General features: G+C 38.2%; 1 protein-coding gene across 1 annotated transcript; it reads left to right on the top strand.

Moving 5' to 3' along the window:
- The first annotated feature begins 26,864 nt into the window (after positions 1–26,864).
- Positions 26,865–40,842, top strand: LOC128636671 (olfactory receptor 1496-like). Its single transcript, XM_053689661.1, has 2 exons — positions 26,865–26,898; positions 39,896–40,842. Exons 1-2 carry the CDS (start codon positions 26,865–26,867, stop codon positions 40,840–40,842), a joined length of 981 nt encoding a protein of 326 aa, XP_053545636.1.
- The last annotated feature ends 31,247 nt before the right edge of the window (positions 40,843–72,089 follow it).

Here is a 72,089-nt window from a genome sequence, read left to right as displayed (position 1 = left end):
TCCTGCCCCCCCTATCCAGCCACCACCTAGAATAAAGTTATTAACCCCTATCCTGCCGATCCCGGACCCCGCCGCAACTAAAAAAATACTTTAACCCCTAAACCGCCGCTCCCTGACGCCGCCGCAACCTATATTAAACTTATTAACCCCTATCCTGCCCCCCTACACCGCCGCCACCTATAATAAAGTTATTAACCCCTATCCTGCCGATCCTGGACCCCACCGCAACTAAATAAATATTTTTACCCCTAAACCGCCGCACCCGGACCCCGCTGCAACCTATCTTAAACTTATTAACCCCTACTCTGCCCCCCCTACACCGTCGCCACCTATAATAAATTTATTAACCCCTATCCTGCCCCCCTACACCGCCGCCACTGTAATAAAATTATTAACCCCTAAACCTAAGTCTAACACTAACCCTAACACCCCCCCTAACTTAAATATTAATTAAATAAATCTAAATAATATTTCTCTTATTAACTAAATTAATCCTAGTTAAAACTAAATACTTACCTTTAAAATAAACCCTAATATAGCTACAATATAAATAATAATTATATTGTAGCTATCTTAGGATTTATTTTTATTTTACAGGCAACTTTCAATTTATTTTAACTAGGTACAATAGCTATTAAATAGTTATTAACTAATTAATAGCTACATAGCTAAAATAAAGAGAAATTTACCTGTAAAATAAAAACTAACCTAAGTTACAATTACACCTAACACTACACTATACTTTAATAAATTATTCCTATTTAAAACTAAATACTTACCTGTAAAATAAACCCTAAAATAGCTACAATGTAATTAATAATTACATTGTAGCTATTTTAGGATTTATATTTATTTTACAGGTAACTTTGTATTTATTTTAGCTAGTTAGAATAGTTATTAAATAGTTATTAACTATTTAATAACTACCTAGCTAAAAGAAATACAAAATTACCTGTAAAATAAATCCTAACCTAAGTTACAATTAAACCTAACACTACACTATCATTAAATTAATTAAATAAATTACCTACAAATAACTACAATTAAATACAATTAAATAAACTAACTAAAGTACAAAAAATAAAAAAAAGCTAAGTTACAAAAAATAAAAAATATAAGTTACAAACATTTAAAAAATATTACAACAATTTTAAGCTGCTTACACAAAAACTAAGCCCCCTAATAAAATAACAAAGCCCCCCAAAATAAAAAAAATTCCCTACCCTATTCTAAATTAAAAAAGTTCAAAGCTCTTTTACCTTACCAGCCCTTAAAATGGCCTTTTGCGGGGCATGCCCCAAAGAATTCTGCTCTTTTGCCTGTAAAAGAAAAATACAACCCCCCCCAACATTAAAGCCCACCACCCACATACCCCTAATCTAACCCAAACCCCCCTTAAATAAACCTAACACTATCCCCTTGAAGATCATCCTACCTTGAGTCGTCTTCAGCCAGCCGACCACCGATGGAACCGAAGAGGAGATCCGGAGCGGCAGAAGTCATCATCCAAGGCGCGCTGAAGAAGTCTTCCATCCGATGAAGTCATCATCCAGGCGGCGCTGAAGAAGTCTTCCATCCGGGCGATGTCATCTTCCAAGCGGCGTCTTCAATCTTCTTTCTTCCGGATCCATCTTCATCCCGCTGCCGCGGAACATCCTTCTTCCCCGACGGCCGACGACTGAATGAAGGTTCCTTTAAGGGGTGTCATCCAAGATGGCGTCCCTTCAATTCCGATTGGCTGATAGGATTCTATCAGCCAATCAGAATTAAGGTAGGAAAAATCTGATTGGCTGATTGAATCAGCCAATCAGATTGAGCTCGCATTCTATTGGCTGATCGGAACAGCCAATAGAATGCAAGCTCAATCTGATTGGCTGATTGGATCAGCCAATCGGATTGAACTTCAATCTGATTGGCTGATTCAATCAGCCAATCAGATTTTTCCTACCTTAAGTCCGATTGGCTGATAGAATCCTATCAGCCAATCGGAATTGAAGGGACGCCATCTTGGATGACGTCCCTTAAAGGAACCTTCATTCAGTCGTCGGCCGTCGGGGAAGAAGGATTTTCCGCGTCGGCGGGATGAAGATGGATCCGGAAGAAAGAAGATTGAAGACACCACTTGGAAGATGACATCGCCCGGATGGAAGACTTCTTCAGCGCCGCCTGGATGATGACTTCATCGGATGGAAGACTTCTTCAGCGCGCCTTGGATGATGACTTCTGCCGATCCGGATCTCCTCTTCAGTTCCATTGGTGGTCGGCTGGCTGAAGACGACTCAAGGTAGGATGATCTTCAGTGGGGTAGTGTTAGGTTTATTTAAGGGGGGTTTGGGTTAGATTAGGGTTATGTGGGTGGTGGGTTTTAATGTTGGGGGGGTTGTATTTTTCTTTTACAGGCAAAAGAGCAGAATTCTTTGGGGCATGCCCCGCAAAAGGCCCTTTTAAGGGCTGGTAAGGTAAAAGAGCTTTGAACTTTTTTAATTTAGAATAGGGTAGGGTATTTTTTTTTGGGGGGGGGCTTTGTTATTTTATTAGGGGGCTTAGATTAGGTGTAAGTAGCTTAAAATTGTTGTAATATTTTTTAAATGTTTGTAACTTATTTTTTTTATTTTTTGTAACTTAGCTTTTTTTATGTTTTGAACTTTAGTTAGTTTATTTAATTGTATTTAATTGTAGTTATTTGTAGGTAATTTATTTAATCAATTTAATGATAGTGTAGTGTTAGGTTTAATTGTAACTTACAGGTAATTTTGTATTTCTTTTAGCTAGGTAGTTATTAAATAGTTAATAACTATTTAATAACTATTAATAACTATTTAATAACTATTCTAACTAGCTAAAATAAATACAAAGTTACCTGTAAAATAAATATAAATCCTAAAATAGCTACAATGTAATTATTAATTACATTGTAGCTATCTTAGGGTTTATTTTACAGGTAAGTATTTAGTTTTAAATAGGAATAATTTATTAAAATATAGTGTAGTGTTAGGTGTAATTGTAACTTAGGTTAGTTTTTATTTTACAGGTAAATTTCTCTTTATTTTAGAGGGACTTCCGGGCGGCGGCCATCACTGGTTGCACTGAGCTTCAGCTCCTGAGCCCTTCACCACCTTTCTTCTTATTTTGGGCTAAAAATTTGGCATTACCATATTTAATCAGGTGGAGAGGTTTATCTGAAGACGCCCTGACCCAAGAAATAGGGTTTTGGATCGTGGTGTGGCTCCCAAGCCCTCAGTACCGGACTTTATGTTTTGAGGCCTTCCCCTATTTTTTGAAGCCTCTCTGGTCCCCACAACTGCTGCACCTATTGTGTAGCCAATGTCCTACATGGCAAATATGGAGATATCAATAAATGAGTTTGAGAGAAAAACTTGTATACTTCTAGAGGAGCATTTCGCAAAACTACACTTACTAATCGTGAGGTGCTTTAACGTGAGATCATCTACTCTTACCAGTGGCAATGTTGGCCTAACGGATGCAGCATGGGAAACAGATTCCCTTGATGGAGATGATGTACACTTCGTGGAAGAACTCGAAGATCATACTATAACTGCTCCCTGTCTTCAGCTGAGAGCCGCACCTGCTAACGGCCAACTTTTACCTACCATGCAGATGTCTTACAAGGATACCGATAGAGGGCTTGTGGATGCAACTGCTAATGGGAACTATGGACGTGTGAAAGAAAAGGAACCGCTTGGACATCATTGGGGCTATACTGAAAGGGTTATCCCACATGGCAGCGACAAACAAGTATTGCCTGGTGCCCATATTGCAGAGAGTAAAGTATGCGCTCCGGGAGACGTAACTCTACAGCGGAGCCCTGATCTTATTTACTCTCCACGGCAACGAAGAGAGCTAGACCGCGGCTCACGCTTGGCAGCAGTGAGACTCACAGGAGGTGACTGGCTGAGCATAGCTGCTGATAGCCGGCATAAGACTCTATCACACCCGGCATCAAAGGACGCCATTCTTAAAAAGGTGGCCCCAATTGGAAACGGAAACTTGAACATGACCACAGGATTGAGAGGGACTCGCCGAGTCACGCAAGTGGTATGGCGACTCTGGATAAGCCCTACCTGGGAGACAACCCCCGAAATAAAGGTCCGGAGCAGCCATGGAAGCAAGCTGGCGGTACTCAGTGCGCAGACACTGTTCCGGTGTGATCATTGCAGAGGCTTGATCGGTCTCTGGAGATGTTTAAGTCACTCACCGCATAGCGGCCTGTTGATAGCAGCTAAGAACATTCCTGGCTCTGTGGACTCTGGGGCTGCTGTACGCCCTGCACGATCTGGCATAGGCTAGTGGCTGTGAGCTTGCGGGGACAGCAGGCCATTAAATCTTGGAGTGAGGCCTGGTAATTTTCATTTTTATACCCCCTGCACTTTAGAGTAAGGGTCTCTATTATTGGCCTCTCAGCCTTCACGGCCGGTATATTGAGGCTATTGCTCTGACTTTCAGTACAACGAGTGTATATATTTAGCATGGAGGCACATTATCTTTATTAATTCTTCCCATACCTTCCTCAGACTGTTTGGCCTCCCAGCCTTAATGGCCAGTATAATGCCAACTTATTGTAGTATTTCCAATATGTGTTTATTATCTCTTTTCTTTCCTTGGGGTAACAGTACTATTTCGGGGATAGCATGCCCTTGTTTGTCAGCGAGCTAGCATATGTTATATCACTAGTGATCTCAGTCTGCATAGCGCTTAACACAGGTCTAAAGCCCCAGATATAACTATATTGTCCTTCTGCCCATGTGTTCTCCCTTTTATCTAGACTGTTAAAATATTCCTCAGCCTGCTAAAGGTGCTGCTGAATGGCTGTCCCTATTAACAGTCCCCCTGCGGTTGGTTCGCGTATATACGTAAATGAGAGCACGCTAACTTATATAATTAAGCTCCATATATTACTCTCCATATTGTACTCTCAGTCACTCACTAATATATATCCAGGTGCTACCCCTTTATAAGAGTAACTCACTTTAGGTAAGTTTTGTCACCTACCTTTTCCATTTACATCCTGGGCCCATGAGTGGCCCTTATTTTCTTGTTCTCCTTTCCCCCAAGGCCCCCTGCTGCGACATAGTTATATTTCAGGAGGTCCAAGAGTGGCCTTTATTTGTGTTTCTAGGGGCATGCGTTATGTCTAAGTTAATGTACTCTAATGGGGATACTCTATAATAGAAAACATGAGGTTGCATATTCTTATCTCTTTTCGCATATTTAGATACTACTTAGATTCCTTGCTTAGCATGCCTATATCGGGTGATAATGAGTATATCAATGTTTTATTTTACTTTATATTCTTTTCCCAGTGTTAATGTGATTATTTCTGTACTTACATGCCTTGCGAATTATTGCTTGAATTGTTACATTTTGCATTCATAAATGTTAGTTATATTGTTCAAAGGTCCAAAAGTGGCCTTATTAAACCATATCCCTCCTTATCTACGCCCTGCAATTACACGTAGGTCCAAAAGTGGCCTTCTAGTATCAGAGGAGGTCAGCATAATCTTAAAAAAAGAGGTTTCAGTTATCTTTGCCTACTATATATTGTGCTTCTATGTAACTGTGAATGTGTATCTTTTTCTTATTGTGTGTTTTATTCTAACACCTGTACTCTTTAAACCAAGGCAATGAGCCAAGATTTGTACATGTACCTAATAACCTCAATAAAAATTTTTAAAAAAAAAAAAAAAAAAAAAAAAAAATTCTCTTTATTTTAGCTAGGTAGCTATTAAAATAAATTGAAAGATGCCTGTAAAATAAAAATAAATCCTAAGATAGCTACAATATAATTATTATTTATATTGTAGCTATATTAGGATTTATTTTAAAGGTAAGTATTTAGTTTTAAATAGGATTAATTTAGTTAATAAGAGAAATATTATTTAGATTTATTTAATTCATATTTAAGTTAGGGGGGTGTTAGGGTTAGTGTTAGACTTAGGTTTAGGGGTTAATAATTTTTTTACAGTGGCGGCGGTGTAGGGGGGGCAGGATAGGGGTTAATAAATTTATTATAGGTGGCGACGGTGTAGGGGAGGCAGATTAGGGGTTAATAAGTTTAATATAGGTTGCAGCGGCGTCCGGGAGCGGCGGTTTAGGGGTTAAACTATTTATTTAGTTGCGGCGAGGTCCGGGATCCGCAGGATAGGGGTTAATAAATTTATTATAGTGACGGCGGTGTAGGGGGGGCAGGATAGGGGTTAATAGGTATAATGTAGGTGGCGGCGGGGTCCGAGAGCGGCGGTTTAGGGGTTAATACATATATTATATTTGCGGCGGGGACCGGGAGCGGCGGTTTAGGGGTTAATCAGTTTATTATAGTTGCGGCGGGGTCCAGGAGCGGCAGTTTAGGGGGTAATAACTTTATTTAGTTGCGGCAGTGTAGGGGGGCAGATTAGGGGTGTTTAGACTCGGGGTACATGTTAGGGTGTTAGGTGTAGACAGCTCCCATAGGAATCAATGGGATGTCTGGCAGCAGCGAACATGAACTTTCGCTATGGTCAGACTCCCATTGATTCCTATGGGATCCGCTGCCTCCAGGGCGGCGGTTTGAAAACCAGGTACGCTGGGCCGGAAAAGTGCCGAGCGTACCTGCTAGTTTTTTGATAACTAGCAAAAGTAGTCAGATTGTGCCGCACTTGTGTGCGGAACATCTGGAGTGACGTAAGAATCGATCTGTGTCGGACTGAGTCCGGCGGATCGAAGCTTACGTCACAAAATTCTACTTTTGTCGGTATCTAGGGCTTGATAACTAAGGCGAATCAGCCTTGCCTCAAATAACAAAATCATTAATATATATTAAATACACAAAAAAGTCCAAGAAGTAAAGAGTAATTACTATTGATCAACTAAATGTTCATCCAGTTCTTACTAGGGATGGGCGAATGTTTCGCAACATTTGAAAAATGGCACGAATTTTAACACTTTCGTTCATTCAAATCGAATTTCGAATGTATACATAACATTCTAACATTCGATTTTCGAATGTTCGGTTTCGAATTTTATGATTACATTCGAAAATATTCTTTTCGAAAAATTCGAATTTATAGGTTTGTAATAGTATTTCTAATGCTTTCTTTAAATGTAATATTCAAATTATGCAATATTCTATATAGAAACATTCAAAATTATATATTTGTATCTATTATGTATCAATTTACTAGATTCCCTCCCTACCACATGAACTATTGAACTTCTGAATAGTATTTGTTAAATAGAATGTTAAATTCGAAATTTCGAATGTGGACATTCAATATAATTATAAACATTCGAATTCGAAAGTGATATTCGAAAACTGTAAATAGCATTCAATTATAGAATTTTTAAGAACATTCGTTCTTATCAACATTCGGATTTATAATTTGAATTTCGGTAATAACATTTGTTCTAACATTCGAAATTCGAAAATTTACACATTCGCCCATCCCTAGTTCTTACGTCTAACATAGGTTGGTGCACTTCTCTTATGCCATTTTCTCACAAGTTCCTGGTTTGTATTACGTTTCTCTCTTTTTTCTATCTGAAATAAGAGCACTGCTTTATGAAAACAAAAATATTAAAATAATCTTAACCAAAAAATATGTGCAATGTTCACAAGTAGAAATACAAAACTCTCACAGTATATTACATGGAAAATTGTTAAAGGGACAGTCAACAATACCATTATTATTGTTTTAAAAGATAGACAACGCCTTTATTACCCATTCCCCAGCTTTGCACAACCAACATTGTTATATTAATAAACTTTATAACATTTATACCTTTAAATGTCTGCCTGTTTCTAAGCTATTAAAGCCAGCCTTTTATCACATGCTTTTTTATTAGCTTTTCACAATAAGTTCATGCTAGCCATAAGGATAAAATTGTGAATACGCCTGTGGATTGCGGCAGACACTGCACTAATTGTCTAAAATGCAAGTTGATAGATAATAAATTAAAAGTTATGTGATCAGGGGGCTGTCAGAAGATGCTTAGATACAAGGTAATCACAGAGGTAAAAAGTATAATAATATAATTGTGTTGGTTATGCAAAACTGGAAAATGGGTAATAAAGGGATTATCTATCATTTATAATTTAAGACTGTACCTTTAAGTTGATGATAATTCTTGCATAACTGCATTCATACGGCTAGATTTGGAGTTTGGCGGTAGCCGTGAAAACCAGCGTTAGAGGCTCCTAACGCTGGTTTTAGGCTACCGCCGGTATTTGGAGTCAGTCAGGAAAGGGTCTAACGCTCACTTTCCAGCCGCGACTTTTCCATACCGCAGATCCCCTTACGTCAATTGCGTATCCTATCTTTTCAATGGGATCTTTCTAACTCCGGTATTTAGAGTCGTGTCTGGAGTGAGCGTTAGAAATCTAATGACCAAACTCCAGCCGCAGAAAAAAGTCAGTAGTTAAGAGCTTTTTGGGCTAACGCTGGTTTATAAAGCTCTTAACTATTGTGCTCTAAAGTACACTAACACCCATAAACTACCTATGTACCCCTAAACCGAGGTCCCCCCATATAGCCGCCAATCTACTAAAAAAAATTAACCCCTAATCTGCCGACCGCCACCTACGTTATCCTTATGTACCCCTAATCTGCTGCCCCTAACACCGCCGACCCCTATATTATATTTATTAACCCCTAATCTGCCCCCCACAACGTCGCCGCCAGCTACCTACACTTATTAACCCCTAATCTGCCGACCGCAAAGCGCCGCCACCTACGTTATCCTTATGTACCCCTAATCTGCTGCCCATAACACCGCCGACCCCTATATTATATTTATTAACCCCTAATCTGCCCCCCACAACGTCGCCGCCACCTGCCTACATTTATTAACCCCTAATCTGCCGACCGGAGCTCACCGCTATTCTAATAATTTTTTTAACCCCTAAAGCTAATTCTAACCCTAACACCCCCCTAAGTTAAATATAATTTTATTCTAACGAAATAAATTAACTCTTATTAAATAACTTATTCCTATTTAAAGCTAAATACTTACCTGTAAAATAAACCCTAATATAGCTACAATATAAATTATAATTACATTGTAGCTATTTTAGGATTAATATTTATTTTACAGGCAACTTTGTAATTATTTTAACCAGGTACAATAGCTATTAAATAGTTAAGAACTATTTAATAGTTACCTAGTTAAAATAATAAAATCACCTGTAAAATAAATCCTAACCTAAGTTACAATTAAACCTAACACTACACTATCAATAAATTAATTAAATAAAATACCTACAATTACCTACAATTAAACCTAACACTACACTATCAATAAATTAATTAAATACAATATCTACAAATAAATACAATTAAATAAACTAACTAAAGTACAAAAAATAAAAAAATATTTACAAACATAAGAAAAATCTTACAACAATTTTAAACTAATTACACCTACTCTAAGCCCCCTAATAAAATAACAAAGCCCCCCAAAATAAAAAAATGCCCTACCCTATTCTAAATTACTAAAGTTCAAAGCTCTTTTACCTTACCAGCCCTGAACAGGGCCCTTTGCGGGGCATGCCCCAAAGAATTCAGCTCTTTTGCCTGTAAAAAAAAACATACAATACCCCCCCCCCAACATTACAACCCACCACCCACATACCCCTAATCTAACCCAAACAACCCCTTAAATAAACCTAACACTAAGCCCCTGAAGATCTTCCTACCTTATCTTCACCTCACCGGGTATCACCGATCAGTCCTCCGAAGTCTTGATCCAAGCCCAAGCGGGGGGTTGAAGAGTGATGTCCATCCTCGGGCTGAAGTCTGGATCCAAGCGGCGGCTGAAGAAATCCATCATCGGGCTGAAGTCGGAAGTCCATCATCGGGATGAAGTCTTCTATCAAGCCGCATCTTCAATCTTCTTTCTTCTGGAGCGGAGCCATCTTCTTCCAAGCCGACGCAGAACATCCTCTTCAACCGACAACTAGACGACGAATGACGGTTCCTTTAAGGGACGTCATCCAAGATGGCGTCCCTCAAATTCCGATTGGCTGATAGGATTCTATCAGCCAATCGGAATTAAGGTAGGAATATTCTGATTGGCTGATGGAATCAGCCAATCAGAATCAAGTTCAATCCGATTGGCTGATCCAATCAGCCAATCAGATTGAGCTCGCATTCTATTGGCTGTTCCGATCAGCCAATAGAATGCGAGCTCAATCTGATTGGCTGATCGGATCAGCCAATCGGATTGAACTTGATTCTGATTGGCTGATTCCATCAGCCAATCAGAATATTCCTACCTTAATTCCGATTGGCTGGTAGAATCCTATCAGCTAATCGGAATTCGAGGGACGCCATCTTGGATGACGTCCCTTGAAGGAACCGTCATTCGTCGTCTAGTCATCGGTTGAAGAGGATGTTCCGCGTCGGCTTGGAAGAAGATGGCTCCGCTCCGCTCCAGAAGAAAGAAGATTGAAGATGCGGCTTGATAGAAGACTTCATCCCGATGATGGACTTCCGACTTCAGCCCGATGATGGATTTCTTCAGCCGCCGCTTGGATCCAGACTTCAGCCCGAGGATGGACATCACTCTTCAGCCCCCCGCTTGGGCTTGGATCAAGACTCTGGACCGATCGGTGAACCTGGTATGGTGAAGATAAGGTAGGAAGATCTTCAGGGGCTTAGTGTTAGGTTTATTTAAGGGGGGTTTGGGTTGGCATGCCCCAAAGAATTCAGCTCTTTTGCCTGTAAAAAAAAACATACAATACCCCCCCCAACATTACAACCCACCACCCACATACCCCTAATCTAACCCAAACAACCCCTTAAATAAACCTAACACTAAGCCCCTGAAGATCTTCCTACCTTATCTTCACCTCACCGGGTATCACCGATCGGTCCTCCGAAGTCTTGATCCAAGCCCAAGCGGGGGGCTGAAGAGTGATGTCCATCCTCGGGCTGAAGTCTGGATCCAAGCGGCGGCTGAAGAAATCCATCATCGGGCTGAAGTCGGAAGTCCATCATCGGGATGAAGTCTTCTATCAAGCCGCATCTTCAATCTTCTTTCTTCTGGAGCGGAGCCATCTTCTTCCAAGCCGACGCGGAACATCCTCTTCAACCGACGACTAGACGACGAATGACGGTTCCTTTAAGGGACATCATCCAAGATGGCGTCCCTCAAATTCCGATTGGCTGATAGGATTCTATCAGCCAATCGGAATTAAGGTAGGAATATTCTGATTGGCTGATGGAATCAGCCAATCAGAATCAAGTTCAATCCGATTGGCTGATCGGAACAGCCAATAGAATGCGAGCTCAATCTGATTGGCTGATTGGATCAGCCAATCGGATTGAACTTGGTTCTGATTGGCTGATTCCATCAGCCAATCAGAATATTCCTACCTTAATTCCGATTGGCTGATAGAATCCTATCAGCCAATCGGAATTTGAGGGACGCCATCTTGGATGACGTCCCTTAAAGGAACCGTCATTCGTCGTCTAGTCATCGGTTGAAGAGGATGTTCCGCGTCGGCTTGGAAGAAGATGGCTCCGCTCCAGAAGAAAGAAGATTGAAGATGCGGCTTGATAGAAGACTTCATCCCGATGATGGACTTCCGACTTCAGCCCGATGATGGATTTCTTCAGCCGCCGCTTGGATCCAGACTTCAGGCTGAGGATGGACATCACTCTTCAGCCCCCCCGCTTGGGCTTGGATCAAGACTCTGGACCGATCGGTGAATCTGGTATGGTGAAGATAAGGTAGGAAGATCTTCAGGGGCTTAGTGTTAGGTTTATTTAAGGGGGGTTTGGGTTAGATTAGGGGTATGTGGGTGGTGGGTTGTAATGTTGGGGGGGGTATTGTATGTGTTTTTTTTACAGGCAAAAGAGCTGAATTTCTTGGGGCATGCCCCGCAAAGGGCCCTGTTCAGGGCTGGTAAGGTAAAAGAGCTTTGAACTTTAGTAATTTAGAATGGGGTAGGGCATTTTTTTATTTTGGGGGGCTTTGTTATTTTATTAGGGGGCTTAGAGTAGGTGTAATTAGTTTAAAATTGTTGTAATTTTTTTCTTATGTTTGTAAATATTTTTTTATTTTTTGTAACTTAGTTCTTTTTTATTTTTTGTACTTTAGTTAGTTTATTTAATTGTATTTATTTGTAGATATTGTATTTAATTAATTTATTGATAGTGTAGTGTTAGGTTTAATTGTAGGTAATTGTAGGTATTTTATTTAATTAATTTATTGATAGTGTAGTGTTAGGTTTAATTGTAACTTAGGTTATGATTTATTTTACAGGTGATTTTGTTATTATTTTAACTAGGTAACTATTAAATAGTTCTTAACTATTAAATAGCTATTGTACCTGGTTAAAATAATTACAAAGTTGCCTGAAAAATAAATATTAATCCTAAAATAGCTACACTGTAATTATTCGTTATATTGTAGCTATATTAGGGTTTATTTTACAGGTAAGTATTTATCTTTAAATAGGAATAATTTATTTAATAAGAGTTAATTAATTTCGTTAGATTTAAATTATATTTAATTTAGGGGGGTGTTAGTGTTAGGGTTAGACTTAGCTTTAGGGGTTAATACATTTATTAGAATAGCGGTGAGCTCAAGTTGGCAGATTAGGGGTTAATGTTTGAAGTTAGGTGTCGGCGATGTTAGGGAGGGCAGATTAGGGGTTAATACTATTTATTATAGGGTTAGTGAGGCGGATTAGGGGTTAATAACTTTATTATAATAGCGGTGCGGTCCGCTCGGCAGATTAGGGGTTAATTATTGTAGGTAGGTAGCGGCGACGTTGTGGGGGGCAGATTAGGGGTTAATAAATATAATATAGGGGTCGGCGGTGTTAGGGCAGCAGATTAGGGGTACATAAGGATAATGTAAGTAGCGGCGGTTTATGGAGCGGCAGATTAGGGGTTAATAATAATATGCAGGGGTCAGCGATAGTGGGGGCGGCAGAATAGGGGTTAATAAGTGTAAGGTTAGGGGTGTTTAGACTCGGGGTACATGTTAGGGTGTTAGGTGCAGACTTAGGAGGTGTTTCCCCATAGGAAACAATGGGGCTGCGTTAGGAGCTGAACGCGGCTTTTTTGCAGGTGTTAGTTTTTTTTCAGCTCAAACAGCCCCATTGTTTTCTATGGGGGAATCGTGCACGAGCACGTTTTTGAAGCTGGCCGCGTCCGTAAGCAACTCTGGTATCGAGAGTTGCAGTGGCGTTAAATATGCCTGTACGCTCCCTTTTTGGAGCCTAACGCAGCCATTCTGTGGACTCTCAATACCAGAGTTATTTTAAAGGTGCGGCCAGAAAAAAGCCAGCGTTAGCTACGCGGGTCGTTACCGACAAAACTCTAAATCTAGCCGATATTTTGCTATAATATGTGTCCATGCGGGTCATCATATAGGTGCATTGCAATGCTTATTCAAAAAATAGACAAATAGCCAAGACCAATAACACACATTTATGGACACATAGGTAATAGAAACTTAGTTTAAAAATAGAAGTAAATCATTCTAAACTCCTTCATTCAGGATCCTTGACAGGTTGAATAAGACTTGAGGTAACACTGAACAAGAATTTCCTTGTGCAATAATAAATGTGGGTATCAGATGAACATTCTAGATTTCATTAGACTAGGAAAGAAACATTTTGGATCCCAGGGATATTTACTACTAAATTACAGACCAACAGATGCCATCTAATTTTTAAATACACCATAACAGCATGGGTGAGATTGCAATCATTTTTCATCCAATATACATTTCACCAAATCTGTTTTTTCAAGAATGAAATGTACGTTAGGTAAGATAGAGATTATAATGTCACAAAGAGGAGGCAGGATTTGCAGTTGTGTTTTGAGACTCACTCATCCCTTAGTGGTCCCTAAAAATGTTAAATGGTCCTTTAATATTAACCAAAGACTCCTTTGAAGAAAGTGGAACAAGCAAACATTTTTGTGGTGTTTTACAGCACAAGGTATCAAAATAAATAATAAAAGTAAAGTGCCATAATGTTATACTTTCAGACATTAAAGATTTTACGAGTTGTTTAATTTGAAGTTTAATGGCTCTTTAACTTTGAAAATGTCAGATTTATATTATTTATCATCAGCAGTTTTAAAAAGTCAACGTAGTTAGATACCTGGCTTTATAGTGTATATTTTGTTATAGCTTAATACATTTAGTGCTAGATTACAAGTGGAGTGCTAAATTTTTGCGCGCCCTCAAAACAGCAAATTAAAAGTGGCTTGTTATTGCTACCATGTGCTTGCAGTAGGAAATAGTGCTCAAAAATTAACCAGAGATTAGACCTCTGTTTAAAGTGAAGGTAAACTTTGATGAATTAAAGCCCAGTTTTTAAAAATACTATTAAAAACAGGTGCACTTTCATTCATCAAAGTTTAGAAATCAGCCGTTCTGTTTAAAAACGTACCTTTCTTTTCTTCACAGCCGGAGCAGCTTCCCCGCCTGGAGATCCTATCTTCACACATCAGCAATGACTCATCGGGCTTCCAGTCGGTTCCATTCAACAAATCAAATGACACCAGGCAGGGTTGCCCCCTGTCACCTTTATTGTTAAACTATTCCTTTAATTGGACGGAGTCTTCAGTTCTTCACTTAGGCATTAGGCTATCGGGCGATTTTAGTCACGTCATTAAAGATAATTATCTACCATTACTGGCAGAGCTCCAGTCTCTCAAAAAACTTGGAATCTGACCCATGTTTCATGGTTAGGCAGGATAGCAGCGCTTAAAATGTCCTTTCTACCCAGACTTACATATCTATTCCGCTGTCTTCCTGTTAAGGTCCCTAAATACATTCTACTACAGTTCCAGGGTGAACTCACTAAACACATCTGGTATAGTAAGCCTCCTAGAGTGGTGCATAAAATCCTCAACTCCCTAAGAACTGTGGGGGTATAGAATCTCCCTCTGTGATTAGATATTATGAGGGATCCATGCTTACCCATGTTGCACAATGGGGAGTTAAACAATTAGCATGTAAATGGAGGACTATTGAACAGGCTTCCTTACCCTACAGTCTAGACATCAGAGACCTGATCTGCGCACCCTTACACTGCCACAAAGAACTGGGCATAACTAATCCCATCGTAAGTGAATGTTTAAAGTTTTGGGACAGACTTTGTCACTGTACACATATAGCCCCAGACCCCTCACCTATTACCTCCCTAGCAGGCCTTCTCATGGGTTTACAGGAAACCCACCCTCTTAGATGGGCTCAATTGGGGATCACCACAGTATCGGACCTCTGGCTTGCCACCGCGAAGGTTGGTTTTAAGCACATTTCCCAGATTGGAGAAGACCGTGTACTTCTGCGATACCTCTCATTTGAATATCACAGAATTAAAAGCTTCCTGCTCAGCTGGGGCTTTAAACCCATACTAGCCTGACCACTGACTCCCTGGGAATCCGTCTGGAAACTAGGGGACATACTCTGTAGCCCCCTTTCCTTCCATTACACCCTTTTAGGATCCTCTTCATCCCCAGATACACTGGCCCACCTACTAAGATGGGAGGCCCTTCTAGAAATCACCAATCCAATGGAAGTCTGGAGGCACACCCTAGAACTCACACAAAAAGCTATTCATTGCACTACTTTATTTGAAATTTACTACAAACCTCTAGTACATTGGTACTATGTCCCCACCAGACTTGCTAAAATGTTCCCAAATGTGTCATCCGACTGCTGGAGAAATTGTGGCCAGAAGGGTAACATCATACATATATGGTGGGAATGCCCTAAGCTCCGCCCCTTATGGAATACAGGTGGCCCTCGTTTTACAACGGTTCAATTTACACCGTTTCAGAATAACAACCTTTTTTTCCAGTCATGTGACTGCTATTGAAAAGCATTGAGAAGCAGTGCATTTATTAAAATAGCCAGTAGGTGGAGCTGTCCGCTTGTGTTGCAGCAAAGTCAAGCAAGCTGAAATTAATCAGTTTAACCAGACCTGAGCTATCGAGCAGATTTCAAAGGAACAAGATCTTCCTGTCTATAAATCAGTCCAGTAACAGCAACAGCGTGGGAGCGCTCAGACGTCCGCTCTGTGTGTGGCCTCGGCTCGCGCTTCACGTAAGGTGCCACCCCTCTTGAGTAAGTCCTGACGTTTCAATGACGACTCCTGGGTTTTTCAGTCAATCCGGTGCAAGTGGTTAAAACGATCCACCACCGCTTGCACTAATATGATAGCAACATCCACTGCACACGGTAACTGACATAACCAAACCATGTAACAGAAATGAAAAGACCAAGGCTCAAAAAGGTGAAATAAAAAGTCTGTATTCAGTAACTCTGTTTAGCAAAAGTGGTTACAACAGGCAATTCAGCAGGTCAAACGCGTTTCAAATGTTTATTTATTAAACTTCCTCAGTGACCATCATGCACTATTGCCCATAATGCAGCACTATTTAAAGGGCAAGAAAACACACTCCCTCTTTAATTAAACCAATCAAATTACAAAAGGTGCTGCATTATGTCAACTACGAATACTGTGTTAAGTGACAGCAAAATACATTTCTTTATATAGATAGACTGAAAGCATTATACTACACACAATAATATAATTTCTAACTCACATATTAACTATCAGAAAAGGAATTTAGTCTGACTCATAAACTAAAAAAACTTAACTTCACTACTTTAGGTATCCACAAATAGTTTTACATCCCATTCAGAATTTAACCCTACTGGCATTCTGGTATCCAGCTGAAAGATCCAGAAAACCTCTCTTTTGCTGAGAGTATTACATCTATTTCCTCCTCTAGGATGTCTGGCAATCAGCTGGATACCCTGGAATGTCAGCAGGGAACTGTCAGAGTCGTGTTCTTTTCTGAAATGTAGGGAGACAGGTGTAGTGGACTCAGGATCTTCTATGGAACGCAAGTGTTCCAAAAAACGATCTTTTAAAGCCCGTGTTGTCTGACCGACATACTGCCTATAGCACCCCCTACAGGTCAGAAGGTATATAACAAAGCAAGAATTGCATGTTATATGTTCCTGTATCTTGAATTGTTTAAATTGATTAAAGAGGCGCATAGACAGTTACTTGATACTACAGTATATGAGAGACTCAAATCAAATCCAGTGGTTTTCTATTAGAGAGAACTTAAAATCATTCTCAATGAGGCTTTACTTGATGGTCTTATAACGGAGGTGAATTTTGAGTTTCTATATACTGAGCATCCGATTACAGCTATTCAGCTGGATACCAGAATGCCAGTAGGGTTAAATTCTGAATGGGATGTAAAACTATTTGTGGATACCTAAAGTAGTGAAGTTAAGTTTTTTTAGTTTATGAGTCAGACTAAATTCCTTTTCTGATAGTTAATATGTGAGTTAGAAATTATATTATTGTGTGTAGTATAATGCTTTCAGTCTATCTATATAAAGAAATGTATTTTGCTGTCACTTAACACAGTATTCGTAGTTGACATAATGCAGCACCTTTTGTAATTTGATTGGTTTAATTAAAGAGGGGGTGTGTTTTCTTGCCCTTTAAATAGTGCTGCATTATGGGCAATAGTGCATGATGGTCACTGAGGAAGTTTAATAAATAAACATTTGAAACGCGTTTGACCTGCTGAATTGCCTGTTGTAACCACTTTTGCTAAACAGAGTTACTGAATACAGACTTTTTATTTCACCTTTTTGAGCCTTGGTCTTTTCATTTCTGTTACATGGTTTGGTTATGTCAGTTACCGTGTGCAGTGGATGTTGCTATCATATAAATCAGTCCAGATTGGAATGCATGGAAAGAACTGTTTGTAGAAAAATGCAAGTGAAGTCTGTGTTGTGTGATTATTTTATTAGGTTTATAATGCTGTTTAGCAAATGTTTTTGTGCATTTAACTTAGTTTAATTATATATTCTGTGTTGTGTGATTATTTTATTAGGTTTATAATGCTGTTTAGCATTTAAAGTCTTCATTTCAAAGCTTTAAAAATAATGTATTAGATGTTACTTATGACAATTTTGAGAGGGGCCTGGAACCTATCTGCCTCACTTCCCATTGACTTACATTATAAACTGGGTTTCAATTTACAACGGTTTCGATTTACAACCATTCCTTCTGGAACCTAACCCCGGCATAAACTGAGGGCTACCTGTACATGTTTTCTCGTACTGTCCAGATTGGGCATCTCCCTTCATAGATCGCCCGCAGTAGCCCTACTACACATAGGTCTGCACTCCCTAATAAAACACCACTCATACTTTTGCATATATCTGTTTATGGCAATTAAACATACTATTGCATGCGCATGGAAGAGAGAGTGCCTTCTAAATTGATCTAAAATCTGCAGCTCAATGGCCTATCTATACACTATGGAGAAAGACATTTACTACAAATTAGGAAATTCTGACCTTTTTGAATTGATTTGGGCAGATTGGCAACTCAACTATGACACGACCTGGGAGCCGAACCCCTTGACCACAGACTGATCTAACCACCATGTATAGTCTGATCTTATTCCTGGTATCGCTGTGCCTTACTTTCCCTTTCTGCCCTCTCCCCCCCCCCCTAAATCTTTGGCCTCCCCTTATTCTATTTATTCTATTTTCCACGGAGACGGCTGGTCCCCGATTACAATACCACTCATTTAAGTTGTATATCTTTTGTAAAATCATAACTATTGTTGCACTTCATTTAATGTGTACACCTAATCATAACATATGTGTATGACTGTTACTGTTAGTTAATTTTGAACTACAAACCTCTCTTTGTACCTGCTTGTCTCTTTATCCATTGTAACCTTTTTAAGTACACAATAAAGCTTTTAAAAAATATTTAAAAAAAATGGGGCAGTCTACAGAGGCTTAGATACAAGGTAATCACAGAGGTAAAAAGTATATTAATATAACTGAGATAAGGCGGCAGTCTACAGAGGCTTAGATACAAGGTAATCACAGAGGTAAAAAGTATATTACTATAACTGAGATAAGGAGCAGTCTGCAGAGGCTTAGATACAAGGTAATCACAGAGGTAAAAAGTATATTAATATAACTGAGATAAGGAGCCATCTGCAGAGGCTTAGATACAAGGTAATCACAGAGGTAAAAAGTATATTAATATAACTGATATAAGGAGCAGTCTGCAGAGGCTTAGATACAAGGTACTCACAGAGGTAAAAAGTATATTTATATAACTGAGATAAGGAGCAGTCTGCAGAGGCTTAGATACAAGGTAATCACAGAGGTAAAAAGTATATTATTAATATAATAGGGTTGGTTATGCAAAACTAGGGAATGGGTAATAAAGGGATTATCTATCTTTTTAAACAAAAATAAAATATTTTATTCTGAACCTTGTAACGTTATAGTGTTCTGCATTGGGCCTTTGTTCAAACTTGTTCAATCTTCAATTTGCTTATCAATCAATAAAGCATTTAATACACTTAAAAAAAATATATTAGAAATCTGAAGTAACAACTGAAATAACATCTTCCATAGAGCAGAAAAAAACACTTGTATAATCAATTACAATGCAGTTGTTTTTCATATAAGGGATAGTTTTATTTTAAATGAAGTGTTTTCTTGTTAAAGATATGTTTATTTACTTATTCTTTAATCATTTAATTATACAGTCAGTCTGGTTATAAAGATGCCAATACTGTTAGTGACATTCACTACACTGTGACTTAAGAACAAACGTTAGCAGAAAATGATTGCTCCATGCTATTTCTATCATGTGCACAACACATATACATGTCAGCAAAAAACAAATGTGATGGTGCACAAAAAAGGATAAATTTCACAGGGTAGGTAATCACAATGGTAATTTCACAGGGTAGGTAATCATGATGGTAATTTCACAGCAGGTGAACCTTAGGGAAAAGAAAAACACATATAGTGAAGTTCTGTGGTTTTAAATGTATTAGAAGAGCCAGAAACGGTACTCACATTGTCTAGAGCTTCAAGATCAAGCTCTAGATATACGTGCACAGGAAACTCCTAATAGGAGACAAGGCAAAGAACGATATCCCAGCTTCACAAGGAATGAATCAGAAGTGGTAAAAAAGTACTAACATTTTATTAAAAACAAGTCACAAGGCATACATATGAGATTGTCCCAATCATAGACCACGGCAAGCAAAAGACTGTGTGTATCACATGGTCTGGTAAATGCTGTTAGAGGTCCGGTAATGAACAAGGCTCCGCACTTTTTGTGACATCACTACGCTCCATTAAACTTTACATATGTAAACTTGTGACTAATGTATGCGGACTATACAATAGAAATGCATATACAGTTGTAAATAAACCTATACATATGTAAACGTGTGCCTTGCCCAATGATTGTGGACTATACAATAGCAACATATATACAGTTGTAAATTAACCTATAAATATGTAAATGTGTGTCCTGCCCAATGAATGCAGACTATACAATAGCAACACATATACATATGTAAATGAACCTATACATATGCAAATGTGTGCCCTGCCCAATGAATGCAGGCTATACAATAGTAACCCATATACAGTTGTAAATGAACCTATACATATGTAAATGTGTGCCCTACCCAATGAATGCGGGCTATACAATAGCAACACATATACATATGTAAATGAACCTATACATATGCAAATGTGTGCCCTTCCCAATGAATGCGGACTATACAATAGCAACACATATAGATATGTAAATGAACCTATACATATGCAAATGTGTGCCCTTCCCAATGAATGCGGGCTATACAATAGCAACACATATACATATGTAAATGAACCTATACATATGCAAATGTGTGCCCTTCCCAATGAATGCGGACTATACAATAGCAACACATATACATATGTAAATGAACCTATACATATGCAAATGTGTGCCCTTCCCAATGAATGCGGACTATACAATAGCAACACATATACAGTTGTAAATGAACCTATAAATATGTAAATGTGTGTCCTACCCAATGCAGACGGTTTATACAATAGTGTTGAATAGAGCTTTAATAAAGCAGTGCAATGAATGTTAATAACACCTCTGCACATGTGCAACATAACAGAATGATTCCAAATAGTTTTATAATAATTCCAAAGTTCTCCAAAAGGTAATTTTGTGTCTTTATGAACTGTATTTAGGTGTTAAATCTTAAAACGCAAAACTGGTCTCAAAAAGGAGTTGAAAGGTCTTTTGAAAATGGCTTGTGATGTCCAAGAGCTTTTTGGCCTCATGTTAAAAATATGGCTTTATCAAGGAGACAAAAACAGGATCATGGGTGGGGGAAATAGCCGAAACCATATTGTGATTGCGTCAAATTAAAAGGTGACCTTTTCATCTGTTTTCATGACTATATATTGTCTGCTTAAATTTAAAAAAGTCTATAGTCCATATTGAAACCAAAGAAAATGTCTGGTAGGACAGTTCACTTAATTTCCAAATAGGAAAACTACTTGCAGGTAAGTTTCATAGAGGCCAAATTATCAAATGTCTGTCGGACCTCATCAGACAGTGCGTATCAGGTCCGACAGACATTGCTGAATTCGGAGAGCAATACAGACTTGCGGCCAATGGGCCGCCAGCAGGGAGGTGTCAATCAACCCGATCGTACTCGATCAGGTTGAATTGTGGCGATTCCTGTCCACCTCATCAGAGCAGGCGGACAGGGTTATGGAGCAGCGGTCTTTAGACCCTGCTGTATAACTGATGTTTTTGGCGATTTTGAAGACTCGCCAGAAACACGGGCCCTCAAGGCCTCATAGTCTTTTTCCTGGAAAGTTTCACTGCCGCAGAGCATGTCTTATATAGTCAAAAGCCCCTTCTCTATAGTTCCTACGGATGTGACCTCAGTATGCAACTATAACTTACTATCACGTCATATGCTAAATGTAGGTTAGCATGATCTTATGTTGAAAACGCATTACTCAGAGCATTAGTACTTCTTGTTCATGGTTAATACATACAAGTTATACAACATGGTAAGTGAGGAGGTTTAGTATAGACATTGTAGCATGGTTTTATATGAAATATATATATATTAATAAACTAATAGGGATTTTACACCTATGTTAAAGTGCGACTGATGTTCGCTCCTCTTTTTTCCCATTTGAAAAGTGATAAATCTTAAAAGTTTAAAAGATTTTGCTGGAACATAAGGGATTAAATGCCATATCCTCCTCTGTGGGAAGAATTATCATAACTTAACTATTTACATTCTCAAGTTTAATGTAAACCTTTAACTTCATTTCTAACATAGAAATAAACACACAGACAACTTCTTGGTTATAAAACCCGCAGGTCACGTTTATTGTGGCAACACAGGAACCAAAAGACCAGCATGAATAAACATGAACCAGGGGGGGGCAGCAATCAGGTACTAGCTAATGCGTAGTAACCCATGCTAACAAGATGGGCAGTACCAGGGCGCAGGAGACCTGAAATGCAGCCCTATGGCTGGCCATATGATGCCATGTCAACCTAGCAATAATCTTTGACCATCCAATTCTCACACCAGGCATCCAAGCTTTGAAGGTGTGCATGTCCGACTGGATCACCGCACTCAAATCCCGTCCGGGAATTGAGCCAAGATCATTTCCACCTAAGTGGATGATCAAAACAAGAGGTTTCTCCCAACGTTTCATGGCATCTTGCAGTAATCCAGGTAGATCTGCCCAGCAAAGGCCTCTCCTTCCTAGCCACCTAACAACCACCCTAGGTGACGAGAACCCCAGTTGCTGTCCTCCAGGTCGAGTAGAAGCTCGGATGGCTGCCCAGTGGACCACTGCTAGGCCCTGTAATAGAAACAAGTGTTAGGTTCATACGACAACAGTGAAAACATCACAACATCAACACACCGTAATTCTTAGCAGTGGGATAAAAGGGGTCTCACATATAATTGATATCTCCTAGATTTCCACCTCCCCAATGCCATTATACGGTCAGCAGACCAACCTAAAGCCGCCGCTGTTGTAGCAGCTCCACCCTAAATGAGTGAGGAGCTATGGTATTGGGATTTAAACCCGCCTTTTCTGCAGCCCATCCCAAGACCCTCCGGAATTGGAATCTTGTAAGAGGGGTACCGTCCTGGTGAATTAAAAACCTATGTGAACCCACTGGACGCACGTTCGAGAAGGCCTTCAACACGATGTAAGGGCAACTGGCAGAACCCTGATTCACAGGGAGCGACAGCCAAGCACCCCTACACTCCTGATCCACTTTGGATCTAGGAATGAATAGCAATACCCCATTGTCGGCGAATGTAACATGTTCGGTTAACACACCTCCCACTTTCGCCATCTTAAACTGCGGTACCAATTCCCCCACTCGCAGGGCACCATGAAATGCAATGGTGAACGCCACAAAAAACAGTTGAACCTCATATTCCGAGGAACAGACGTCAGGTAGAATCTGAAGCAAAAGGAGTAACCGATCAGCAGTTATGGGTTCCCGAATGTCAGGTCGCCGCACTTCCGACTTCCCCCAGCCCCGAAAAATTTGGCGAACCAAAAACATCTTGAAAGAGTCCGTCAGAGTGAACAATTTACAGAAAAAGGAAACCGTTGCCAACCACGCTGTCACCGCCCCCTTTTTTTACCTGCTTAGTTCTAAGCTCGGCAAGCCAGCGCAACAACCAGTCTTGCTCACCTGCGCAGGAAGGAAATCCCTGAACATCACAGAAGAATACCCATTCTTCCCAATACCTCACATAAGACTTCCAAGTGGAAGGTGCCAGGGATGCCTTCAGTAGTGGAATCATAGACTGCCATCCAGTGCCACCTGCCAAAGGAAAGGAGGACAGGGAACACCATGAGTCGCAGCGTTAGGAGCAAACTTCCTAAAATGTTCCCATTGGAAATGAGAAAGTGCATCAGTTATAATATTAGCAACCCCAGGGACATGCCTAGCCTGAAACTCAATGTTCCGCTTAAGGCACCCCAAGACCAGAATCCTAAGATATCTAACCACTGCTGTGGACGAAGAGGAGAGTCCATTGATGGCAAAGACCACACTCATATTGTCCATCCAGAAAAACATGGAACTGTTCTTAAGTTCATCTCCCCAGATCTCCAACGCCACTAGAATGGGGAAGAGCTCCAGGAGACACATGTTCCTGGTCAGACCCTTAATGGTCCATTCGACAGGCCAAGGCTCAGCACTCCACCTACCATCTAGGTAAGCGCCATAGCCGAAGGACCCCTCCGCATCTGTAAAAAGGTGAATGGACTGCGCGGTGGGCTCATGGTGTGCAGAAGTAACTCACATTCCCTGGTGCCCTGTCTGCCCACCAATAAAAAATCATCCAGATAGTGAGCAATTCTATCTTCCCCCACCACCTCGGTGACAGCCCAATGTAAGAAGGAGCTGAAAGCCTCAAAAAAGGCGCAGGAAATTGAACACCCCATGGGTAAACAACGGTCGACATAGTATGATCCGTTGAAAAAACATCCCATGAGATAAAAAGAAGATGGGTGAATCGGCAGCAGCCGGAAGGCAGACTCTATATCAAGTTTTGCCAGCAAGGCACCTTGACCCGACCTCTGAACCACCCTTAGGGCATCATCAAATGACTGATAATGAACTGTGCTCAATTCCTGTGGGATGGCGTCATTGACTGACCTGCCTTTGGGGTAGGAAAGGTGTTGAATCATCCTAAACTTCTCTGATTCTTTCTTTGGCACGACCCCTAAAGGAGAAATAACCAATCCCGGTATTGGCTTTACCCTAAATGGTCCGGCCATTCTACCCAGCAAAACTTCCTTACCCAATTTTTCCTTTAATGCCTCTGGAAACTGGTAAGCTGATTTCAGGTTCCTGTGGTTCGCAGAACCCTTAACCTTATCTTGTATCGGAATAATGAAACCTTCCCTGAGAGCAAACTCCAGCAAGGCAGCCGCTTTCCTATCAGTGTAAGCCAAGGTCTAATTGCGGCCACCCTCAGCGGGGTGCCCGCTCTTACCAACAACAGGGCCGCATGCCCTATCCTGTTTTTCGCTTTTCTTGACGCAATCTGCGGCTGGGTGAGGTCCCCCGCAGTTGCGGCACGCGTGCCAAAAGGAACAAGAAGTTCCCAGCGCGCAGTGTTTATCCTGAAACTTCCAACAGACCCCGGTGGGGCGTCTGCGAAACCTACTAGCAGAGCGGACCTGGTGTGATCCTGCTGGAGGAGCAGAAGTCCCTTGGACCTTCTCAGGACCCAACCAGGCCCCAAGCTGCATCTCCACACAACCGAAGTCAAGAAGACTTAATCCATAATACCGCCAGGCTCCATCACGATAATTTTCCGCAATGATTTCCATGTTCTCCATATATTTAAATATTGCAAAACACTGAGCAGGCCATTTTTCCAAAAAACAAGAAGCGTAAATCCTGAAACAATGTCGCCACTCGTGGAACGTGTCAGGGTGCTGGTATTTCTTCGGCCCGGTCCCATCTTCGGCTCTCTCCTTCTGCCTTAAGGCTTTCACAGAGAGCTCAAAGATATTGACATACTTTCCCTCTTGAATGCGCTGAACCATTTTAGTTTTAAGGTGTTCATGCAGATCATAAGATGACCAGGATCGTGTATCGCCTTGGAGTGCCACCTTGCGGTTAGCAGCTCCACGTGCCTCCATGACTCTGGAACTGGGTTGGGATGCCCTATCAGACTTCTCAGAGGTAACAGGTTCTGAAGATCTTTGCAACCCCTTCTTAGCAGACTTTCTTTCCTCATTCAACCACCTAAGCATTTTGTACATGCGCTTATGACCCTTAGCATTTAAACCCAACTCTTTGTCATTCTCTGACCCCGAATCATCCAAGGATGATGTGAAACCCCTGAACCCCACTGAAACTGAGGACTCACCGGTTTGCAACTCCATCCTAGGTGGTATCGCCACCATGCCCGAAGTCGGTGGACGCTTATCCTCCGACACCATGGAATCTGCACCGCTCTCTGTTCCTCTCTCCATGCCACTTCCGGAATTGCCAGTAGTTGCCATGTCGCTATCCTGGCAGAATGCAAGAGAGGAGTACCACTCAGGGGAAGTTCAGCTCTCCCCTTACCCCTTCTCGCACACTGCTGTAACCCCCCCTCAGGCACTCTGTGACCACATGGGCACTTACCACGCCCCTCTCCAACATGCACACTTTGCTCTTCCTCAGAAAAATCCTCAATATCCTCACTAAAGTGTACTGTCTTAGGGGCCTGTGCAGGGGCCTTCTTGTGACTTCTAGTTGGTGCTATTTCCATATCTAGACTATGAAATTGTGATGGGGTACCCTGTTTCGCAGCTGACCTAGTAACTACGGCGGCCTACTAAGTCTATCATCACAGTCAATCCCATCCATGCTGCCATCATCCGTGGCAATCGCCACGCCCGTGGAATCCGTGTTATCACCTTCCATTCTACACATACCGGGCCTACTAGGTGTCGCACCACCTTTATTTTTGCCCGCTGGGGCCTTAGCCCCGGACCACATGCTAGCGGTTCTATTAGCCCCCTTATCTTGAGCACCCGGACCGAGCTCAGTTCCATATGGCCTCTTATGACTCGCATATTGCTCCCTTGCTGCTCCATTGCCGCCTTTTTCTATTGCCTTAAGCCCCCGAGCACTCTGAGCACCTTTATCCCCCATCGCCCCTGTAGGCCTAACCCCTGGAGCCAAAGTTTCCCCCCCCCGCGGCACTCCTTTCTTACGTGGGGAACTCGATTCGCTTCTCTTCATGGCCGGGCGTCGAATGGAGGAACCGGAAGTGACGTCACCAGAAGTGCCGTCACCGGAAGTACCACCGCTGGAGGACCCGAGACCGGAAGTAGACGCGGAGAAGGCTGAAGCCACCGGAGGAGCCTGCGCAACACCGATCGACGGACTATGGACCACGTGAGACCCACCCGGAGTCCCGGACATCGCAGACGCCAACATTTGGAAGAGGGACACTGCTACAGCAATGGATTCTTGGGACAAGGCCGCGGAAGGCCCAGGTAAGGCCAAGGCGCTCCCACTATACCCACCAACTATATGAAGGACATTACAGGGTCATGAGGGACCGGGATTGACCTGGGGAGGGCCAGAAAAACTAACGGATGGGCCGGGAAGGACACCGGGGGGGACGGGGGGCAAAACAGAAGGGCCGGCCACCTCATCACCACAAGAAGGCCCTACATAGGTCGCATGACCCACAGACTCAGACGCCACATCTGAGGGGCCTACATTAACTCCCCATCCAACCTCCTGGGAAATGGCATCTAACAGGGCCTGATCAGAGATCTCAGGCACAGTCATAGCACTACCACCCTCACTAGGTTCACCCTGGGGAGGGACATGGGAAGGAGAAAACAAAGGGGTTTGACCCACCGTATCAGGGGATGGTACGACTTCTCTCTCTGTAGGTTTCTCCCTAGCCTCCATGATTCGCTTTGAAGGTACTTTAGATCTCCTTGAACGCTTCATGTGAAAACTTTGAAGAAACCAGCAGAAAGAGGACTTGTGCTTCCTGTACAGGGCTTAAAAAGGTAAGCTGGAACCCCTCCTCTCTATCTGCAACATTGTTTCACACACACAAACCAGAGCCTCCCACTCATCTGTCTTGTCCTTAACCCTTATGTGCATTCCAGGCAATTTGCCTTACATTTCCTTTTTACATTTTTAAGTGGTACTATTGTTCTTAACCTTGCATATGATTTTATGTAAAAACATTTTTTATTAATTGTGTATGTATTATATATAGGGAGGTGTCCCTAAATTTTTATATTAATTGGTGTATAGAAATAAATTGTCATAATTGTCATCATTTTATTTTGGATATCTTTTGGACCGCGTTACAAGATACTTCACAAGGACAATTCTTATAAATTCCGCCTGCTGGACTTAAGTGTAGCAAAAAATCTCAACCAATCATATGCAAGATTGCAGAGATTCCATTTGTTTAATCAAGTTAGCTGACTTTTCACATAAGAAAACATTAGAATATTACAAATTACAATTACACACTTTTACCTAAACAGTTTTACCAGCTGATTTAAAAATTGTTGAGGTTGTACTTATTGTTTTTCTACATTACTAAAGTTTCTCATTGTTGCATGATATCATGTATTAAGCAACCTCACTCAGCTATAGATATTAGTGACAGAGATGACCATTAATTAATATGTAGAATATATAGGTAAAGTGACGCTCAACGCATTTTGAACATGAATTTGTTTTTATTAGGAAGCCCCTCTGCAACAACACAAACAGCTATTTATTTGTTTGCATTGATATCCTAGTGCAGAACAACAGATCTAGAGATAACATTGCTGTAGGGAAAGAATCCCAAGATCATTGCTGGGTCTATAGAGTTTATGTCTTATTTTAGCTGTAGTGCTTAATCTGTAGGGAACCTTAGGGAGCTTGTTCTTAAAGTCTATGAGAGCATTTATATATCTCCTATCACTGCAGTAATACACATCACTCTTCCAAGTATGTCTGTGCCTGAATTACTAGGTAAGGATCATATCTCAAGGATAGCTAGATAGCTTACATGCAGAGATGCTGGGTAGCTAACAGCCAGGATTTACTAAATGTTACAGTGTCTGTTTATATATTTATTTACGTTATCAGTTTTATAGACAGACAGACGGACAGATAGATGATAGATAGATAGATGATAGATAGATGCAAATAAAATTGGTGTAAAATGAACTTATTGAATTTAACAGAAATTAAACATTTATTATTATCAAATTTAAACTTCTGAAAGGGATGATATGAATAAAAAAAATATCTGATTTCTGTGATAAAAAGTATAAAACTATTAGCTATAAGTCAGCACACTATAAAATATTTTTTAATTATAAAAATATCAGTAATTTCTCCTTATATCTCCCTATACGCGCTCAGGCTAAGTTTTGTGACAATGAATTATCATCAGCCTTTAACCATTAAAGTGTTGTTTCACCGGATGACTCTCTGCAGTTTACATAGTACAGATTTGTACATATAAATATCATTAGCAGTTTAGTATTATCAGCTGCCAATGACATAAAAGACAACATAAAAACAATCATTTGCACCAAGTTTACATAGCAGAAATTATCATTTAACGTCTGCTGAATTTCACCCAAAATGTATGTTTTACGAAAGGAGATGGTAAGAACAAATTTGGCAAAATAGTGGCTAAACATTTAGAAAAACTTTTTTTCCTACAGAATAAAAAGACAATTTCTTTTGGGTGTATATTGTCACTGCTGTATCAGTTGTTATTCTGTAATGGTGTAAGATAAAATAACACAAAATAAGGGCTACCCACTGTATATAGCTGCAATGTCCCTTCCAGATAAGGAGATGATGGGTTAAGAAATAAGATGCATATACAACATTCATACAGATTTATGTACTTACATGTGTATGTGCATAAATAGATAGAAGAGTTATATCTTTTGTTGTCTGATACAGTTTTATTCATTGTGATTATTCATTGTCGTAAACTATGAAAACTTGGCTTGATTCTATTAGGAGAAGTTAGTGATATTTTTATATTTTAAGTTTATTTATAGTGTGACTTAGTGCTCATTTCCATTGAGCCACCATTGGGTTTTGACAAGGTTGTAAAAGGAAAAACTGCTTTGAGAAGCCATTACGTTTATCGACAGTTGATGATGATGCGTTTTCCATTAGCTCCGGCGGCTGAAAAAGAATTATGCAACCCATAGAAGATAATAGAAGCCAAAGTTTCCATTGAAGGCACAAACAGTTAAAACACTGTCAGAAGATGTCGAAAAAGTCTCAAACATTACAGCTTTTGAGGCATCTTTTCCATTGAGATATTAAAGTTTTTAAATAATGCACGAGTTTCACTTAATAATTGTATTGTTATTTGTAATATGTATTGCTGAACCAAGTATAGAACTAGTTGGAGTTATGTTCCTTTTTAGATATTAATATGTATTTAAATATAAAAATATAATCAAGCACATATCTCCATAATTCCAACTAGATCTATGCCTAGGGCAGCACTAAATATTACATATATCAGTAAATTTAAAAATGTTATATTTTTCGCATTAAATAAAACATTTTTAATATAATTAAATATTTTATGAATTTTCTGTATCTGTGTTTTTGTTTCTCTCTAGAGGTGACCACAGATAATGAGCACAGGTGTTAAATGTAAATTTTATAGTGTAAGTTCGGGTTACCATAGCAACAAATTTGTTAAGGTGCGATTTTTTTTTTTATGTTGGATGGAAGCGTTAACTTAAACCTACACAAAAATAGCGATTGTACACATTACGCAATGGAAAACTCAATGGAAACCTGGTACTAAAATGGAGCCATAAACTACTTTTAGCTGTCGGACGCTTCAGTATTTTATGGCTGCATTTTTACAGACACAATGGAAATTATTTTTTTTTTATTCCTAGCGTGCCTTTAATAACATTACATTTGATGATAATAATATATGTTTTAGTTCTGTTAAATTTAAAGGGATATAAAACCCAATTTAATTTATATGATCAAATTTGCTTTGTACCTATCATATTACTTGTTAAAGGGACATTTAACACTTTGAGATGGTAATATAAAATGATAAATTGTATATATAAAACAACTCTGCAATATACTTTCATTATTTATTTTGTCCTCTTTGCCTGTAATTCCATTATGAAATTGTGAGCTTTTCAGTTCCTGATAGAAATGGAAGTGCAGAACACTGTTAAATCCAGCACAACCATTGGCTGCACACTCTAGTGACCTATTTATAACTGACCCTAATTGGCCACAGCAGAGAAGGTAACACAAGTTACAACATGGCAGCTCCCAGTGTTTTATAGACACTAAAACTTTACACTTATTTTGTCACTTTTTAAACAACTAATGAAACTTTAAAAAATAACTCTACATGTTAGTCATGGAATAATCTTTCCTTTGAATGCATCATTCTATCTAGCGTGTATTCAGTGTTTAATGTCCCTTTAAATACAGGTGGCCCTTGGTTTACAACGGTTCAATTTGCACCGTTTCAGAATAACAACCTTTTATTTCAGTCATGTGACTGCTATTAAAAAGCATTGAGAAGCAGTGCATTGATTAAAATAGCCAGTAGGTGGAGCTGTCCGCTTGTGTTGCAGCAAAGCCAAGCAAGCTGAAATTAATCAGTTTAACCAGACCTGAGCTATCGAGCAGCTTGCAAAGGAACAAGATCTTCCTGTCTATAAATCAGTCCAGATTGGAATGCATAGAAAGAACTGTTTGCAGAAAAATGCAAGTGAAGTCTGTGTTGTGTGATTATTTTATTAGGTTTATAATGCTGTTTAGCAAATGGTTTTGTTCATTTAACTTAGTTTAATTATATATTCTGTGTTGTGTGATTATTTTATTAGGTTTATAATGCTGTTTAGCAAATGGTTTTGCTCATTTAACTTAGTTTAATTATATATTCTGTGTTGTGTGATTATTTTATTAGGTTTATAATGCTGTTTACTTATGCCAATTTTCAGAGGGGCCTGGAACCTAACTCCCTCACTTCCCATTGACTTACATTATAAACTGGGTTTCAATTTACAACGGTTTCGATTTAGAACCATTCCTTCTGGAACCTAACCCTGGCGTAAACTGAGGGCTACCTGTAGATATCTAGGTAGGTGTCCGGAGCCCTACATGGCAGTAAATATTCTAGTATTCTTGCAAATGGACAACATTCTTGCAAAGCAGCTGCCATATAGTGCTCCAGAGATGGGCAGGCTCCTAAGCTTACATTCCTGCTCTTCAACCAAATATACTAAGTGAACAAAGTAACAGAGAAGTAAATGAGAAAGTTGTTTAAAATTGCCGCTCTATATGAATTATGAAAGAGAATGTTGGATTTCATATCCCTTTAAAGGGACACTGAACCCAATTTTTTTCTTTCATGATTCAGATAGAGCAGCAATTTTAAGCAACTTTCTAATTTACTCCTACTATCAATTTTTATTCATTCTCTTGTTATCTTTATTTGAAACCATTTTTGGTCCACAACCTGGGTTGTCCTTGCTGATTGGACAGCACCAATAAACAAGTGCTGTCCATGGTGCTGAAATAAAAATTGTCTGGCTCCTTAGCTTAGATGCCTTCTTTTTCAAATAAAGATAGCAAGAGAACAAATAAAATTTGATAATAGGAGTAAATTAGAAAGTTGCTTAAAATTGCTGCTCTATCTGAATCACGAAAGAAAACATTTGGGTTTAGTGTCCCTTTAAGTTCAGGTCCTTCTAGGTCAGAATCTGTATGTAAACTGAGCACTGCCTGTATGACATTTGATGTATAAATGCTTCTATCTATCCATCCCTCTAAATAGATATGTTTGATGTTTTTTTGAGTGGTAAATACTGAGTCAAGTTATGAGCATTAAGGATAAGAATATAATTTGATCAATAAAAAAAAAATATTAATACATAATAAATGCACAAAAAAACAAAAAAGAAGAAAAGAGTAATTACTATTGACAGGGCTGGACTTGGAATAAAAAGCAGCCCTGGAAAAATATGAAGACCAGCCCTATTTTCTGTTGAGTTGATAGATTGCACATGCCCCTTTTTTCACAAAGAAGATTACTTGGACACTCCTTCCCCAATATTGTTTTTCAGAATTAAATTATATTAATTTGTATTAAATAAAAATGTCAGATTAATGTTATATAGCAACCCTACAACCCAATTGCATCCATTAATCCCCCTTTTAACTGTAGCTTTCCAGCCCCAGCTGCTGCAGCTCACCGGGAAATCTCCTGGTATCCTGGTAGGCCAATCCGGCCCTGACTATTGATCAATCAACATCCAAAACTTACGTCTAACATAGGTTGGTGCACTTCTCCCAAGTTCCTGGTTTATAATATGTTTCTCTCTTTTTCAATCTAAAATGCACTGTGGGAGCACTGCTTTATGAAAACAAAAATATTTAAATAATCTCAACCAAATAATATGTGCAATGGGCACAGTAGAAAGACAAATATTTCAGAGTAAATTGCATGGAAAATTGTTGTTATTGTTAACTCTTTCTCAGATTTCAAAAAGTCAAGAAATGAGAGGAACTCAACACACAAGTGCATTAATATTTTGCTATAATATGCGTCCATGCAGGTCAACATATATGTGTATTGCTATGCTTATTCAAAAAATAGACACTTAAAGTTACATTCGGGTCAAATTAAACTTTCATGATTCAGATAGAGCAGCAATTTTAAACAACTTTCCAATTTACTTCCATTAACAAAATGTCTTTTTTATATTTACACTTTTGGAGTGACCAGCTCCTACTGAGCATGTACAAGAATACACAAAATATATGTATATGCATTTGGGATTGGCTGATGGCTGTCACATGGTTCAGGGTAAGTGGAAACTATCGGCTAGATTTGGAGTTTGGCGGTAAAAGGGCTGTTAACGCTCCGCGGGTTTTTTTCTGGCCGCACCATAAATTTAACTCTGGTATCGAGAGTTCAAACAAATGCTGCGTTAGGCTCCAAAAAAGGAGCGTAGAGCATATTTAGCGCAAATGCAACTCTCGATACCAGAGTTGCTTACGGACGCGGCCGGCCTCAAAAACGTGCTCGTGCACGATTCTCCCATAGGAAACAATGGGGCTGTTTGAGCTGAAAAAAAACCTAACACCTGCAAAAAAGCAGCGTTCAGCTCCTAACGCAGCCCCATTGTTTCCTATGGGGAAACACTTCCTACGTCTGCACCTAACACTCTAACATGTACCCCGAGTCTAAACACCCCTAGCCTTACACTTATTAACCCCTAATCTGCCGCCCCCGCTATCGCTGACCCCTGCATTACACTTTTAACCCCTAATCTGCCGCTCCGTAAACCGCCGCCACCTACGTTATCCCTATGTACCCCTAATCTGCTGCCCTAACATCGCCGACCCCTATGTTATATTTATTAACCCCTAATCTGCCCCCCACAACGTCGCCGACACCTACCTACACTTATTAACCCCTAATCTGCCGAGCGGACCTGAGCGCTACTATAATAAAGTTATTAACCCCTAATCCGCCTCACTAACCCTATCATAAATAGTATTAACCCCTAATCTGCCCTCCCTAACATCGCCGACACCTACCTTCAATTATTAACCCCTAATCTGCCGACCGGAGCTCACCGCTATTCTAATAAATGTATTAACCCCTAAAGCTAAGTCTAACCCTAACACTAACACCCCCCTAAGTTAAATATAATTTTTATCTAACGAAATAAATTAACTCTTATTAAATAAATGATTCCTATTTAAAGCTAAATACTTACCTGTAAAATAAATCCTAATATAGCTACAATATAAATTACATTTATATTATAGCTATTTTAGGATTAATATTTATTTTACAGGTAACTTTGTATTTATTTTAACCAGGTACAATAGCTATTAAATAGTTAAGAACTATTTAATAGTTACCTAGTTAAAATAATTACAAATTTACCTGTAAAATAAATCCTAACCTAAGATATAATTAAACCTAACACTACCCTATCAATAAAATAATTAAATAAACTACCTACAATTACCTACAATTAACCTAACACTACACTATCAATAAATTAATTAAACACAATTGCTACAAATAAATACAATTAAATAAACTATCTAAAGTACAAAAAATAAAAAAGAACTAAGTTACAGAAAATAAAAAAATATTTACAAACATAAGAAAAATATTACAACAATTTTAAACTAATTACACCTACTCTAAGCCCCCTAATAAAATAACAAAGACCCCCAAAATAAAAAATTCCCTACCCTATTCTAAAATACAAAAATTACAAGCTCTTTTACCTTACCAGCCCTGAACAGGGCCCTTTGCGGGGCATGCCCCAAGAATTTCAGCTCTTTTGCCTGTAAAAAAAAACATACAATACCCCCCCCCAACATTACAACCCACCACCCACATACCCCTAATCTAACCCAAACCCCCTTAAATAAACCTAACACTAATCCCCTGAAGATCTTCCTACCTTGTCTTCACCATCCAGGTATCACCGATCCGTCCTGGCTCCAAGATCTTCATCCAACCCAAGCGGGGGTTGGCGATCCATAATCCGGTGCTCCAAAGTCTTCCTCCTATCCGGCAAGAAGAGGACATCCGGACCGGCAAACATCTTCTCCAAGCGGCATCTTCTATGTTCTTCCATCCGATGACGACCGGCTCCATCTTGAAGACCTCCAGCGCGGATCCATCCTCTTCTTCCGACGACTAGACGACGAATGACGGTTCCTTTAAGGGACGTCATCCAAGATGGCGTCCCTCGAATTCCGATTGGCTGATAGGATTCTATCAGCCAATCGGAATTAAGGTAGGAATATTCTGATTGGCTGATGGAATCAGCCAATCAGAATCAAGTTCAATCCGATTGGCTGATCCAATCAGCCAATCAGATTGAGCTCGCATTCTATTGGCTGATCGGAACAGCCAATAGAATGCAAGCTCAATCTGATTGGCTGATTGGATCAGCCAATCGGATTGAACTTGATTCTGATTGGCTGATTCCATCAGCCAATCAGAAAATTCCTACCTTAATTCCGATTGGCTGATAGAATCCTATCAGCCAATCGGAATTCGAGGGACGCCATCTTGGATGACGTCCCTTAAAGGAACCGTCATTCGTCGTCTAGTCGTCGGAAGAAGAGGATGGATCCGCGCTGGAGGTCTTCAAGATGGAGCCGGTCGTCATCGGATGGAAGAACATAGAAGATGCCGCTTGGAGAAGATGTTTGCCGGTCCGGATGTCCTCTTCTTGCCGGATAGGAGGAAGACTTTGGAGCACCGGATTATGGATCGCCAACCCCCGCTTGGGTTGGATGAAGATCTTGGAGCCAGGACGGATCGGTGATACCTGGATGGTGAAGACAAGGTAGGAAGATCTTCAGGGGATTAGTGTTAGGTTTATTTAAGGGGGTTTGGGTTAGATTAGGGGTATGTGGGTGGTGGGTTGTAATGTTGGGGGGGGGTATTGTATGTTTTTTTTTACAGGCAAAAGAGCTGAAATTCTTGGGGCATGCCCCGCAAAGGGCCCTGTTCAGGGCTGGTAAGGTAAAAGAGCTTGTAATTTTTGTATTTTAGAATAGGGTATGGAATTTTTTATTTTGGGGGTCTTTGTTATTTTATTAGGGGGCTTAGAGTAGGTGTAATTAGTTTAAAATTGTTGTAATATTTTTCTTATGTTTGTAAATATTTTTTTATTTTCTGTAACTTAGTTCTTTTTTATTTTTTGTACTTTAGATAGTTTATTTAATTGTATTTATTTGTAGCAATTGTGTTTAATTAATTTATTGATAGTGTAGTGTTAGGTTAATTGTAGGTAATTGTAGGTAGTTTATTTAATTATTTTATTGATAGGGTAGTGTTAGGTTTCATTATATCTTAGGTTAGGATTTATTTTACAGGTAAATTTGTAATTATTTTAACTAGGTAACTATTAAATAGTTCTTAACTATTTAATAGCTATTGTACCTGGTTAAAATAAATACAAAGTTACCTGTAAAATAAATATTAATCCTAAAATAGCTATAATATAAATGTAATTTATATTGTAGCTATATTAGGATTTATTTTACAGGTAAGTATTTAGCTTTAAATAGGAATCATTTATTTAATAAGAGTTAATTTATTTCGTTAGATAAAAATTATATTTAACTTAGGGGGGTGTTAGTGTTAGGGTTAGACTTAGCTTTAGGGGTTAATACATTTATTAGAATAGCGGTGAGCTCCGGTCGGCAGATTAGGGGTTAATAATTGAAGGTAGGTGTCGGCGATGTTAGGGAGGGCAGATTAGGGGTTAATACTATTTATGATAGGGTTAGTGAGGCGGATTAGGGGTTAATAACTTTATTATAGTAGCGCTCAGGTCCGCTCGGCAGATTAGGGGTTAATAAGTGTAGGTAGGTGTCGGCGACGTTGTGGGGGGCAGATTAGGGGTTAATAAATATAACATAGGGGTCGGCGATGTTAGGGGCAGCAGATTAGGGGTACATAGGGATAACGTAGGTGGCGGCGATTTGCGGTCGGAAGATTAGGGGTTAATTATTTTAAGTAGCTTGCGGCGACGTTGTGGGGGGCAAGTTAGGGGTTAATAAATATAATATAGGGGTCGGCGGGGTTAGGGGCAGCAGATTAGGGGTACATAAGTATAACGTAGGTGGCGGTCGGCAGATTAGGGGTTAAAAATTTTAATCGAGTGGCGGCGATGTGGGGGGACCTCGGTTTAGGGGTACATAGGTAGTTTATGGGTGTTAGTGTACTTTAGGGTACAGTAGTTAAGAGCTTTATAAACCGGCGTTAGCCAGAAAGCTCTTAACTCCTGCTTTTTTCAGGCGGCTGGAATCTTGTCGTTAGAGCTCTAACGCTCACTGCAGAAACGACTCTAAATACCAGCGTTAGAAAGATCCCATTGAAAAGATAGGCTACGCAAATGGCGTAGGGGGATCTGCGGTATGGAAAAGTCGCGGCTGTAAAGTGAGCGTTAGACCCTTTAATCACTGACTCCAAATACCAGCGGGCGGCCAAAACCAGCGTTAGGAGCCTCTAACGCTGGTTTTGACGGCTACCGCCGAACTCTAAATCTAGGCCATACATAACTTTGAAATTTGTCAGAAAAAAAATCTGCTACTCATTTGAAGTTCAGACTAAGTGCCATTGCATTGTCTTGTTATCACGCATTTGTTGATTATGCAAATCTAGTGTATTTACTGGTCCTTTAAGTTATAAAAAAATAGTTTTAAAATATATGACTTTCTACTTTTAACTTCTCCAACATCTTAGAAGTAAATCATTCTAAACTCATTCATTCAGGATCATTGACAGGTTGATTGAGATTTGGGGTATTTCCTTTTGCAAATAATAAATACAGATGACATATTAGCTTTCATTAGACTAGGAAAGATACATGACAAGTGAATACCTAACATTTGGGATCACAAGGATATTTACTGCTAAATTATAGACCACCAGAGATGCCATATAATATTTAAATAAACCAGGGGCGGAACTATCAGTGATGCAGTAGTCGCGGTCGCGACCGGGCCCCAGGGAGGTCCCCCATCAGGGGGGCCCCTGTTTCAGCACATTTTTTTTTTTTTTGTAACTTTTTTTTTAAAACTTTTTTCTTTAACTTTTTTTTTTTTCAATTTTTTTTTCTTAAACATCCCCCCCCCCCCCCGCGGCCCCCCGCGGCCCCCCCGCGGCCCCCACCTCTCCTTCATTTAATGTCTCCTACTCCTCCTTACCCTTTTTAAAATCAGAGCGTTGCCGGGGGTTACCATGGCAACGCTCTGAAACATTTCCTGCTTAGCGGGAAAGAAGGAGCTTAGGAGCTGTGTTGCAGGCAGAAAACAGAGCTGCAGCTGAAAAGACACCAACCAAGCTGTCACATTGCCCAGCATTACTGGTAAGACTGCATTTAAGCAATTTTAAAAAGTCTTCATTGATCTTCTTCTTCCAATGAGTCCTAATGCAGCTTTCAAACCAGGCTTTGCTGTCACTGGAACTTAGAGCAGTAGGTAATTGTGCTTTTGTAAAGAAGCACCCTTCCTTGCAGTTGCACATTAAACTTTTGGTGTCTTTTTTAAATTGTTATGTTGTCACTGTGCATAATTGTTAACAAGATTCTTGAGAATTGCTTGTAAATTTCTCAAAGGAGCTAAATAAAAAATAAAATTAAAAAAACATGTATTTTTGTATCTGTGAAGTTTCCAGTCATTGAGAGAGATGTGTGTATATATATATATATATATATATATATATATATATATATATATATATATATATATATATATATAAAAATATATATATATATATATATATATATATAAAAATATATATATATATATAATATAATATTATATAATATTATAATATATATATATATATATATATATATATACACACATATATATATATATATATATATATATATATATACACATATACAAAAAGAGAAAAATTAAATGTATAAAAAGCACATTTTTCTGGGGGGGGGGGAGGAGGAGGGGGGCCCTTCCTGGATTCTTGCACCGGGGTCCTGAGGTTTCTAGTTACGCCTCTGAAATAAACCCCAACAGCATAGGAGAGAGTGCAAGCATTTTTCATCCAACATACGTTTCACCAAATCTGCTTGTTTTCTCAAGAATGAAATGTACGTCAGGGGAACTAGAGATTATAATGTCACAAAGAGGGGGCAGGATTTGCAGTTGTGTTTGGAGACTCACTCGTCCCTTAGTGGTCCCGAAGAATTTTGAATGGTCCGTTAATATTAACCCCAGACTCCTTTTAAGAAGTTGAAACAAGCAAGTTTTACAGCACAAGATAGCAAAAGAAATAATAAAAGCAAAGTGCCATAATGTTATACTTTCAGACATTTTACGTGTTGTTTAATTTTAAGTTCAATGGCTCTTTAACTTTAAAAATAATGTCTGATTTAGATTGTTGATCATCACCAATTATAAAAAGGCAATGTAATTAGTTATTTGGCTTTATAGTGTATACTTTGTTATAACTAAATACATTTAGGGATTGCTTACAAGTGGTGCGCTAATTTAAGTGGCTGGTTAATGCTACTGTGAGCTCGCGCTAGCAATTAGAGCTCTGAAAATTAACCAGAGATCAGATATCTGGTTAATTTTCAAAAAGTCACACATTGAACCCAAATTCAAGTGTAATATTTGTAGAATTTGTAGAAGTGGAAATATTGTAGAATATGTGAGAGGATTTTTATGATATTGTGAGTTAAGTTTCTTCCCTTCATAACTATTGCTAGAAAACTATAAGTTTCCTGCAACAAAATCATTTGAGAGTAAAGGAATGGATTCAACCTACCAGTAACTAAACCAATGCACCATATATAGAACAAATGTGTAAGCAGTTGTGTATTTTTATTTAGCAGGGAACATTACAAAACCAATATGAGACATCATCAATTAGCTCAAAATATCACTAAGATGTAAATATATTTTATTTTATTCTTCTAGAAAAAAACACAAGTGAGACTGTAAAAAACAGCACATTATTGGGAGGATTCTATCTAAAGACATTTAATATATCGGATAAAGAACAAATTGTGGTTGTCATTGGGGTTTTGCTGATGTATTTACTGGCTGTATTCGGAAACGTCATTATTGTCACACTTGTATCTCTGGTGTCCCAGCTGCACACACCAATGTATTTATTCTTGTGCAGTTTATCAGTACAAGACATCATGTACGTATCTGCTTTTTTGCCAAAACTGTTGGCCATCACTATCACAGGTGATACCAGCATAACGTTCTCAGGCTGCATTACACAGATATTTCTATTTACATTTTGCATTGCTTCTGAGTTTTTACTGCTGACCTCCATGGCTTACGACCGCTATGTGGCCATTTGTATCCCACTGCATTATCCTCTTATTATGAGCAAAACGGTGTGTGCTCTGTTGATCACTGTGTCTTGGTTTGGCGGCCTCCTGATTGCATCTGCTTTCTCTATGATTTCGTCTCATTTAACCTTCTGTAATAAACAAGAAATCAACAATTTCTTCTGTGATGTAATAATATTACTGAAGCTCTCGTGTAGTGATACCACATATATTATGACTTTGTTTATACCATTAGAAGCCACAGCATTGGGTCTGTTACCATTTGTACTTATAATGACTTCCTATATCTATATCATATCTACCATCCTAAAGATCCGATCATCGTCTGGAAGACTGAAGACCTTCTCCAGCTGCTCCTCCCATCTCACAGTTGTTTTACTATTTTACGGAACTTCTGTTAGCTTGAACATGAAACCTAAGTCGGAAAATTCTCTGGAAATAGATAAACTGCTCTCCATGATTTACATTGGCGTGGTTCCCATGGTAAATCCGCTGGTTTATAGCCTGAGAAATAAAGAGGTTTTGAAGGCCATGAAAAGTTTTTTGAAAAAGTTTCAGTAGATACTAAACATTATCATGTGCTGTTATGGGCTAGATTACAAGTGGTGTGGTAACTTTTCTGCTCAACTGAAAAGGGGGTTTATCGTGGCTCTTTGACTGAGAGCAATTTAATTTAACTTTCTTCTGGATGTCGCTACTTGAGAGATCTTGTTAACTGTTATGCGAGACAAAAAAGTGGCATATATTTGTACATATGTATTTGTTTATGTATTTATATGTGTATATATGTATTTACAGACATATACACATAAATACATACATATATATTTTATTTTAAAAAGATATGTTCTGATATCATATAAATTAATGACTTTTGTACATGCAGTCTCTTAACTGTAAGCACAATGTGTTTGGAAATTCTGAAGAGTCTTTTTTAAAGAAGGAATTATAATAAAAGATTTTTAAAAGAATCTTTTATATCATAAATATATTTTTATGAAATTATTTTATACTAATATTTTAGGTTGATTCATTAGATCGTTTTTTAATCTGATTAGCTTTTATATTTATATTATTATATACAATCATGTATACATTTATTATATAATTTTCTTATACCTGTTTATATTATTCATATATATATATATATATATATATATATATATATATATACTTATTTTTATATACACCATTGATTGGACACATAAACATTTGTCCCGTTAAATATACATGTATATATATATATATATATACGAACACAACCGTTTAACATAAGGAACGTTTCTGCCGAGATTTATATAAATTTCTTTTTCTGGAGCTCTTAGTAGATCAAGGTTAGACAAGTATGAACAAATATTCGAGCTCGTATGTGGCTAACCATTGCAAATAGTAATGTGTGGCTTGGGATACTTTAGAAACAGTTACTGGTTCGCTGGTTAATGCCAAGCCGTTATAGGAGCAAGCAGCCGATTTTACGTCTAGTCTGACAGATCATCCCCCGGCTTTATTTGTTGTTTTCAATCATTTCTGTCATCCAGATGATGGCACGTAGTAGTGAAGAGTTCTCGCCTTCAGCCTATCATTTACCAGGGATGTGGTCCCGGTGGACCAATCACGATACGTAAAAAATAGGGGGCGTGTTGGCGCTTAGCTTTTAAAAAGTGCTTTCAACCACATTCAATATATTACCTCTGATGAAGAAGGAACATATTTGTATTAACCTTCGAAACGCGTCAGGTGTTTGTATGTACGAGTGGTACATTAGCAGGTTATATTGAAAAAGACTCTTCACGTTTTATTCCATATGCATTGAGCGTTTTTTACGAACTGGCTGGTTTATATTCAGTGTATATTTTGGAGCTGATATTTCACATCGACTGTTTACATGTGTTCATGTTACCTCATAACATTGAGGTCCTATATTGTAAGTGTTTCTAACCGTGCACTTTGTATATACTTATAATAAAACTGTATTACACCATCTCTGCGCTTCTCCCTTTACTCCTTATATGATCTGGAGCATTACCCGAAGCTTGAGGGAGGAAAAGTTTGACTGAAATCGCCCACAGAGGTAGTGACAGCAAGCAAAGCGGTGTGATCGGAAAGCAGGGAGAATAACCAAGAGGGGGTGCGTTCGTTTACCCTTCGATTTGCAGATTCAGCCAAGGCAGTACCTAACAGCGTCTTATTACCTCATATTATTGAGGGCTCAGCTTGTAAGTATTTTCACAGAAGGGGTCGCCTGGTGGATTAGCCGTGTATTTCAGCCCTATAATCTTATGTCAGTGCTTATGGACATATACTCTAACCAATTGGGAGCTCCATGAACTGACGTTGATGTTAGGATGGCTGTTGCATTATACATCTTTTATATAATATTGTCATTTAGTGACCCATTTGCTCCGTTTGTTTTATTAGGAGTTCATTTAATTATCATTGATGTTCGGACCGCTGTTGCATTATACATTTTTTACATAACATTACTATCTAGTGACCCATTTGCTCCGTTTGTTTTATGTTTTTCCATTTTTCTATTTATATATCTTGTCTCTCTGACTGGATTTTCTTTTGTATGACTGTTTTATGTATACTATTGATTACATAATCTATAGTCTTATTTTGTCACCCCTATGAATTCTCCCAGCGCTTAACACACCCCATTGTTTCTCTGCTATATTATTTCCTCTGTTAGAGGCTGATTGGAAAAGTTAGTCTCGCCTTTGGGGTTAGTGTTTTCAGCTGCAGAACTTCATCTTCTAATCTTAAGCTATCTTATTACTCATATGCATGATTGATGTACATATGTACATATTTGTATGATTTGGTGGTCTAGTAATTTTCGATTGAGATTCACATATTATCATTGTTATTATTATTACTATACATCTATTGTCCTATATTTTACTGGTATTTGCACCCTCCTATACAGAAGCTGACTCCTTTGCTAGCCATAGGGGTCTTCTACTTTGTTTGTATATTTTCGTACTTTTCCCTTTCTGTGGGTGGCAGCATACTAGTTGACTATTATGTCTGAATTAGAATATGGGGGATATTTTGACCCAAGCACAAAAATCAAAAAACTTTCTATTAGTGAAGAGGAAGGAAAAACTTTATTGGAAAACCTTACTCTAACAGATCCAAAGAAATTGTTTGAAAAGCTAGAAAAACTTAGCAGAAAACAACTTGTTAACTGGCATGATAGTACCAGTCTGGAGCGATATGTTAAATATAAAATTATTCCTAAGGGTTTAAGGTTAGAAAAAGAATCCATTATGGATTGCTCAGAAGTAAAACTCTTATCAGAGTGGGAAACTGCACTTGAGACTTGTTCTTTCACCTTTTTAGATATTTTAATAATATATAGACAAAAAAAGGTCAAAGATATAACAGACCAAATCAAGGATATCAGAGAGAAACTAAATAATTTTAAAGGGGATGTCTATTATCGGGAACTCGATAATGACAACAGAAAAAAGATAGAAAGGTTTGAAAAACAAGTTGAATCAAATAAACTTAGTAAGTTTCTAAAAGATCTGCATGAACATAAACAAGAATTGAATGACACTAATGCCGCAGAGAATAGTATTAATATAGAGGAAATGGAACCCCAAATGGGAAGATAGTGCAAATACCCCATTAGAAGGAGCCCATTGCTCAAATTGGTCATCTCTAGACTCTGCTGACTTTGCAACCAATAAAAGTTTTGGTGCACTTTATACTAAAAAAAAACATCAAAAAGAATATAAATAAACCACTCCAAAATAAGAAAGGAAATAAATTCTCTAATTACTATAAAGACAAGAACACAAGAACAACGAACAAGACATATAAATAATTATAAAGGACCTAATAAGAATATAACCAATATGTATGAAAGGAGAGATCAGTTCAATACACAACATTTTAATAGGGGGAATCATAATGAACAAAGTTACTATCCGCACAAGATTTATAAAAATCCGCTCCATAAAATCTACTCCTCCAATAACAAAAATGGGGATTTTTTTAGGGGAAGGTCCATCACGAAACAATTACAGGCCAGGTTACACTCTAGAAACTCAGGAGTGGGTGGGAACCCCCGAATGGAGAGGAAAGGGGGTAAAAAGAAGACTAGGAGGGGATGTAGAGGAGGAGTTCGACACAGAAAGAAAAAGGAAAAGACCAATAGGACCAGTGAGAATAGTGACCTAATGAAAATTTTCAATTTATCCAAAAGGTCTTTCACTAAACAAGAGGAAGATTTACTCAAGAGGGGACTTTCTTTTGCTTCTACCAGGGGGCCGAACTCATTCACGTTATTTGTGGATTGGAATAAGTACATTTGCAAATTAACATTAAATAGACATTTTAAAAAGAATGAGGGCTCTCTGGGGGATTTGAATGAAAATGAAAATGATTTGAATATTTTAAATCACATTCAAGATATAGAAACCCTGGGAAATCTGGAGTATCTCCTAGAAGAAAATGAACAGGGGGAAAACAGCAAGATAGTTTTAACATATGATCCACATACCAGGTATAAACCCAAGTCCATCTTTTACCCCGTTCAATCAAAGGGAAACTCAATACCAGTATTTAATAATCTGGTGTTGGATGATTTTAATAAGATGTGTCAAAACTATAAGATAAAAAGAGATACTTTAACCAAGAAAGACAAACTGCTTCTAGAGGAAATTAAGAAAGATAAAGATATTGTAATAAGAGAAGCTGACAAGGGAGGGGGAATAGTGGTCCAGGATAGAAAAGATTATATTGAGGAAGCAAATAGACTGTTGGGGGAAACTGAAACTTATCAAAAATTAATACGGAACCCCACACTTGAATGTTTACAAAAATATAATATTTTATTAGATGATGCTAGGCACGTAGGAGTGTTAAATGCAAATGAATTGAAATTCCTTAGTGTTATCGATCCAACAACAGCTATCTTATATCACCTACCAAAGGTTCATAAAGATCCCCTAAAACTGCCAGGTAGACCTATAGTCTCCGGAGTGGATTCCCTCACGACTAAGTTGTCGGAATTTGTGGACACTTTTTTGCAACCAATTGTACCCACCCTAAGATCTTATATTAGGGACTCCATGGATATTATTGAGAAAATTTCTACTATCAAATGGAGTGACAATTACCAGTGCGTTACAATGGATGTAAGTAGCCTTTACACATGTATTCCACATAATAAGGGGATCTCATGGCGTTGAGCTCATTTGGAGTGGTAGTGAAGAAACTCTGTCCAAATTCATTGAGTATGTCAACATTAATAACCAAAATCTGTCTTTTACTCATAAAAGTAACGAAAAGGAAATTGAATTTCTTGACCTGATACTCACTCATGATGATAATGATATCATCACGAGATTATATAGAAAAGATACAGATAGGAATGGTTATCTGCATGCTCGTAGTTGCCATCACCCGAATTGGATTAGAAACATCCCTTTCGGACAATTTCAGCGTGTTCGCAGAAATTGTAGCAAGATTGAGGATTTTGAAAGAGAATCTGTTTCCCTAACCAATCGTTTCATAGATAAAGGTTATCCTGAAAAATTAGTAAAAGAGGCTTACCAAAGAGTGAAAACTTTGGATCGAGATAATCTATTACAAGCTAAGAGGACTACAATTAATAATAACAATAAAAACAGAAATAAAAACTTGAATGATAGGAAAGGTACAAGTAAGTTTGTTACAACATACAATGAGGGGGCAAGAGAGATTAAAACCATAATAAAAAAACATTGGCATATATTGGAGAAAGATAAATTACTTGAGAATCTTACAACCAGAGGCCCCCAAATTATTTTTAGAAAAAATAAAAACTTAAAGAACTTACTAGCACCTAGCCAACTAAGGGAAAGAGGGGCGAATAACTGGTTAAAGTCACATTGCGTTGGTTTTTACAAATGTAATAGAGCCAACTGTGTAGCCTGTGAACATCATTTCGACAAAAAACCATCAAAGGTGATAAAGTCCAGTAGTAATGACTCATCTTGTGAAATTAATTGCCTTTGTAATTGCAAGACAGATTTAGTTGTTTATTTATTACAATGCAGCTGTAATCTCCAGTATATTGGATATACTACCCGTCCATATAAAACTAGACTTCTGGAGCACATTACAAATATTAAACAAGGCCTCAAGTCACATAACCTCTCATTACACTATAGGAATTTCCATAATCAGGACCCACATTGTCTGAGGGGAACCATCTTAGAATGCATCAAACAGAAAAAGAGAGGGGGTAGTAAAACTTTGGACCTAAGACGTAGGGAATCCTTTTGGATTCACAAGATGGGGACACTAATCCCCCATGGCTTGAATAAAGATATCAACTTAGCAGCACTTCTTGTTTAGAAATAGATATCTTTATAATGGGGAACATAGTTACGCCCCACATGTAGGAATGATTTTAGGTCAATCATTTTATAACTATTTTTTTAACGACCAATATATTTTATGATAGATAAAAACTGTTTAAGTATTATTTATTTATGTGTTTCATCTTAGACCAGTCACATCAATTCATTTTCATTTCTTCTGTGATCTGCTGTCATGTCAAATTTTAAATTGTAAACTGTTTAAGATTTATTTTATTTTAAAAGGATATGTTCTGATATCATATAAATTAATTCCTTTTGTACATGCAGCCTTTTAACTGTAAGCACAATGTGTTTGGAAATTCTGAAGAGTCTTTTTTACCAAAAGTAGTTTCTTTATCAAGAAGGAATTATTATAATAAAAGATTTTTAAAAGAATCTTTTATATCATAAATATATTTTTATCAAATAATTTTATACTAATATTTTAGGTTGATTCATTAGATCGTTTTTTAATTCGATTAGCTTTTATATTTATATTATTATATACAATCATGTATACATTTATTAAATAATTTTCTTATACCTGTTTATAGTATTCATATATATATATTTACTTATTTTATATACACCATTGATTGGACACATAAACATTTGTCCCGTTAAATATACATGTATATATATATATACGAACACAACCGTTTAACATAAGGAACGTTTCTGCAGAGATTTATATAAATTTCTTTTTCTGGAGCTCTTAGTAGATCAAGGTTAGACAAGTATGAACAAATATTCGAGCTCGTATGTGGCTAACCATTGCAAATAGTAATGTGTGGCTTGGGATACTTTAGAAACAGTTACTGGTTCGCTGGTTAATGCCAAGCCGTTATAGGAGCAAGCAGACGATTTTACGTCTAGTGTGACAGATCATCCCCTGGCTTTATTTGTTGTTTTCAATCATTTCTGTCATCCAGATGATGGCACGTAGTAGTGAAGAGTTCTCGCCTTCAGCCTATCATTTACCAGGGATGTGGTCCAGGTGGACCAATCACGATACGTAAAAAATAGGGGGCGTGTTGGCGCTTAGCTTTTAAAAAGTGCTTTCAACCACATTCAATATATTACCTCTGATGAAGAAGGAACATATTTGTATTAACCTTCGAAACGCGTCAGGTGTTTGTATGTACGAGTGGTACATTAGCAGGTTATATTGAAAAAGACTCCACGTTTTATTCCATACGCATTGAGCATTTTTTACGAACTGGCTGGTTTATATTCAGTGTATCTTTTGGAGCTGATATTTCACATCGACTGTTTACATGTGTTCACGTTACCTCATAACATTGAGGTCCTATATTGTAAGTGTTTCTAACCGTGCACTTTGTATATACTTATAATAAAACTGTATTACACTATCTCTGCGCTTCTCCCTTTACTCCTTATATGATCTGGAGCATTACCCGCAGCTTGAGGGAGGAAAAGTTTGACTGAAATCGCCCACAGAGGTATTGACAGCAAGCAAAGCGGTGTGATCGGAAAGCAGGGAGAATAACCAAGAGGGGGTGCGTTCGTTTACCCTTCGATTTGCAGATTCAGCCAAGGCAGTACCTAACAGCGTCTTACTAACTCATATTATTGAGGGCTCAGCTTGTAAGTATTTTCACAGAAGGGGTCGCCTGGTGGATTAGCCGTGTTTTTCAGCCCTATAATCTTATGTCAGTGCTTATGGACATATACTCTAACCAATTGGGAGCTCCATGAACTGACGTTGATTTTAGGACGGCTGTTGCATTATACATCTTTTATATAATATTGTCATCTAGTGACCCATTTGCTCCGTTTTTTTTATTAGGAGTTCATTTAATTGTCATTGAGGTTAGGACCGCTGTTGCATTATACATTTTTTACATAACATTACTATCTAGTGACCCATTTGCTCCGTTTGTTTTATTAGGAGTTCATTTAATTGTCATTGATGTTTGGACCGCTGTTGCATTATACATTTTTTACATAACATTACTATCTAGTGACCCATTTGCTCCGTTTGTTTAATGTTTTTCCATTTTTCTATTTATATATCTTGTCTCTCTGACTGGATTTTCTTTTGTATGACTGTTTTATGTATACTATTGATTACATAATCTATAGTCTTATTTTGTCGCTCCTATGAATTCTCCCAGCGCTTAACACACCCCATTGTTTCTCTGCTATATATATATATATAAGTGCATTGGAGCCCTTTGCAGTCAAGTAGCTGAAAACATGTAAAATCATATGTATGCAATATTCATATTTAATAAAGTGTTTAACTGTGTATGTGCTGTAAATATTTCACATCCCAACGTTCTTAACATAGGGGGATATGTGTAGGGGAATATATAGGTATTTTAGAATAGACATTTTCATATATATATAGATATCTATATATAATTATATATAGATATATGCATTTTACAAAAAAACATCAGATAAAGATACACAATGTTATTTAAAGGGTTACTGAACCCAAATGTTTTATTTCATGTTTCAGAAAGAGCAGCAATTTTAAGCAACTTTCTAATTTACTCCTATTATCAATTTTTATTTGTTCTCTTGGAATCTATTTATTTGAAGAAGCAGGAATGTAAGCTTACGAGCCGGACCATCTTTGGTTCAGCACCTGGGTAGCGCTGGCTGATTGGTGGATAAATGTAGCCATCAATTAGCAAGCGCTATCCAGAGTTCTAAACAAAAAATGGGCCAGCTCGTAAGCTTACATTCCTGCTTTTTCAAATAAAGATACCATGAGAATGAATAAAAAATAATAATAGGAGTAAATTAGAAAGTTGCTTAAAATTTCTGCTCTATCTGAATGATAAAATAAAAAAAATGTGTTCAAGGGACAGTCTACACCAGAATGTTTATTGTTTTAAAAGATAGATAATCCCTTTATTACCCATTCCCCAGTTTTGCATAACCAACACAGTTATAATAATATACTTTTAACCTCTGTGATTATCTTGTATCTAAGCCTCTGCAAACTGCCCCTTTATTTCAGTTCTTTTGACAGACTTGCAGTTTAGCCAATCAGTGCCTGCTCCTAGATAACTTCACGTGCACGAGCACAGTGTTATATATATGAAATACGTGAACTAACACCCTCTAGTGGTGAAAAACTGTTAAAATGCATTCTGAAAAGAGGTGGCCTTCAAGGTCTAAGAAATTAGCATATGAACCTCCTAGGTTAAGCTTTCAACTAAGAATACCAAGAGAACAAAGCAAAATTGGTGATAAAAGTAAATTGGAAAATTGTTTAAAATGACATGCTCTATCTGAATCATGAAAGTTTATTTTGGCCTAGACTGTCCCTTTCAGTAACCATTTAAGAATAAATAGAACATATTCTTCTGCTATGTGAAGAACACTAAAATGAGAAATATTAATATTTCATGACGGGTTAGAAATAGTGATTGGGTTTGCAAGATTTGTTGGGTGTTTTTTCCCCCACTTTTCGCGCTCCATTGAAGTCTATGAGGCCCATTTATCAAGCTCTGTATGGAGCTTGAGGGCTCGTGTTTCTGGCGAGTCTTCAGGCTCGCCAGAAACAGCAGTTATGAAGCAGCGGTCTAAAGACCGCTGCTCCATAACCCTATCCTCTTGCTCTGAGCAGGCGGACAGGAATCGCCACAATTCAACCTGATCGAGTACGATTGGGTTGATTGACACCTCCCTGCTGGCCGCCAATTGGCCGCGTGTCTGCAGGGGGCGGCGTTGCACCAGCAGCTCGTGTGAGCTGCTGGTACAATGCTGAATACGGAGAGTGTATTGCGGACCTGATCTGCACTGTCGGATCAGTTCCGTAAGACCTTTGATACATAGGCCTCCATGGGGGAAAACCTTCACGCATTCATGATATCCTAAGTTTGGATTTTTGCATGAGATAAGTTAGCATTTGTGCGAAAATGTTTTAACTCCAACTTATATTATGCACGCTACCCAATGGACACAAAGGCCTCTAGTTATTAAGCTCCGTACTTACCTGCATTCGCCGGCCCCAATACGCCCGCCTAAGTTCGCCTAACCTCGCTGCTGCGGACCTGAATACGCTCGACCAATTTAATCAATAAAGCTGTCAAAACGCCACGCACCAAGTACGGAGCGATGAGCAGCGGACTGTTGTTAACTGACAGTCATCGATCTCGCTGCTCTTCGGCTTTTTCCCAGCTTTATTGCTACCCTGTCACTAAGCACTCACACTATACTATACTGTTTTACCCCCTATACCGCCGCTCCCGGAGCCCCCTGCAACTAAATAAAGTTCTTAACCCCTAAACCGCCGCTCCCGGACCCCGTCGCAACTATAATAAATATATTAACCCCTAAACCGCCGCTCCCGGACCCCGCCGCCACCTACATTATACCTATTAACCCCTAATCTGCCGCCCCCTATACTGCCCCACCTACATAAAGTTATTAACTCCTATCCTGCCCCCCCTATACCGCCACCACCTATATTAAAGTTATTAACCCCTATCCTGCGGATCCCGGACCCCGCCGCAACTAAATAAATTGTTTAACCCCTAAACCGCCGCACCCAGAGCCCACCGCCACCTACATTACATTTATTAACCCCTATCCTGCCCCCCACTACACCGCCGCCACCTACATTAAACTCATTAACCCCTATACCGCCTCTCCCGGACCCCGCCGCAACTAAATTAAATGTTTAACCCCTAAACCGCCGCTCCCGGACCCTGCCGCCACCTATATTAAACTTATTAACCCCTATCCTGCCCCCCTATACCGCCGCCACCTATATTAAACTTATTAACCCCTAAACCTAAGTCTAACACTAACACCCCCCTAACTTTAATATTATTTTAATAAATCTAAATAAAACTTACTATTATTAACTAAATTATTCCTATTTAAAACTAAATACTTACCTGTAAAATAAACCCTAAGATAGCTACAATATAATTAATAATTACATTGTATCTAGCTTAGGGTTTATTTTTATTTTACAGGCAACTTTGTATTTATTTTAACTAGGTACAATAGTTATTAAATAGTTATTAACTATTTAATAACTACCTAGCTAAAATAATTACAAAATTACCTGTAAAATAAAACCTAACCTAAATTACAATTACACCTAACACTACACTATCATTAAATTAATTAAATAAATGAACTACAATTACCTAAAATTAAATACAATTAAATAAACTAAACTATAGTACAAAAAACCCACTAAATTACAGAAAATAAAAAAAATTACAACAAGTTTAAACTAATTACACCTAATCTAAGCCCCCTAATAAAATAAAAAAGCCCCCCAAAAAATAAAATGCCCTACCCTATACTAAATTACAAAGTAATCAGCTCTTTTACCAGCCCTTAAAAGGGCTTTTGCGGGGCATTGCCCCAAAGTAATCAGCTCTTTTACCTGTAAAAAAAAATACAACCCCCCCAACATTAAAACCCACCACCCACATACCCCTACTCTAACCCACCCAAACCCCCCTTTAAAAAACCTAACACTAACCCCCTGAAGATCACCCTTCCTTGAGCCGTCTTCACCCAGCCGGGCCGAACTCTTCATCCAAGTGGGGCAGAAGAGGTCCTCCATCCGGTAGAAGTCTTCATCCAAGCGGTGTCCTCTATCTTCAATCATCCGGAGCGGAGCGGAGCCATCTTCCATCCAGCCGACGCAGAGCCATCTTCTTCCAATGACGTCCTAACATCGAATGAAGGTACCTTTAAGGGATGTCATCCAAGATGGCGTCCCTCGAATTCCGATTGGCTGATAGGATTCTATCAGCCAATCGGAATTAAGGTAGGAAAAATCCGGAACTTCAATCCGATTGGATGACTGAATCAGCCAATCGGATTTTTCCTACCTTAATTCCGATTGGTTGATAGAATCCTATTAGCCAATTGGAATTCGAGGGACGCCATTTTGGATGACGTCGCTTAAAGGTACCTTCATTCAGTGTTAGGACGTCGTTGGAAGAAGATGGCTCCGCGTCGGCTGGATGGAAGATGGCTCGGCTCCGCTCCGCTACGGATGATTGAAGATAGAAGACGCCGTTTGGATGAAGACTTCTACCGGATGGAGGACCTCTTCTGCCACGCTTGGATGAAGAGTTTGGACCGGCTGGGTGAAGACGGCTCAAGGTAGGGTGATCTTCAAGGGGTTAGTGTTAGGTTTTTTTAAGGGGGGTTTGGGTGGGTTAGAGTAGGGGTATGTGGGTGGAAGGTTTTAATGTTGGGGGGGTTGTATTTTTTTTTACAGGTAAAAGAGCTGAGTACTTTGGGGGAATGCCCCGCAAAAAGCCCTTTTAAGGGCTGGTAAAAGAGCTGATTACTTTGTAATTTAGTATAGGGTAGGGCATTTTATTATTTTGTTGGGCTTTTTTATTTTATTAGGGGGCTTAGATTAGGTGTAATTAGTTTAAACTTCTTGTAAAAAAAAATTATTTTCTGTAATTTAGTGTTTTGTTTTTTTGTACTATAGTTTAGTTTATTTAATTGTATTTAATTTTAGGTAATTGTTGTTAATTTATTTAATTAATTTAATGATAGTGTAGTGTTAGGTGTAATTGTAAGGTTAGGATTTATTTTACAGGTAATTTTGTATTTATTTTAGCTAGGTAGCTATTAAATAGTTATTAACTATTTAATAACTATTCTACCTAGTTAAAATAAATACAAAGTTGCCTGTAAAATAAAAATAAATCCTAAAATAGCTATAATGTAACTATTAGTTATATTGTAGCTATATTAGGGTTTATTTTATAGGTAAGTATTTAGTTTTAAATAGGATTAATTAATTTAATTATAGTGTAGTGTTAGGTGTAATTGTAACTTAGGTTAGGATTTATTTTACAGGTAATTTTGTCTTTATTTTAGCTAGGTAGTTATTAAATAGTTAATAACTATTTAATAACTATTGTACCTATTTAAAATAAATACAAACTTGCCTGTAAAATAAAAATAAATCCTAAAATAGCTACAATATAATTATTAGTTATATTGTAGCTATCTTACGGCTAGATTTAGAGTTTTGCGTTAGAGGGGGTGCGTTAGTTATGCGTGGTTTATGTCTAACGCACAGAGTTTTTTAACGCGGGTATTTAGAGTTTATAAACAACCTTCTAACGCCCGCGTTAGACAGTCTCCCATAGAGATCAATGGAGATCAATGGAAAAGCAAACAAACCCGCTTTTTTCACCTAACACTCGATCTCGCGAGAAATACGCACAGCTCGGTCATATGACGTATACCACATAATGCACAACAAAAACACACCGCAAATGTCACAACAACAATCACAAAACAAAGCACATAAGCATTAGACATTCAGAAGCGGGGGAAAATTAATAAAATAAAATACAGGGAATACGCATATCATTTAAGATGCGGAAATACGGAAAATAACAACAAGGAAAAATAAATGCACAATCATACACTAGCAAAATACTCGCATTCAATATTACTATATATTAGGACAAACATGCATATACAACACTTCACTAATACGACACCATCGCAAATTAACATTTACACATAATACGATGGGACAATGTTATAGAAAACGAGCACTATGACATCATCGCATTCTACACATTCCACAAATACTAACTCGAAATGAGCATGCGCAAATTCACACAACTAATACACATTGCACGCATACTAATTACTAATAAAGCACACCTGAACACAATTTACAACGCAAACAGGTACATCATTAAACATTTACACAGGGTATATAAGCACCACACAAGCATGGCTTCTTTGACTGTGTTGATGGTGGGTTTTGGAGATTGGAGAGTTGAGATTTGAGATTTAGTGCCTTATTGTGAGTTAGTGTGAGAGAGTCAGTTAGTGTTATCGTGAGTGAGTTAGTGGTAGTTAGTGGGAGCGTGAGTTAGTGGGAGCGTGAGTTAGTGGGAGTGTGAGTTAGTGGGAGTGGGAGTTAGTGGGAGTGGGAGTTATTGAGAGTTAGTGGTAGTGTGAGAGAGTCAGTTAGTGGTAGTGTGAGTTAGTGGTAGTGTGAGTTAGTGGGAGTGTGAGTTAGTGGGAGTGGGAGTTATTGAGAGTTAGTGGTAGTGTGAGAGAGTCAGTTAGTGGTAGTGTGAGTTAGTGGTAGTGTGAGTTAGTGGTAGTGTGAGTTAGTGAGCGACAGTTGGTTTGGGTGAGTGTGCGAGTGCTTTTTCTGCATATTTAACACATTTACACGCAAACACATTCAATACATACATACACTTATCAATAACACTACATACACTCCATACCCCATACCCTCTCATACTACACTCCGTACCCCATTCCCTGTAGTCCCATTCCCTTTCATCCCATTTACTCTTATCCCATACCCCATCCCCTAGTTACATTTAGTTTACATATCCTCCTTTTAGTCTTCTTATACATTGTTTATTTAAATACTCCTTACCCTCTTTTATTTATATCCCTTTCACACATTCAGCACTTTTTTGGTCTTTTTATTTCTTTATTTTGACCCCCTTTCATTTGATCACACTCACTTTTTGTTTGCTTAGTTGGGGTTTAGTTTAGGGAAGAGATGGAGGAGGGCAGGCAGGAGATTAGTCAGGGGAGAGGTAGAGGGGGGAGGAGAGGGAGGGGGAGAGGAACAGGACAGGAAGGGGGGCAGGAAGCGGGGGTGGAAGCGGTGGGTGGACCCAGCCACTTGGTTCAAGATGAACAAGTGGCTGGGCCCAGTGGCGGACAGAGTAGGGCTTCACAGTCCGGGAAACAAAGGGCATCGTCACAGGGGAAGGCCAAGGCGACTAGGGAGGCGAGGTTTTCTATGGAGGAGAAGGAGGCCCTCGTAGAAGCCTATATGGGCAGGTATAGGAGGCTGCAGCATCAAAAGACCACCCCGAGTGAGAAGAGGAAGCTCTGGCAGGAGATAAGGAATTCAGTCAATGCAGTGGGTGGATGGAATAGAGATATGGACTCTATTAAACATCGCTACCGGGACTGCAAGATGGATCTTAAAAAAAAAATAACCCGGGAGTCCCAACATGCCGCAGGAACTGGTGGCGGCCCTGCACTGATAGTTGAGTACTGCTGATGGGAGGAAATGTTGCGTCCCAGCATCTCCGAGGTGGATATAGTAGGTATCGGAGGAATCGATACCGGGAACCTGCCACTCTCATCTGACGGTAAGCTCATTTAAGAATAAATTAACATCCGAATGTATTTAAAGGGACACTATACGCAAACATTTGCTTTCATGATTAAGGTAGAGAATACAATTTTAAACAACATTCCAATTTACTTATATTACCTAATGTGCTTAATTCTTTAGATATACTTTAATGAAGAAATAGCCATGCACACGGTGAACCAATCACAGGAGGCAGCTATGTGCAGCTACCAATCAGCAGCTAATAAGCATATCTAGATATGCTTTTCAGCAAAGAATATCAAGAGAATGAAGCAAATTAGATAATAGAAGTAAATTAGAAAGTTGATTATAATTGTATGCTCTTTCTAAATCAGGAAAGAAAAAACATTGGGTTTCATGTCCCTTTAAGGATAAGATTAATGCTATTACGCTGTTTAACACATTATTACGTAAACGCATTCACAATTACTTTGCGGTTACATCAGTATCTAGGCTATAGGTTAGGTGTGCATTTAAACAGACTGAAAACAAACGCTAAAACATTCAGATTGACCAGAGATATCACAAACACGGTTTTGAAAATGCGGAAATCGTATTGATTTTTAGATTTCAAAGTGGATTAATGAGGCTGCATTTGTAATTGTATCGTAAGCTAAATTTAAAGCTTTATTTGGAAATATGCTAATATATACATTTCTTTCTTTTTCAAATATACAGAGTCTGGGGAGGAGGCAGCACAGCAACTACAGGCTCCTCCTTTTCCCCGGTATGAGAGTGGTGGGGATGAATCTCCACCTCGGAGAGAAGAGCCCCCCCTTGAGGAAGAGCCCCCCCCTTGAGGAAGAGGCCCCCCTTGAGGAAGAGGCCCCCCTTGATGAAGAGGCCCCAGAAGCAGAGGAAGAGGCCCCTCAAGCAACAGCAGGCCGCCGTGCACCAGCAGGCCGCCGTGCACGGGCACCCCGCCGTGCACAACAAGAGGAAATAGCTGAGGTGCGGGTTCTACTAGACTACATTGACCAGATGCGTACCTCCCTGATCCAAAATATAGAAGGCAGAAGTAGAATTATTGAAGAGCTCAGTGGCATTCGAGAAGGCCAAACCCAAATCATACACCTCCTTACTCGAATAGAAGAAGGCCAAAACAGAAGTTTTCTACTCCAACAAGAGATGTTTAATTTCTTCCGGGAGGCGCATGCTGGTCTGCCTCCTGCTGGGCCTCCTGCTCCTGTGCCGCCTCCTGCTGGGCCTCCTGCTCCTGTGCCGCCTCCTGCTGGGCCTCCTGCTCCTGGGCCGCCATCTGCTGGGCCTCCTGCTCCTGGGCCGCCATCTGCTGGGGCTCCTGCTCCTGAGCCGCCATCTGCTGGGGCTCCTGCTGGGGCTCCTGCCGGGCCATCTGCTCCTGCCGGGCCATCTGCTCCTGCCGGGCCATCTCCTCCTGCCGCGCCATCTCCTCCTCCTCACCTTGGTCCTCCCAGTACTCTTCCTTCCACTCTTCCCACAACATCTCCAATGAGAACTCGTCGGAGGCGGCAGTTGCCCCTCCCAGAGCCTCAGCCTCGTGGGAAGAGGGGAAGGAAGAGGAAGTAAGTATTTTTTGTCATGTTTATTTCGTTTTTATTTAATGTGTAATGGATAGGTATGTGATGATGTGGTTTTCATACACTTGTGGACCACACTCTGTATATAATCTACTTCTATGGGACCGGGTCCATGGAGGCAGATTGTTTGCAGAGTGTGGGTTATAAGTGTGTGGACACCACATCATCACATACCTATCCTTGTTCATGATATTGATTGGTTTCTGTGATGTCCAAACTGTTTCCCTAATCTCAAACAAAATTACCATTACAATTATCCATGATGGTATATTACTGTTTGAATGCCAATAACACAGCTTAGAACATTATTGATTACAAAGAAAACAATGTATTACGCATTATCAAGTTTGAAACAAAAAAACATGGAGAAATACGTGTGACTTATGTGCTTACCCTTGTATCTATGCCTATGAAAAATGACCACTTATTTGTTGTTCTGACATAACAACATTTTAGACAATCAATGATCAATACATGGTAAATATGCTGTATGAGCTCAAGGTTTTATATATACAAATGCTCTCAAAATGCCCTCTAGTGGTCAAATTGCATTCTGATTACATGCACTCTTCAAGCTCTAAGAAATGAGCACACGAACCTCATAGGTTTAGCTAGCAAATAAAAATAACCACAGAAAAATTATTAATTGGTGAGAAACCTTTGATATCATTGATATTACAAAATTTTCTTTTTTAATAATGCAAAACATTATTTGTTTTCTAGACTGTCCCTTAAAAAAAATTACATATGCTAACATATAATATTTGGTGATTGTTGGTATATCTACATGTACTTGTTCAAACAAGAAATATTGCAAAAAGATTTCTATTGACGTGTTAAATAAAGTCTATTTTCTTAAAGAGACATTATTGTGTTTGTTTGGTTTTAGAAATACATTTGTTTTAACAATGAATATGGTTTAAAGTCCTTTTAGGAGTGACAAAAAAAAAATATGCTAACAATAATATATTTGGAGATTAACCAATGTGGAACTCATACATGATACAAAAATCAACATTTGTATTAAAGGGACAGTATACAATCTTTTTAACAGAACTGCATGTAATAGATACTACTAGAAACAACAAGATTAACATATACTGATATCAAAATCAATATTAAAAAGCTTTAAACACTTTCAAAGAAAATCGGGTTATCTCTATTGAAAATATAGATGGAAACCCCATTACAACCGTAAAACAAGACAATACCCCATCATTAACATATGAAAAGACCCTTTACACAAACAGGAGCAAGCTGGAGATGGTACTCACATCAAACTTTGAGGCTTGGCGAGGAGTCTGAAAATTACTTAAATGTTATTTGAACATAAGCAAAAGTAGACATGTATTTGGTAAACAATGGACTATATAACTAAAGACAAAATAAAATATTTTGGTTTTTAATGTGAGTGTCTAATGAACATTTAATAAAATATACGACAAAATAACATTTAGAAGAAGTCGGCATCTCATATATTTAGCATATGATAAAGATAAATGCATATTGATTACTTTATTCTAATACAATAGCGCATATTTATGAATTCGATATCTTTAAAATTAAACACAACACAGTCATTTTTCATAAAAAGGAACATATTGTTGACAAACATATTAAACAAGATGGACTATATTTAGAGATTTGAACTTGCCTCGAAATATCTTATGCATGAAAACATTTTGCTTTCATTCGTTTATTCAACCAGACATCCAGCAAAAGAGAATGTTGTGTTCTTTATCAGCTATGGGTCAACAATGTTACATGATGCACACAATCCATATTCGCCATGGTTTTAAACTTGTCTTCTCATTCACAAACGTGTGTAACGTGCCCAAACAAATATTGCGGGACTACGTAATACAATCAGACGTTTTTTACACCTTTGCATGTGACGTCTTAATTAACATGGCGCATCCTTGATCATGTAAGAACGCAATCCAATAAAAGGCGCATCCTTGATCGCGTAAAAACGCCATCCAATAAAAGGCGCATCCTTGATCACGTAAAAACGCAATCCAATAAAAGGCGCATCCTTGATCGCGTAAAAATGCCATCCAATAAAAGGCGCATCCTTGATCACGTAAAAACGCAATCCAATAAAAGGCGCATCCTTGATCGCGTAAAAACGCCATCCAATAAAAGGCGCATCCTTGATCGCGTAAAAACGTCAGCCAATACAAGGAATCATTGGACAGCCTGGCAGGTGACGTCTTAAGCAACATGGCGCATCCGAGATCGCTGAAAAACCGCAGCCAATACAAGGACTCAGTTGATAGCTTGGCATATCAATAAGAAACGTATTTATATTTTAGTAACTAGTATGTGTCTATATTGCTATCTAGGAATGTCACGATAGATAACGAAATACTGTGATCTATAAAATAGAATACATTATCGAAAATAAGGAGATATTTCATTAGAAGCAGAGGATTTATAACTAAACTATTTAGCAAGCAGCATGTTTTAAGTACAAATTAAATCAATATTGGTTACACGATTATGTACGACATTGCAAGTTGAAATATATTTTTACAATAAATGAAAATATTTGGATTATTGTGTTTCCTGTCCCTTTAAAAGAAAATTAATGCTAGGAGATGCATTAGTAAAATAGGGATGTGTTAGATATTATATGTTAAAGGGACAGTCAACCCCAGAAATTGAATTTTCAAAAATATAGCTAATCCCTTTATTACACATTACTCATTTTTGAACAACAAACACAGTTATATATTAATATACATTTTACTTCTGTTATTATCTTGTATCTAAGCTTCTGCTGACTGCCCCATTATTTAGGTTCTTTTGACAGACATGCAGTTTAGCCAATCAATGCTCACTCCTAGGTCACTTTACGTGCATGAGCTCAATGTTATCTATATGAAACATGTGAACTAATGCCTTATAGTAGTCAATATTTTTTAAACATTAGAGGCAGTCTTCAAGGTCGAAGAACTTAGCATATGAACCTCCTCTGTTTACCTTTCAAATAACAATAACAAGAGAACAAAGCTAAATGTTGAATAAAAGCTAATTAGGAAGGAAGTTGGTTAAACTTGCATGCCCTATTTAAATCATGAATCATCTTTTCGGACTTGACTGTCCCTTTAACTATAGCTATGGTGTATATCTTTAACATTTAAAAGATACACATGAGAAATACATATGCCATTGATGTTTTAAGATATGTTTAGATTGTTTTGGAATAACAATAATGACACATGTATTGATCAAACGTGTCACTTATTCAAGTTGAAATATGGTGAGCCTACCTCTAGCCATATATGGGAGGAGAAGTATTTTGTTAAAATATTTAGATAAAGATATTCCTCATCTAAAATATGCGCATTACACACAGAGATTGATTTGGTTACACTACTACAATAAGATAGGATTGAAATTTAAATACATGTGCTGTCAACATTACAATAAGATTGTTTATTAATAAGATTATATGTCCTTGTTCATGTAAAAAGGACAAAAACGCTTTAGAAATGGAAATCCATTCATTAACAATTGTGTTCAGCATCACTTAAAGGGACATGAAATAAAAATAAATAAAGAGGATACACAGAGAGAATACTATTTCAATAAAATTAACACTTTACAGGGATTATCTCATTGTATCAATCCTGGGATCATTTGTTAAAGGTGCATCAATTAACGCAGAGTTTATAAATAAACACATGGATGTGAAATTTGCAATATACATATATATACAAAAATAACAATCTATATATACATATCTAAATAAATTACTATGCTAATCATAATCATGCAATGATAAAGCTTTAAGAAAAATATATAAAGACAAATAATAAAATTAAATTGGAGATGTAAATCTTAAAGTCATTTACAATTGTATTACATATATGATTCAGGAAACACCATTATTTTTGGTAAGGTCCCTTTAAGGATTAACCAGATAAACTTGAGATTTCAATCAATGACATGAATAAAGAGGACAAAGAATCGTGGAATGACATGTCTTTTATTAGTATGTCAGAAAACATCAACAACGTTTATCAATAATCTTTTAAAGATCCGGAAAATTGGAGCCATTTGACAAGGTAAAAGAGTGCATCACAGTCCATGAAGAGAGTTGCCAAGGGCCAGCATAGCCCCATTGGAGCCATATGACAAGGTAAAAGAGTGCATCACAGTCCATGAAGAGAGTTGCCAAGGGCCAGCATAGCCCCATTGGAGCCATTTGACAAGGTAAAAGAGTGCATCACAGTCCATGAAGAGAGTTGCCAAGGGCCAGCATAGCCCCATTGGAGCCATATGACAAGGTAAAAGAGTGCATCACAGTCCATGAAGAGAGTTGCCAAGGGCCAGCATAGCCCCATTGGAGCCATATGACAAGGTAAAAGAGTGCATCACAGTCCATGAAGAGAGTTGCCAAGGGCCAGCATAGCCCCATTGGAGCCATTTGACAAGGTAAAAGAGTGCATCACAGTCCATGAAGAGAGTTGCCGAGGGCCAGCATAGCCCCATTGGAGCCATTTGACAAGGTAAAAGAGTGCATCACAGTCCATGAAGAGAGTTGCCAAGGGCCAGCATAACCCCATTGGAGCCATTTGACAAGGTAAAAGAGTGCATCACAGTCCATGAAGAGAGTTGCCAAGGGCCAGCATAGCCCCATTGGAGCCATTTGACAAGGTAAAAGAGTGCATCACAGTCCATGAAGAGAGTTGCCAAGGGCCAGCATAGCCCCATTGGAGCCATTTGACAAGGTAAAAGAGTGCATCACAGTCCATGAAGAGAGTTGCCAAGGGCCAGCATAGCCCCATTGGAGCCATATGACAAGGTAAAAGAGTGCATCACAGTCCATGAAGAGAGTTGCCAAGGGCCAGCATAGCCCCATTGGAGCCATTTGTCAAGGTAAAAGAGTGCATCACAGTCCATGAAGAGAGTTGCCAAGGGCCAGCATAGCCCCATTGGAGCCATATGACAAGGTAAAAGAGTGCATCATAGTCCATGAAGAGAGTTGCCAAGGGCCAGCATAGCCCCATTGGAGCCATTTGACAAGGTAAAAGAGTGCATCACAGTCCATGAAGAGAGTTGCCAAGGGCCAGCATAGCCCCATTGGAGCCATTTGACAAGGTAAAAGAGTGCATCACAGTCCATGAAGAGAGTTGCCAAGGGCCAGCATAGCCCCATTGGAGCCATATGACAAGGTAAAAGAGTGCATCACAGTCCATGAAGAGAGTTGCCAAGGGCCAGCATAGCCCCATTGGAGCCATTTGACAAGGTAAAAGAGTGCATCACAGTCCATGAAGAGAGTTGCCAAGGGCCAGCATAGCCCCATTGGAGCCATTTGACAAGGTAAAAGAGTGCATCACAGTCCATGAAGAGAGTTGCCAAGGGCCAGCATAGCCCCATTGGAGCTATTTGACAAGGTAAAAGAGTGCATCACAGTCCATGAAGAGAGTTGCCAAGGGCCAGCATAGCCCCATTGGAGCCATTTGACAAGGTAAAAGAGTGCATCACAGTCCATGAAGAGAGTTGCCAAGGGCCAGCATAGCCCCATTGTAGCCATATGACAAGGTAAAAGAGTGCATCACAGTCCATGAAGAGAGTTGCCAAGGGCCAGCATAGCCCCATTGGAGCCATATGACAAGGTAAAAGAGTGCATCACAGTCCATGAAGAGAGTTGCCAAGGGCCAGCATAGCCCCATTGGAGCCATTTGACAAGGTAAAAGAGTGCATCACAGTCCATGAAGAGAGTTGCCAAGGGCCAGCATAGCCCCATTGGAGCCATTTGACAAGGTAAAAGAGTGCATCACAGTCCATGAAGAGAGTTGCCAAGGGCCAGCATAGCCCCATTGGAGCCATATGACAAGGTAAAAGAGCGCAACAGGCACAACAATAATAAAAAAGGCCAAATGGCAACCATAAAAAACAGAAAAGCAACATGTGGACGGAAGATTCTTATCTGCGCCCTTGGAGCATCTCCAGATCTTCCACTTATTGGTCATCCCCTTCATCGTCCTGTGCCTGTCCAGCTAGAGATTCAAGCATTGAATTGAATTGCATCATCTGCCGGAGAGTCAAATGCTGAACCTGTAGCTGGGCATGCATGGTGTCGTTCATCCCTCAACACGGCCTGCTCTACGCGTGCTAGACCTTCTAGCGTGAGCCATGTTGAGTCACAGCCTAAAATAAAGAATAAATAAAATATTAATGATAATTACACAACAGAATAAAAAATAAGCAAAGATACATTGTCATCATAAAGACAAATCATTCTTTAAATTAATTTGTTGAAATTGATTATTTACACATTAAATATGTTATTCAGACAGACCTAAACCATTAAAGGGACAGTTTACTTAAACATGTTGTCCCCTTTAATTGGTTTTCGATGATCCACTTTTACAGCTTGAGTGTATAAAATCTTGTAAAAGGATTTACATTGTACTTACATTAGCAATTTCAATATTTTAGTTATACTGTGGTAGGCACACCTATCCTTAAACATTTTGGCGTTGAGGCCAAGCTGTGTAAACATAGCAACCAGAAGAAATTACATTCCCACTGGGTTATACAAGAGATAATGTATGAACATTTGTACATAAATTGTTGGATCCAAGTAGTGGTGATTGGTATATGTAGTGATATCAAATTAAAGGGACACTAAACCAAAATATTTTATTTACTGATTCAGATAGAGCATGACATTTAAAACAAATTTTTAATTTACTCCTATTCTTGAAATGTTAGAATTCTATAGCTATATTTTAAATGCAAGAATGTAATTTTATAGGGCAGGCCATTTTTGGTTATCAACCTTGGTTGTCCCTGCTGATTGATGGATACATTCATCCAACAATAAAGAAATGATGTCCAGACTTTTTTTTATTTTCAAAATAATTATAGGCATTTCTTTGTTTCAATAAAGATAAGAGTAGTAAATTATAAATTTGATTAACATTGCATGCTCTATTTGAATCACAATAGAAACAATTTGCCTTCAGTGTACCTTTAAGTATCTTATAATGTTGATTTTGAATGATACTTACAGCTGTGCCTGGGAAGGACAATCCAACACCCAGGACAATGAAGGTTGAGACAGGGGGGAGGGATGGGATTGGGTTGGGGAGGGATGGGATTGGGTTGGGGATGGATGGAATTGGGTTGGGGAGGGATGGGATTGAGTTGGGGAGGGATGGGATTGGGTTGGGGAGGGATGGGAATGGGTTGGGGAGGGATGGGATTGGGTTGGGGAGGGATGGGATTGGGTTGGGGAGGGATGGGAATGGGTTGGGGAGGGATGGGCTGCTGTTCTGGGGTAGGCCGTACAGCTGGGGAGTGGTGAGTTGGGGGCTGGGCAGCTGGGGTAGCTGTACGGGCCAAAACACGGGGAGAGCGGCGAAGGGGGACAAAGGGGCGTTTTTTGGGAGGGACAGGACAGGAAATATGTGAAGGGCCGGGAGGGTCTTGGGGCTGTGGAGGGGCAGGGGACTGGGCAGGGGCCTGGGCCTGGGCAGGGGTCTGGGCAGGGGACTGGGCAGGGGCCTGGGCAGGGGACTGGGCAGGGGCCTGGGCCTGGGCAGGGGACTGGGCAGGGGTCTGTGCAGGGGACTGGGCAGGGGCGGAAAAATGATGACCAGAAGTGGAGGATCCATCTGAAATAAATAATAAAAATATATTAACATCTCATACATCATGAAATCAAAACAACGCATTTCAACTTGATTATGTTTGCAATATACTTAGAAGTGTGTTTGAATTTCTAAACAATGATGACATGAGGATATGGTATGCATATAGGCACTCAGATGAATAGCAATGACTGTCTGTACAATTATAAAATTCTGATTGTGGTTTGGCCTGGAATATGCATGTGACATCATGATGGCATGAATTAGAAATCCAAAAGAAAATAAAGAATAATCCAAGCATATTTTCATGCTGCCTGATATAGAAAGGGGGCAGTAGTGTATTTGAACAGAAAAATAATATTCCTTTTTAAAGTGCAAAAGCTGTAGACTTTGAATGTCTTCAATAAAATGATTTCCAATAAAAAAAACATGTTGGATACATGTTAGATATATTTCACATACCATCAGACTCCAAGGGAGCCTCTTCCTCCTCCGTCCCACATGTTAAATCAATCTCTGTAAAACATAACATGTTGTGTACATGTTAAGATCAGATATTATAACATATGTTACTGTTGCTCAAAGACACACATCAATGTTGCATTAAAGATATACACACCCAAAGTTATGATTTACATCATTTTGATGGAGCATACAAATGACATTAGATTTGTTATTCTCAATGATTCAGATTTTCGATTTATTGTTTGTATTATTTAAAAAATCATAAAAGCATAGTACATTGAACATTTAAGATTTCTCATGTGTGTATCACTTGATGATTGTTGTCCAAATTGAACATGGAAACAAACATATGCTATACATCTTCTGAATAACAAAGGTGTAGACTAAGAAATTTGTAATTCTTAATCTTTCAATATTAAACTAAAATTGATATATAATCAGAGGAGTAAATTATATGTTTGTTTCAAATGTAATGCTTCATCAGAATCATGCTCATAATATTGATTACCAATACACCTTCAATGACATATAAATGAGTCAATGGACTTACCAGAAGACTGCAAAGGCAGCTCCGTGTCAGTGCTGGATCCCTCTGGGCTCCCCACAACAACTCTCTCTATGAATGATATAGATATATATTAGTGAACACATTTTGGATAGCACTAAATCACATCTGTATCAATTTATAAGAATAATCAACTCGAAAATGTGAAGAATAGAGCAGTCATTAGAATAAAAATGCTTGATTGAATCAAGGGGATTATGTAAAAAATGATGTATTTAACATATGTTTAATTTCTGACTATATTAGACATCAAACTCATCTCATACGATGCTATTGCATATCTAAATATACCCATTGATCAATGTTCTTAAAAGAATACACACAAACCACATTTTGAATAACAGCTGTTGACAAATATAAACAAAGACATGTGGCACATCGAGCCATTTGTGCAATGTACAGTAATCTTGTTTAGGACACAACACATATTGATCACAATACCAAACCAAATTGATTTGTACAAATATGTAATCATGGTGCTGTTAGAGTATGCTTATATCTATAAAGTAACTCCAACAGTGAATATGTGAATTATATATCAATATTGTTTAATCCAAAGAATGTAAGGATTAATGAATCTATTGTTTATTAAAGGGACACTGACATGATTTATTTCAATCAGTGATTTCACTGTTCAAACTGTTACAAATTATTTAACATTATTTTGCAACATTTTAATCTTAAAGGCAGATAAGCAATATTGTATTCAATAAATATTGTTTGTTGAAGGTATCCACCAATCATCAATAACAACCCAGGTTGGTCAACCAAAATGGAGCTGCAGATAAACGTACATTCTTGATTTTAAAATACATTTATCAATAGAATATTTAAAATATGATTATAGTATTATATTTAAAATTTGATTAATATTGCATGCTCTATCTGAATGACAACAGTAATAATTTTAGCTCAGTGTCCCTTTAATATAAAAATATATTGATTTGACAATGTCGCTGTTAATTAATTCTCTAGTCCATATGTTGATGTAATGAATGGGATGGAGCATGCAATTACAATCTAATATGTTAGTTAAGGATATCCTCAAAAATCTTTAATTATCCTCTCTTAAAGGGACATGAAGCTCAAAATGTGTAATTGTATACTTTTTGAAACTATGTACTACTGTTATCTGAACACATGATTTTAACTTATGAAAAAAGGCCAATTTATGCATAAAAAAACAGCCGGATAATACCAGTAATGCATTGCTTAACCTAAACCAAACTTAATATGTTTTTAGAATAACTAAAACAATAGACTGAACCAATTTAGCTAATAAAATGTTTATACAAAACAATAAAATCACGTGTCGAAATCATTCAATGTAAAATTTAGTTGGCATGTCCCTTAAATGACGTGATCAATTAAAAATATGTAATCTATATTTTAAAATTTAAAACATATGCAAAAGTGTGTGAATGTTGTCAAAATGTATCCAAATAAGATTAAGCAATACACAGGGGAAGAATATAAATTGGACATTCAAAGAATCTTACATTAAAATGAAGATATCAAGAATAGATGGGATATCTTAAAATCGAACAAATTTCAGATTAGTATTACAATGTAATCCTATGTTTGTTTGTTTTTTATTCTTATTTGTAAATCTTTTACAAATCCATTTTGAGGATCCATATAAATATTGAACAATGTGGATTTTTTATGTAATGTTCTGTCCATGTTTCTAAGACAAATGTCAATTAAAATGAGACATACCATACTGTGACAAGCCCTGGCTTGAGGTTCCAGCACCAACATCCAGATCTGTAATATATTAAATGAGGATTGGATATCATTAATACAAATCATGCCATGTTGAAAAACTTTACATTATTACCAAATCAATTAAAAACTATTAATTTTTTGGTAGTCCCATGAGTTAATTGTTTCCTCAATTAATTTCATCATATATATATCCTGTACTCTTATTTTCAATCAGTTATGTTGTTGACTGTAGCTTTAATTAATTTTTTGTGTTATTTCATTCTCATCAATTGATGGACATAGTTTATTATTTATTTTGATTCTGCTAGTATCTTTTTTATTATGTATAATATTGAAAATAAGAATACTGTATTCTTCACATATATAATAATTCACATTTCATTTTGACCAACATGTGTAAAGCAATGCCACTTACAGCAAACCCATGTTCACGTGTGTGCGCAATTCTATTTTTCGGGATCATTGCGCAATGATTCCAAGCGGAATTACGCATCCGTCATTTGACCAACATGTGTAAAGCAATGCCACTTACAGCAAACCCATGTTCACGTGTGTGCGCAATTCTATTTTTCGGGATCATTGCGCAATGATTCCAAGCGGAATTACGCATCCGTCATTTGACCAACATGTGTAAAGCAATGCCACTTACAGCAAACCCATGTTCACGTGTGTGCGCAATTCTATTTTTCGGGATCATTGCGCAATGATTCCAAGCGGAATTACGCATCCGTCATTTGACCAACATGTGTAAAGCAATGCCACTTACAGCAAACCCATGTTCACGTGTGTGCGCAATTCTATTTTTCGGGATCATTGCGCAATGATTCCAAGTGGAATTACGCATCCGTCATTTGACCAACATGTGTAAAGCAATGCCACTTACAGCAAACCCATGTTCACGTGTGTGCGCAATTCTATTTTTCGGGATCATTGCGCAATGATTGCAAGCGGAATTACGCATCCGTCATTTGACCAACATGTGTAAAGCAATGCCACTTACAGCAAACCCATGTTCACGTGTGTGCGCAATTCTATTTTTCGGGATCATTGCGCAATGATTCCAAGCGGAATTACGCATCCGTGAAATAAATGTGGATAAAGTAGTGCGATGAGTATCATTTCATAAAGACTTCAAATATATTTGCTATTGGGTGTATTATGAGATGAAAATAGTATATTTGTTAATATTGAACAAGAACAAAGAATATATATAACTGTCTTAGGATTTGATAGTTAATGTATGAAATGGTGGATGATAGTGATTTCACGGATGCGCAATTCCATTTTCGCTCTGTGACGCATATTCTGTAGAGCACAAGAAACATCATTCCTATTTCATGTGTCACTAATCTAAAATCAGATATCTAAACATCATATGTAGCGTATGTTGTGAGATCTATATAGGTTTAGTATCTGACTATATACACATTTCTTAAAAATCTAATCAAATCTTAATATATTATATGAAGTTGGATAGTTACCTGGCTCAGATTCTCTGTCCGCTCCTCCCAGGCCACCGGACGGAGAAGCAGCTGCCCTGGCCCCCGGGTCAGGACTTTCAGATCCAGCAGCTGGGAGGGAAGAATAGGAGGCCGAGGATGGAGAGGATCAAAATCTTTTGGGGACCCAGAGACTGAGGAGCTCGCATAAAGTCACCTCATAAGGGAGTAGGTAGAGTTTCCGCGGGGCCTTTCTTTTGCCCCCTCTTTTACGGGCTTGTACCCAATCCATTATGAGGTCGACTTTTTTGGTCAAGCGCAACCTCATATCTCTGAATCTCCGCATGATCTGATCCTGGCTCCTCTGGACGCCACACACCAATTGAACCGCATTGGTGATAGACTCCCAGAGGGCCTTCTTAACATGCGCATCTGTCGACCTCCTCTTGTTCCCAAACAGCTGGGGATAAAAGTCCTGGACGGCGTGGACCAGTGCAGCGCTCTCCTGCTTGGTAAACCTGGGAGGTTTCATGCCTGCTAGCCCCAAACAAAATATTATATAGCTATAATATATATACAGCCTGCAGGCATTAGAGAACTGACAAAGATGGCAACGTGTAATGGACTTTTATATGGTGAAGTAAACATGAGATGCACCATGGGACAAGTTATCTGTACATCTGATTGGATAAAAGTTTGAAATATTGTTAGAATGTCTGTGAGACCATCCTGACTCAAGTTGTGTTTGTGTGATGAACTCTGATTGGCCGTTCCTTAATGTTTCATATCTTAGTAACTTCCATACACATACCTCCTGGTGGTGCTGTTACTTCATTTTTCATGTAGACTTATTTGTAACTCATGGGCCTGTCATGCGGATATGTGTGACGCAGATTTAATATACGTGATCCATTAAATATTAATGTTTAAATTCTCGTTAAAATCTAATACTGTCACATTATTAAATGTTGTAGACATTTCTCGGTTTAATAACGGTCTGTTTCTTTAATACAAATACGTTGGATTAATACACATTTAATATTGTATGTCTTTATTGTTCATAAAATCAATTTCGTGACTTATTGTGAAGTATTGACATTGCTCTATTAAATGTATTTATAATGCACATTGATTGTGTGCTATTGCGTGACATTAGACTCTAATGTTTAAAGATGCAAATCTGGTGTTTCAAGATACGTTTCCCACGCAACATTTCTGAATGTTCAATTTCAGGTTATAATGTCCGTAACTTGGATAATCTGTTTATAGATGTTAAACTACACGTTTGTTTGTTATTAGTAAATAAACCTCGAGCTTGTATTTGTCTGAACTGCTCATATATGTTATTGTGCAATGGCGTCTTTATTTTTAAAGAGACATTACAACCAAACAATTGTATCAAATGATCTTTTGAGATCAAAAATGTTTAGACTTTAAAATGTAACTCAATTTATCTTTGTATTTAGATATCCTCAACAGAAGAAATTTAAATGCACATGGTTGAGTCAATCACATAAGGCATCTCTGTGCATCCACCAATCTTCATCTACTGAGCCTATCTCGATATGCTTTTCAAGCAAAGTATGTCAAGATAATAAGATAAGAGAAGTAAATACACTCTTTAAATCTCTTAAAGGGACACTGTACAAAAAAATTTAGCGTTCGTGATTCAGATTGAGCATGAAATTTTAAGCAACTTTATAATTTAATCCAATTCTCAAATGTTAATAATTATCTTGTTATCTTTCTTGGCAAATCAAAAATGATATTTTATATTACGGACAATTTTTGGCGAACAACCTGGGTTGTCCTTGATGATTGTTGGATAAATTAATCCACCCAAAAAAAAAGTTCTGTCCAGAGTACTGAAGCAAATAAATTATCAATTTAATGCCTTATTTTTCAAGTAATGATAGCAACATCACGAGGAACATTGATAATATGAGTCAATTTATAAAGTTGCTTAAAATTGAATACTCGTTCAGAATGTATAAATAATTAATTTTTTAACAGTCTCCCTTTAAGTATATTTTGAGTCCATGTCCCTTTAAGGAGACATTTCGCAATAATGCTTGAAATATCATAAATCTAGGCACCTTCCTTTGGCAAAATTAGTATAACATATGAGTAAAGCATATTTAGATTAACTTCTGGATTGTTTTACACACTGAATGAAATATATATTGTAATGGATGTATTTCGCAGTCTTCAGCTTAGAGGGACATTAAGCTATATGTTATTTATGCATTTTGGAGAATATTATAATATTTGAACAACTTAATATTTTTTGTTATTCGATCATTAGATTTTAATTATATATATTCTTGGATTAAATACATATCTACATAGGCTATTTTGATGCTGATTGTTGGTTGCACATAGATGCCTTATGTCATTGTCTAAGACATGTGCATTGATGTATCTTTTTCTAAGTATATTTAAAGACTGAATGTAATTAAATAGTACATTAGAAATATGTAAAAAATTATTTAGGATTGTTTAAAATTCAATACACAATATATTTTGGGAATGTCCCTTTAAGGACCAAAACATTCGGAATGTTGATTTAACATTGTAGAAATAAACTAAAGGGGAATGAAAATTATATATAGATATGTGATGTCTAACCCAAGAGGTAAGATTTTAAAAATTACATAATATTAATAACTATAGTTAAATGACCCTTTAAATGACTCCACTAGAACATAAAATCAATTAACATGGCATCCAATAACTAGCTTGTGCAAAATATGAAGTTAACTGACCTACCATTTTTAAATTTTTTAAATATAAATTTATTAAAATTATGTTTTTAGATACCTAAGGAAGATACAAGATCTTATAAAAGAAATTTTACATTCAACAACACTGTCACTTTAATGTAAGTGAACCACTTTCCCTTCTTAAAAGTGAAAAGAAGAAAGTTATGTCAAATTCTGACTACATATCC

Source organism: Bombina bombina, chromosome 7, assembly GCF_027579735.1.
Source record: "Bombina bombina isolate aBomBom1 chromosome 7, aBomBom1.pri, whole genome shotgun sequence".
NCBI classification, from domain to species: Eukaryota; Metazoa; Chordata; class Amphibia; order Anura; family Bombinatoridae; genus Bombina; species Bombina bombina.
The sequence above is the reverse complement of the archived record's forward strand: the minus strand, read 5'-3'. Positions and strand labels throughout refer to the sequence as shown.

Bases quoted from the DNA above. Each gene is read 5' to 3' on its own strand.
- LOC128636671 (XM_053689661.1), top strand. From the start codon at position 26,865: ATGGATTCTTGGGACAAGGCCGCGGAAGGCCCAG. The intron at 26,899-39,895 runs GTAAGGCCAAGG...TTATTCTTCTAG, and splicing joins CAAGGCCGCGGAAGGCCCAG to AAAAAAACACAAGTGAGACT.